We start from the raw sequence: 60948 nt of genomic DNA, 5'->3' as shown, positions 1-60948 counted from the left end.
AAAAAAAAGGCAAAAAAAAAAAGCATGCTTTGCTTGGATTCGACAGAGGTTACAAACTAACCGGTCCCTAGACCTTGCTCTGACTGCCAGATGGAGCTTTGCTGCAGATGGACCTGGTCATAACTAACCATCTTCTTGCAAAGCTTACAGTAATGGCCTAACCCATCTCCTACGTTTGGGCTCTACCAGTGCCCAAAGTTAGTACTCCGCTACTAACACCTCAAAAAAGTACATTTTCCTTTTTCCTTTGGAAAGACACAAACAGTAGGGACACTTAACTATACACCCACTGAGGAATAAACTTGTTTTTTCAATTCATAAATATAAACTTATAGTTAAAAAGTGACAATTTACAAAAATACGATTTATTGCTGACCCTACGGGCTTGTAACATCGCTTGTGTTGTTGTGATCATACGTTTCAGGTTGGCCAAATTGAAACATGACCTAGCAAAACCACAAAGTTTGCCATCATATGCTGTTCTCTGCTTGTTTGTTTGTTTTCATGTATAGAAACACACACAACTACATCACTTGAAACAAAACAACCAAAAAAAAAAGAATGAGTAAGGATTCTTCATCTGTAACCTGAAGAATATTTGGCTACAGGGAGTAAAAACCATATAAATTTATCTGCACTTGTTAACCAAAATAAAACATGACAAATATCTTACTAGCTGCGATGTGAGCTGGTATAACAACAGTAAGAAATTCAGGCAAAAGTGGTGTTATGTAAATTAGCAGCAGTATCCAATCTCCTGGAAAACAAAAAATTGCGGGGCTGAGGTATAGAAAAAAGGAAAAAAATCCACAATGGACCTACTACAGCGAAATGAGTTATGTACATGGAAATCCAACGGCGTCCTGTGGACCGGTACAGTCTGTGTATGATGTGCTCCAAATGCTGGGCTTAAATTCACAGTGACTTTCAGCATTGAAATCCTGAATGGAAAATGGTTTTCTCCATTGCAAAGCAATCTTCGTGGTGACCTGATAAATAACCACCCTACAGCCAGAAAGCCATCGCCTTCCAGTTGTACCGCTGTGCTGGGCAGGAGCACGTACGGCCGCTGGAGCAGCATCACGGACCGGCTGCGTGGAAATCCCGACCGACGAGGTGCCCCCGGAGCCGGCCGTCCCCGGCGGCAACCGTCCCTCCAGCCACCACCTTCCCCGTGGGGCCCGACCTCACCCGTCTCACGCTCTGACGGTGTCGTCCTCCCCTCCGCGTGCGCCCGGGGCGCCGAGCGGCTGCAGCCAAGGTGGTCCCTGCCTCCTGGACCCGGCGTTCAGGGCAGCTGCATCTCAGGCAGGTCCGGCAGGTTGCAGGCTTGGCTCTGCGCGTGTCGGCTCTGCTGCTGCGGGTGGAGGAAATAGCTCAGGGGGTTCTGCTGCGGGGTGGGGGGGGGCTGGAAAATGCGCTGTGTCGGACCCCCAGGCACCGGCTCAGGACCTTGCATCTGTTGGGAGACACAAATCTGACCAGTCAGACCTGCCCTATCGCCCATCCGCTCCCTCTCTTGATGCAGGGCTGATGCTGCGGCTCCTACCCAGGAGTCCTTGAAGGTAACCTCTACCCGCCGAGGGTACAAGTTGTGAACAAGCGACTTGAGACGCTGGTGCTATCAGCACGATCAACAATGCCTGGAGAGTATGGAGGGGAAGCAGGACCCACCCATCCCACCAGCCCCACAGGGAGCCCGGCAGGAATGGAGACCTTCAAAAGCTACTTGGATGTGAGGTAAAATCTCAAGGATGTGCAACTTCCATCTTCCATGAGAAGGATCTTCAGGCAACCAATGAAGAGGTTGTAGAGCAACCTTGTCCATATACCACCCCGTGGCTGGTACCCCAAAGACCTGGACTTGCTGGTTCACCCCGTTAAAGGCACTGTGGCACCAAAGCCTGGTTTTCTGTTGCCCTGGAGCGATCTATCTCCCCCAGCATCATCATTCTGCTGTCCATGTTGCTAGTCCTCAGGACCTCAGCCCGTGAGCACACGTACCCAAAGTGGGGACGGCTCATGTCCACATTTGCTGACAACACTGCATTTCTTACTCTAAAGCCAGTCCTGCTGCATGGCTACTTTCCGCTACTCCTCCTGCTTTGTTTTCTACCATCTTTGCCTGGAGGACCATAAGTTACCTCTGCCAACCAGGCAAGTCTTGGAGAGTGTATTACTAATTAATTATAGTTTCAACAACGCCTCTCGTTGGCAGCGTCATTGGTTTGGCATGCACTGATGAAGCTGTGCTTTGAAAAACCAAAATCACTTTCTCCAGAGATTTGTGTTGTGAAACACCCATTTATTGAAAGCATTGACAGCAGCCGATAAAACCCCTTGCTATGCTGAGACATAACAGCAGGAGGCACATTTTGAAAAGAGCTTATCCCTTATCACGTTTCGCATCTACAGCAAGATTCCCAGCAGAGCTCCTCTGGATGACAAGCTGTGGTTGAAAAACTAGGTATTTCTTCTGGACACTAAGTGATATTTCAGTTCGCTGGAAAATATGGCCTTGAACGGGTGCAGAGCCAGCCTGGAAAGGCCGAGCACGTGGGTATACAACGGACATGGAGGACACGTGAGTGCACTGACCGGGTTTGATGAGCCAGGTAAGCCCCATTTCTTCAAAAAAACCAACCCAACCCCAAAGCCATCCCTCTGCATCCTCACAAACCTGTTCCAGTTCCATTACCTGAAGGTAGAGACGGTGCTGCTGAACCTGTTGCTGTGGCCACTGGTGGAGATGAACCGGCGTGTTTGCCTGGTGGGATGTGAAGCTGGTGTGTGGGATCATCAGAGACGGGGAGAAAATGGGCGATGGGGCTGGAGGTCGGACGGTGCTACAGGTAATCGGTTGCATCTGTATTGGGGGAGGCAAGATCTGCTGCTCTGCAACGAATCTGCCACGAGGAGGAAAATACGGTGTGAGAACCCAAACCCAGACCCACCACTGGAGCCCGCCCTGGGGAGCCCAGGAACCAGACTGGAGCAGGGTTTGTCAAACCAGGCAGAGCCTGGTGAGAGCAGGCCCTGGATTTCCCCCTCCCCATCAAGCATGGACTGGAACTGCAGACAATTAAGGTTTTTAAGGCTGTACATCTCCTCCACAACTTGATTAGGCATTTTAAGCTTTGCAAAAGCCAGAAAAAGGTTAAAAAAATATTTTTCCAAAGCATTTTAGTTATCGTGAAGTTCTTTGTCATTAAAAAAATATTCTCATTACTTTTTCTGCTAACCAGCTGAGCTTTTGTTTAAGACTGAGACTGTTTGCGTGATCACGTACAAGTTTTCCAAAGCAATTTTCAGTGCCATGAATTGTGCTGCTAAAACACTGCATGAAAACAAGGGCCAGCAAAGACTCACTTTCCTTGCTGCCTGCTGGCACTGCTCTGTGTAGACTGGTCACTGCCGTTGGCAGTGGGCATCAGGGCTTGGATAGACTGATCCAACAGCATCCTGTGGTGGAGGGAAAACAGAGGCCGGTCAGGGAAGGGAGAGGTCCAAACTCCTGACTGTAAGTCTAATAAATCCCTGAAAATCCTCCCTGAAAGCATGCAAACCATCACCCTGAAAAAAGCTAATGAAATAGGATGCTTATTATCACCTTGTCTAATGCATTTGCAGAGGTGAGCTGACACTTACTGAAACTTTCATGTAAGAAATATATTCTATAGATGGCGAGACCTCTAGGGTTTATCTTGCAATATTTCAAAATATTTCAAAATATTTCAATATTGCAATATTTCAAAACGGCTGGATCCTGGAGGCAGTGTCTGCAGATACCTCCCTGAAAGGTGGTTGAATAGTTTGGGGCAGTTGTATATGTTTTATACAACGTTTCCAGCGTCGTTTAAAAGAAAAACGGCTTTGCCATGGCACGTGTCCTGGCTGGAGAGAAGACACTCTGGAGATTCAGAGCAAGCAAACACAAGTGTGGGAAAGGCTGTCCCTGCGAGTTTTTCCTGTTCACTCCCTCTGACAGCTCAGGTTACTGAGCTACATGGACAATTTATGGAAATATGGAGAGAAAAGGATTTTAGACCCCTGAGGGTACGGCGCGGTGCGCACAGCACCCTGCTTGCGCGTGCACTGGGCTCACCACTAACCCAGATCTCTGCAGAAGGGAAGAGCCCTATGCCGCTGCTGTGGCAGCCAGAGACCATCACCCCCCGCGCCCAGATGTGCCTGCCCTCTCCGCTGCCCAGGTGTTGCTATTTGCTGTCACCGCCGTCAGGACGGTCCCAGCAGGGCTGTGTTCGTACCTGAGGCTCCTGTCCTGGCTGTAGTCAGACTGCGGTTGCCTTTCGCTGCCGTCAGTCGGCATCTGTGCAGCCACTGTAATGGGATGCGTTTGTGAAAACACCATGGGGTTGTTGTAGAGGGGCACTGAAATGCTCGTCTGCCCCGGCAGACACATTTGCTGGGCTTGGTTTCCTCTCATTAGGTGCTGCTGCTGTACCTGAAATGAAGACACATATACCCACGTAAGTTTTTAAAGCTCCCTAGCAGAAGGCTTCCAGTATGCAGATGGGAAAAGGAGAAGGAACAGTAGGATATTCTCCCTGAACACAGCAGTAGGAACAGTGTATCTGTTCAGGACAACCAACCCGTTTGCATTTATTGCCCCTGCACGGCAGGGGCTGGGGTCCCCAGCAGCAGGAGCAGGCGCTCTCGTGAGAAATCGGAGTACAAGGGTAAGGGCACGCAAGGCTCGAGGGAGAGGAGACCAGCTTAACAGGGGAGGAGGAGTGCAGATCTCAAGTCCCCAAGGAAAGCGTCTCATCTGTCCTTTAAAGCAGTAGTTTTGGTCTTTTTTGCTTTTGGACACTGCAATCCTTTCCCAAGGAGATGTCACCATCTATATAGTGGATTTAGGTCTAGTGATGACACACTTGTTTTTCAAAGCTGCCTTCCAAGACTTCTCAGGCAGAAGAAAAATTGATTTTTTTAAATCATGCCTACTTCCCCATGTTACAAAGCCACAACGCTCACCGGCTACGAACGAGCATCATGTTGCAATCGCAAGCAGAAGTGAATGAGAGCCCAGACCTCCCACTCAGCTCCTCTCCGGTCACCAGGATGGCTCCAGCAGTCCCCAGCGTTTAGTGCTTTTAGGCTACCTGGCTTTTATTTTTACAGTTGAATGACACCATTCGCAACTGGCTCTCGACACAAATTTCATAATGCCAGCTACGGAGTAAAACCAGCACAGAGGAGCTGTGTGGGACCACTGGGAGGGGGGACACGGGAGACAAGTATTTAAAAGCCGGGAAAGGGGACGATGAAGACAACGAAGCAGCCAGCGACCTGGGCGGCTGTGCCACAGGGGTCCCTGAGGAATTGGCGCGGTGACGGCAGGTGGGTGCCGCAGTAGTGCTTTGTCCCCAAAAGGCCTTGCTGTTGTGACTTCTTGGCTGCGGTCTGCCTGGGCGTCCCCAGCGGCGGCGGTGGCCTCCTGGGGCTCGGGTGCTGCACGTTGTTAAAGACAACCGGGATCGGCTGCTGCATCAGCATCTTTAAATAAAAAAGAGACACAGGAGTTGTCCCAGCTCACACAGCGGTCGAACCACCTGGGAGATTCCGGCTCCGGCTCTCAGGCTGTCTCTATCAACATATAGAGCAGCAGCAGCAGCAACATCTCTAAATCCATGAATAATAGAAAATAAAATGTTAGCTTGTGCCATGACCATTCCAGCTCCATTACGCCTGTTGTGTTTTGCAGGAATGGCACTGGGGATCCAGCTGCGCTAACCGGCAACCAAACCACCGAGCTTTTTGTGCAGGGGGCACTTTGAATTAGCTTGGGATTGTTTTTTCCTAAATCATGAAAATTACTGATTCAATACTTAAGCAGATACTGACGCCACTCATCTCTCAGGAGACACAACTCCCACATCTGAGACAAACTACCAATTTATCCAGAGCTCATTTCTAAATGCTTTTCCCACTGACAATTTTGTTACCGGTCTGCATGCTGAAAGGAAAAGCAAATGGTTTGCGGGTTTGGGAACCCCGGGGGCAGCGGGTACCTGCAGGTTGGAGTCCTGCACTAGCTGGAGCTGCTCCTTGATGACGTGGAGCTCTTCCTGCTGTGTCTTGATGTCAGCTTGCAGTATGCGAGTCCTCTCCTCCAGCTGCTCTTTCAGCTGATGCATCATCCCCAGCTGGGTCGGGAAATGGTACACTGGCTGCGGAGAACAGAGAACAAGATCATGGAGTAGGACCAGTCCTGCGACTCACGTTCATAGTGACGCTGGCTTCAGAAAAACGACTGCTTTTCAGCTTTCACCATAGAAAATATGATGCTGACAAAAAGGGGCAATTGTGTATTTAACCAAAGTAGCACTGTACTTCCAGAGCAGCAGCACAACTGGCTCATACTCAGTGCCCGACTCCAGACCTTAGTCCATTAAATTTCTGCACAGATGTAGTGTCTGTGCACGGGACTCCCCTGTCCCTTTAGTGTGACACTCTGCTGATTTTGGACCACCTGCGTTCTGTGGCAGGCACTGCATGCTAACCCCTGCCACACCTCCAGGCTGGGCTTTCGTTGTGCTGCTGATTATATTTGCCAAATGCCAGGCCCAAGCTAGTTGTAATCCCCCCTGGGACCCACCCTTCACACCTAAGTTGGCCATCTTCAACCCCTCTATTATAGTCTGAATGTTTACTACACTGACCTCAAAGCTCTATGAGGATGGGCCTCATAGTTATGGTTTATGACTCCCACATTTTTCTTGTGGGTTTTTTCCTTTTTCTGGCCTAACTCAAACCTTCCATGACATCCCCTTCCTCTACCAGGGCAATAAAACTCTTCAGCACCGTATCAGCCTGCAATCAGAAATGAGCCTTCAGCAGCCCCCAATGCTTTTGACAAGTGTAAACCTTCTTCTAAGCTATTTCCTTGGGTGTCCTACCTGCTCTGTCTCCTCGCTGAAATAAGTAATTGCAATAATTTGATTACAGGTAAATCTCAGTAACAGCAACAGAAAGGGCACTGAAACCTTGCCCCCACACTGGGACCAGCCAGCAAGGAGGTAAGAGCAGTGAACCGGAGCCACCGAGTCTACCCCGCTGACTGACCATACCAGTGCGTTTAAGAAAAATAAACCACGTACCATCACAGCGTGCTGAGAGGGGACTGCCGGCTGAGCCACGGGATGCTGAGGGAGGTGTTCACCATGGGCTTGAGGAGTTGCTATGGCCTGGAAATGAAAACTTTGCGTTACTGTGGGTCCATAGCACCTCTAGTGCAGAGTTGGTGCGATACCAGCTCATAGCGATGATGAACAAGCGCTGGGAATTAGACAATTCCACGCGGACATCTGAGGATGAGTCTGAAGGGAGAATTTAAGCTCCTGCGTGCCCCCTGCTAATTGCAAATCCTCGGTGTCAGCATCCATTTTTGGATAAAGGCCATTTCATGTGTACAAACCCCAAGAAAAGGGCTGCGGTGTGAGAAGACGTTTGGCGTGGAAGAGCAAACTGAATCCGGGAAGGAGGCAGCAGAGGAGCCTCCAGCAGCTCGCCACCGGCTCTACCAGCCAGCAGCGTTCCCCTCAGCCCCGGGAAATCCCGCGCTCAGCCCCAGCACACTCAGAGGTGGGGATCCAGCCTCTCTGAGGGCAAGGTCAAGGTTTGTCAAGCTCATTTTCTGACGGCATCAGAAAGGCTTTTGCTTGCAGGGACCACCGACCTGAGCGCTTCCAGCTGATGCCAGCCGCAGGGCTGCCTTCTCCGCCTGTCCCCCCGGCACTGAGGGCCGGGTGGGCGTGCTGGTGTCCGTGTGTCGCATGGACGACGTGGCTGGAAAAGAGATGGTTTACTGTGATACGGCAGACCCGTGCCTGGGTACACTGGCTAAGCCTGAACTCCACGTATGCAGATGAGCAGTGACCTAAATGCTGCCAACCTGGGTCCCCAAACTACCTCCCCCCGTGGTCCCTCTGGCTCTGCGCCTGACTCGAGGGGTTCCATTCTGATGCTATCGCCCCATTTCAGCCTTCCCTCCATGGGCGTCTCCAGATGAGCTTTCCCACTCTCTCCCTGGCAAGTATTTCCAGAAAAGCCCTGAGTTGGCTCCTACCCATGACCCCGCACACACGGGCACTGCGGTCACCTTTCTCCTGCCCCGAGGGCTGGGGGGGCACTCGTGGGAGCCGGCATGACGCTGCCAGCAAGGCAGGCAGCCTTCTGCACTCCTTCTGCAGGGATTTATCATCAGGGACCAAACCACCCCATAACAGAAGTTTTGTCAGTGATGTTCGGGGCTCAATCAAATTGCTTCAGCTTAGCGAGTCACCTGTCCCGAGCCACAGCAAACAACCGCAGCCCTCAGGTGGTGGCAAACTGGGGGAAAGCTGCTCTCACCTTGGCAGCGGGCTAAGAGGGAGGCGGCAGCACGTGGCCGCGGCTCTGCTGCCATACCATAACTTGTTAGGGCACAGTATGTCAGTCCCGGTGCTGACCCCCCTCCCACCCTGACTCAGTCACTCCCAGCCAAACCCCAGTATTTTGGAGACTGCTCTGCCCTCCAGCCCGCTCCTCGCCCCCACGCTGGGCTGCCCCTGGCCGCGCAGGAACCTACACGCCGAGTCGGAGAGGGCGGTGTGCGAGGAGCGCCGGGAGCTGTGGGATGACAGTGACACTCCCTCCCGGCTGGCGTCCTGGCTGCTGCCACACTGCCCCACGTCCAGGTAGCTGCTGTGGCTCTGCGGGGAGTGAAGCACAAGCAGCGAGACCGTCAGCAGGAGAGGACGGCACTGGAGGGGGCCTCCACCTCCCTGACCGCTTGTTTGCAGAGAAAAATAACAGGCTGAGTGCGTAGATGGCCAGCACTGCAGCACCGCACCACCAAACCCCCATGCAGTGTTCGGCCAGCCCCTCAATGTTCACCCTAAAGCCTTCAGGTATCCCCGTGCAGACAGGACCCTCAGGATCACACCCCAGGCACCCATGGCTTTGGGACAATGCCATGCATTTCTGTCCTGGGACACTCTTCTGACGGCAGTGAGTGGCGGTGGGGGGGGATGCACCGTGCGTCGGGCAAATGCTGTGGGCATTGGTGCCCGTGCCCGGCACTTTGGCGTGCCACCCTCCTGCTCTCCTGCCCACAGAACTGTGTGCAAATGGAAATATGCTTTTATAATTAGCTTCCTTCTGCCCAATTTCTTCAGGGATGTCACAGTTTGTTGGCCATGACACACTGGGGAGTGGTGGCAGAGGTAACGAATGAAGGCGGCAGGAGGAGTTGGCTGGGGAGTGCAGCGAGATGCAGTGACGGAGAGAGATGGCTGGGAAGGGACGTGGAGCGGTGGCACAGGGACATCAGCTGCAGCCCTAGGAGAACCTACAGCAAATGGCCTCTGCAGGGACAGGTACCAGGCGATGCTGAGAGCTGCAATCCCGCTTGCCACTTCGTGGGGAGCAGTCGCTCCCACCAGGCAGGAACCTGGCAGCACATCCGCAGAGGGGAACAGCCTAAGCTAGTGAATATTAATGGCTTTGGAGCTTTCACAGCAAAATGACAGATGCCACGTGGCAGATGGTTTATGGCAAACAGCCCATAACTGTTGGGTAGTAGGAGACTGTTTCAGCTGCAGGACGTGGGTGACCACGCTGGCTGTGCCACCCCCCTCCCCAGGGAGCTCCCCAGCTTCCCACCCCTCCAGAAGATGAAGCAATGGGAGCGATCGCTCTGCCTCTCCTCCAGCTGCCTTACATCAACAGATGCAGCTTAAGGTCTGCAGAAAAATATCTCAGCTATCACCTGGAAAGGGGAAAAAGACACAGAAGTGTGCTGTGGTGACAGAGAAGCAGATGTTTGCAAGACGGTCCTTGTTCAAGTGCAGAACGTCTCTGGGACAGCTTCCCCTATAGATCCCATAAACAGCTTCTATAAAATAATGTCTGAAGAGCAATGAGGCTAATGGAATGATAATTACACAACAATCCACTTGAAATTACTTTGATTACTGGTCTTATTTGTAAACTACTGAGAGGAAGAACTTAAAAGTAATTAAAATGACCTTGTTAATCGGGCAGGTGTGTTGGGATGCCAGACTGACTCAAGCCATGGAAATTATTGCTTTGGTCACAATCCTACACTTGATGCGATCCTGCTCAATGCTGTAAACAGAGCTGAAATCTGGAATAAGAGTAAGTGTTTTCCCTTCACTTCCAATCTTCGTCTGAGTATCACTGACGAGCTGGCACTAACAAAACAGGTACTCGGTGGTACTGCCCTGCGCTTGGATCCTCTGTGCCTTACTGGTGGTGACAGGTACAGCAATCTAGCCTCCAGCTCCAGCTCTACTTTCCTGCTTCTGAACTGAGGTGGTTTAACCTCTTGTTTGAGTAACTGTCTCAGAAAGATAATGAATAGCAGAACAGCAGCAATGCAACTGCTGAATTTGCAGTTACACGCCTGAACCAAGACGGGCACTTTAAAGCCATGCAGTGGAAAACTTCTCAGGGTCTGCCTGAGCCATAACCCAGCTGAAGACTTGGAAGGAGATGGGAGTAAAGGAGAAGGAGAAGAGAGAACAGATATTTTCCTAAGATTGGTAAGTGATTACTCAGCTTGGTTTATTCATTCAACTGTGAAGGGACGTGGTACCTTTAGAGAAGAGGATGCCAGCTCAATTGATGACTCTTCAAGGCCAAGATCTCGCCTTCTTTCAGCTCGAACTTCTGCATAACTAAAAAAACCCAAAAAACATTTAAAATCCAGTTTTTCAGTCTGGGTATTGTTTACTGTATGGTAACTCTCCTACCATACAGGTCACTGTGGAGTTTTCATGTTGAGTCACAAGCTTTGCGCAGCACACACACACACACACACACACTCTCTCATACACAAGGTGCTTAGAGGAACATCATCATACAACCTTGCAACCTGTGAATATCCACACACACGCTGAATATCCACAGATTAGAAACAACAGGGCAGTGCCCCAGTCCCACTGTGCCCAGGACTGTAGAGACTATAAGATTAATTGCACTAATCATTCCAAGCACAAATGTAGACACTCCTTTGCAAATTTTGGCCCTGGATGCCTTCAAGCAAAACTAATTGAGAAGCAAGTGCACTTGGTTATTGAAGACAAAATAGGTGTCTTTGTCCTCAGTACAATTCTCCTAATAAAGGAGTTTCCCATTTTCCGTAATCAGGCAGAAAAACGATCCTACAGCTTCTGTGCACGTAAACTGCCATAGCAAATGTACATTCATTTTCTAACCTGCTGATGATCAAGAATCCATTTTTTGCATGTTGTATGGTAGCTCAGTGAGACCTAAGGCAGTGCCTTGGGGAGGAGGAGGTCAGGTCCCCTCTTTCTGAGGGTGCGCACAGCGCCGTGCAGCGTGCTACGGCAGAGTTAACATCCCCCAGCCCGGCGGAAGCTCTGAATACAAACCGACGGCTGCCCAGGCGCAATGCGAGGTGCAGGAATCCCCAGGAATGTGGCTCTAAAAGTGTATATTTGCTTTCCTTACTATTTTTTCTCTTAAGTAATAAGATATTTGCAGCAAACAATGCCACATGAGTCACCATTGGGATAAATTGAAGAGGAGGTTTTAAAGACTCTCTGAGTGCTTGTGGATTGTGGGCACTGAAAGGTGCCAGAATTTAGGGTGCTGAAATATTAATGGGTCGTAACCTTTGTGGGAGGCAAGAGAAGCTGCTGAACAGAACTCACTTATACCATTGCAGGCAATGAATTTTCTTGAAATCACATTTTAACTTGCTTGTTTCAATAATAGATTCTAAACCTTAACTATATGAGACAGAATTGAATTTCAAAATCTATTTAGGACTATACCACTAGGTTTAAGAGGCACTGGAAGCAGAAAGAAGAAACAAGTTCATGCACAATCAATTCAGAGCTTAAAGTGAAGCCGAATTCCCTGAAGGACAGCAGAAGCCACACAACTCAGAAGCAATCTCTATGTCTAAGATTTGCTTATGATAACACTTGACATGTAGTTTATATCGGCACACACAGCTCTAATCCCTTACACCTGTTTAGTGGTGTAAGGTGTTCTCAGTCTGCATTTCAGAATGTAGAGAAGAATCCCAGTTTACCAGTGTTTGTTCTTCCAGATGTTTGACAAGAGAAAGGGGGACCAGAAAAACATTGACAAATTGATTCCTGACAGTAAAGAAAGATGCAGTGAGCAATATGTTTACTCAAGTTAATAGAGCAAACCAGTATGCCACTATTTTTTCAAGCCCTTCAGTAAATATATTCTCGGTCTTAACACAATCTTTTTTGAGATGACAGTGGTAATCAAGCAGATTCCCTTCCAGAAGGTGCGTATCACAGAGCATCCCACATGCGCACCGCCTTCCAGCACGGCTTTGCAACTGAGCACAAGCAGCTTCCCACTAGAGGGGGATCCTGGGCTGCATTTCAGGTGAGGAATAAGGCTAGCAGGAGAGCAGCTAACTTCGAGTCATAAATATTTAAAGCTCTGATCAAAAGGTTTTGTAGGGGATGTATGATCCCATTCACGCCCATAAAGCTGTCTGATTCTTAACAGCTTTAATTCTTCCTATGGCCATGTCATCGCTAGGGATAAAAGGGGAGTGCAACACACGGATAGACTTGGCCAACGGTGGCTTCCAGGCTTTTGGCCCCATTGCCAAAACAAAACAAAAAAAAGAGTAATGAAAACACATTATGCTTTTCCCCATGTTCCCTGTCATAATAGTTTTATAGAATTACATACCGTCTTAGTGTGTCAATGTGCACAGCAAATATTTGGCTAACACAAAACAGGACTAGAAAAAAATAACGGTTGAGCACATGGGACATGCGTTGTAAAGTGTTTGGTGCTTGCTCCTACCTAACTACCAGATGAGTGCAAACGATGAACTCAGGTTTGGAATTCCACTGGTGGTAGGTGATGTAGTAGTGTGTCTGCAGCCATATCCACTGCTGGCCTTTGGTCAGGAAGCGGTAATAACAGGACTTGCCTTTTCCAAACTGCATTACTGTTAAAAAAGAAAGCAGTTTATAGCAAACAAATTTCATGGTGCAAAGGTGATTACGAAAACCACTTGGTCCCATTCCGCTCTTGCAGTCTGCTACTGCACTAACATGGCTCTTGCGGCTTTATAGACACGATGTGATACACAACCACGTACTCAGCTTTTATTTGGGTTCTTTTCTGCTACTAATTTTCAAGAGTGCACTTTGCTATTTTGAGATTGTTCTTATAACAAATAATTGGCAGAACTATATAACTAGCTATATTCTTATAACTTATTCCTGGGCTCCTCTGAAGTGAGCATAAATAACGTTAATTAAACAAAGTATTGGCCTTTCACAAGTACATGAGAATGCATTTCAAAAACTGGGGGCTTGAAGTCAGGATCCTAATAATGGCATAAAACAATAAGATAGTGGAGTTTTAGCAGTTCAACTGAGAGTTTTCTTCCAAGAGATGACCTAAATACACCAGACCTTGTATGTATTATCAGGGTATGTCCAGAAAAATCTCAAGTGGTGTAATACAACTGGAACATAATGAGGGGAACTACATTAAATAACCACATTAATTGTTCCTGGACTGCTGGGAGTACGAAATGAAACATGCTCACTTAAAATACCCATAATTAATGCAAAGGAAAATACAAACATGGTTTAAGGAAATCCATTTCACTTCACAGTAGGCAAGATGCCTGCCCAGAGCGGTCAACTTGACAAACGGGAACTTACCAAGCCACACTAACCCAAGTATTTTTACTCACCTGCACACCTCTACTTTGTTAAATATCAGGACTAACTTGTTAGCGATCCCATTAACAGTGATGGGCTTTAGATGAAGCACTTAGCAAAGGTCTTCTGGCTAACACGCCATGCTGGGGATCACTCAGCTCCTAGTCCTGGCAGAGATTTCCTGAAGCAACTTCTATAAGTCACTTTGCCAGCACCTTACTTTGTCCCCCTGCACAGTAAGATTAAAAGATCCTTTCCTTCAGGTGTGCTGTGCAAATACTCTTTTAATATGTAAGAGAGGATCCGTGGCTAGTAGAGATGTAGAACATAAACCGCTAAATAGATTCTCTGCTGAATGAGCTGACCCCACTCTCAATATAGTTAGCGTCTACGTCAAACTGCACGCACATATTACCAAAAGGACATCGTCTGGTGAAGTAGCTCACTTCTGTCTGAATGGTCTTTAAAGTGAACAGCACTAAAAAGTACTGTACTTGAGAGCAATTAAAATATTCTTTTAATATTCCCATCTACATGCTTGCTGCACTCGACACAACTTGCATCTAGCCCCTTTCACAGCTTCCTTCGGGTGCTCAGCCGGGCAACCCACTTCCCTGCCAGCTGTTTTGTACCACCGCTTTGCCTTGGCAGGGCAGAAAAGCCGGCGGGCAAGTGGAGTGGGGAAACTTGACATTCAGAGAAGTAATTTTCTCCATTCTCTACTAGGTCCTTTAGCATCTTATACGTGTTAGTGGTAGAGGGTACGTCGTAGAGATGGGGGTGGTTTGCGCTCAGAGACGAAGCAACTTGTCTAGATCCAGCGTGCTGGGGGGCTGCGGAGTTTCTCGGTGTCCCTGCATCGCGCTGCTCTGCATCTCAGAGCAATTACAGCATCCCGCTTTCTCCACTCTCTGGGGTGTCCTAGTTTCCTTTTGACAAAACACTCTCCTTTCAAATGGAGATAGCAGAGAGACAAACAGATAGAGAGTTTGCCCAACAGGAAACCTGTAAGTAATATTTCTTGGCAAAATATCTGATTACCTAGATGCATTTTACAAAGTGCGCAGTTACTTTTCATTCCAGTGCTTGGCAATGCAAACCAGCTGGAGGACAGACCTAATTCTGGCTCAGTATCTCAGTCTGAAGCGCACGTAACAAAATGGAAAAATACAGTCTCAGGGATAAAACATCCCACATGCTCATCTGGTAGGAAAAGCACACTGAATAACAGCAGACCACGTCTGCTGCCACCTTTTGCCCTTCCTCAGATCAGCTCCAGCCTTCAGCAGGACATGGTGCTGCAGCAGCAGGCTGCACTGCCGCAGTGCTTGGGCTACGTGCTCCTCCTGACCTGGCTCCTCCTGGGCTTTTGCAGGTCACAGCATTTCACCTTGCACAAAGAAGAACTTCATGGACAGTCTCCGCTGTTCACACATCAGCCTGGACTGGACTTCTCTGCTTTTCTGCTTTACTTTTAGGTAGACCAAAAATGAGCCATCTTCACCCGCAGGGAATGTGTATTCAGTACTTTTGTATTTAAAAAAGCATCTGAATCTCCAGAAGCATTTTACTAAGAGTTAAGTGAGTTCACAACATCTAATTGCACAGGCAGGCGATCCAAATGCTGCTTTCAGAAGGCATTTTGGCGAGCTGAGCCTCCTGGCTGACTCCGGAGCCCAGAGGAATGGCAAGACCCCATGAACTGTGACAACCAACAAAACTCCCAGGGTTTGGGGCTGCCCTCGCAAAGCGGGGGCAGAGGGAGTAAAGTTCTGTCTTCCCATCTGTTAATCTCATTTCACTCTCAGACAACCTGTGCTCAGGTTATCTGTCAATTTGGGGAACCTGCACAAAGTTCCTGATCTGAGTGAATTCTGAGGGATTCAGTCTCCCAGGTAAGCATCAGCTATGACAGTCTGTCAAGGGACGAGAGAATTCCCTCGTGTCCCAGATAAAGATGCCTTCTGTGATGACAGTAAAAGGTTTTGCACGAGTGACAAATGAGATCAAAGACAGGCACGCTGCAGAAGGAGAGGAACTTACAGTGTTCATGGCACCTAGCAAGAAGCTCCAGGTCATCTGCGTGGTAGTAATCATACCCTGACGTTCCCAGAACCTCAAAGGGTAAGTATCCTATAATAGGCGGAGCCCTAGAAGGGAAGCAAAGGGCAGGGAGTGAGCACAAAACCTGACACTTTGACATCCTGGCAGACATGCTGCGATACTAGCGACCAAAACCATCTCGTACGTTCACTTGGCAGGGAAATCAGGAGTGGATTTTCATATACACAACGATGTATTTCCATATACAAGCAAGAAAAAAACAGTGAGGGAGAGGCAAAAATGGAGAAAATGAAAAGGTGTGTGTTTACTGTTTCATAGCCTATTCATTATGTGGGTGTAGAGAAAGGCATGTACGTATGCAACTGACTCAATTCATTAAGCACACTTGTGAGACACACAGCTTGAGAAACGCTATGGCTGTTCGCGTGCATAATAACTTGGAGCTCGAGTAAAATTATCCAGTAGGTTGGATGTAAATGTCATCTGGGTAGTAACTCTAGAAGAAAGAGCAAGTGGGAAGCTGTAACGTGTGTCAGGACCAGCTTGGGTAAAAGAAAAAGTAATTGTTCCCATGGAAAAGCTTGCGAAATTATAACCAGCAAAAAAATGTTTCTATGCTGGTAGTAAAGATAAGAATAGTCATGGGGCTGATTTTAAGGACTGTTATTTGTATGGCAGGTAGAGAAGGAATCAAGGAAGTATTTGGATGGGCACGTTGCCATGAATTACCTGACTATTCTGCTGTCAATTCTAGATTTTCCGTTTTCTAGGCAAAATAGGAGATTTTTTTTAAAGCAGGTGTCCTAACAACACTGAGCTTAGGCACAGCCTTCACCAGAGCCTGCTAGCTTATGATTACGAAACAACACTGAAATGTGAGGAGAAAACGACTATTTTTGCCTCTACTCCCTGTATCAGCATCCCACCTTCTGTCCCCTCGCGCTCAAGCACACTCCTGCTTGCACCAATTCAAGCATCGCACGTACTTTGTGAGGCCGAACTTGTGCTAATTTGGCTCCACCTATTTGTTTTGGCTGCTGGATGTGCTGATAGCATGAGGCTCACCTGCCAAGTTCAGCACGTTTCTCAGGAATAAGGCGGCGGTGCGTTAGCGAAACGGTTAACGTTTCAAAATCAGGGCAGTCTGAAGGTGTCACTGCCCATCAAACGCGCCTCTCCCGCTGCCTTTCTCTTGGTGTGTCGCGTGATCCTTTCAAGGAAGGCGAATGCCATAAAGTGGCCAAGAATACGAGCAAAAAGTTATTTAAATGTAAGTACATTTGGGTTTAGACGGATCAATCCTGAGTCTCCTGGATATTAATACGGGAAGTTCTCTTGTCCTGGCTGAGCGACCCAGCCCCACATTTGTACTCCTGAGAGTGGGCATAGATGATTCAACTAAAGAGAGCCCAGACAGGTCTATAACCTCTCTCTTCCCCACAACCACGAGCAGTTTGGCACCAAATGGGAAACAGGGGAAAAGGAAGGACAGCCAGGGATCTGCTCAACAGCAGCCCCAGGAGGATCGAGGTCTCCGCAGGAGCTCCCGAGTCCCAGCAGAAGGGGTTGGCTGGAAGAGCCAGTCCTCCACACTCTCTGATGGCAAATCTCCTGAAATACAGTGTGCTTAGTACACAGTGGTCTCCGCCACAACACAGCCTTATTTATTCAAATAACTTTTCATAGAGCACTGTGTTCCTTTTCCTCATGTGACCCAGATTTCTGGTAATGATGATAATATGCGTATTTATTCACGTGTCCTTCCTTGCTGTCTCTTTGGCAGAACGCGCCAGTGTCTCTCCTATCTTTAATGACATGCTTATATTCAAGACAATAATGTCTTTCAGATGCACATCAGATAAACATTTAAGCTGATCAGGAAAGTATTATGCTTTCCTGACTTTCACCAGAATTCTTTAAATGAGAAAGTAACCACAAAATGCTCCTCATCTGTCATTTGACAAGGAGCTGCCTTGCTTGTGAAACGATTTAAAAGTGTCGTGTTAGCTTAAGTTCCAGCCTTGAGGCCTGCAACTCGCTGTGCAAATGGACATGCATAGTCTTCAGAGAGCTGTTTGAGTGCAGACTTTTAATAAATGAAGGGAAAATAAGGAGAGGACCACAGTGCAGAAGAGAAATAGGTCATTAGCAAAGTTGACAGATTTTCCTCCTCTACACATATTTACACATAGATCCAGAATACAGATTCTTCCCAGTTTTCTAATTTTTATCCAGATCTATGGAGTGCTTTCTGCATTATCTATCTTTACACCAATTGATGTTATCGTCATGATAGCAAAGGTCCTGATTCCAACCCATGCTGGGTACCCTCTGCCCCTACTGATGGCAGACCTCAGCATCAGGTGGTGTGAGTTGACACAAATAAGCAAGAAACAGCAAAATACCCAACATTTCACAGCACCCTGCAGACTGTACTGGAGAGAAGTTTGAATTGGTGATTAAATGAGACAATCCACACTATCCCCCGCTCCTTCTTGGGTCTGGGCTCACCGCTCACGTCTGGGGCTGTCACAAATTCTGCCTCAGCATCTGCATCAGCTTAATTTACTCCCAGTAACAATGGTTTCCTCACTGGGGATATCAGTGGGACTGGAGTGGCTGCAAGCACCCGGCGTAGAGAGATTTCTCTCTGAGTCATAACCCAGATTCATCAAAAGACTCTTTGATAGGTTTCAAAGCAGCTCCTGCTCGCCTTATTCACAGGAGCTGGTGGGACGCAGCCCTTTGGAAAATCAGCTCACTTGGTTAGACAGTGAAATAAGGAGCTTTGGGCTCTTTTACGAATCTTAACATTAATCACCTGATTCTGAAAATGTGCACTATTGGACAGGCCAGTTAAAGTCTAACAAAGTCACTCCAGCAAGATCTCGACAACAGGAATAATAAGTTGACTGTCCCAAACCACACAGCGTTAACCGTATGGCTGTTGCAGGGTCAGTTCCTCCATGCTTCGAGGGATGATTGTTTACTATATAAATGCAAGTTATTACTCATTTACATTTGCTCTCTCTCTTTCTTGCTCTAAATGTGCAGGTGATATTTAGGTTTTTTTTCCTCCCAAATACTTTTTTGCCTACAGCCTTATTTACTAGTCTTCTATTTCTAGTAATGACTACCTTTGCAGAGCTTGCAAAGGGAGGGATAATGGAAAGGGTAGGATTTTGCAATGTGTGTATGCATACATGTCAAATACAGAGAAGCAGAAGAGTGAACAAAAACCTCCAGCTTCTTTTGAAGAAAATGAATCCTATATTAATCAGCTTAATAAAGTGGTTCCAGTCTGTTTCATTCACCAAGCTGAATCCTAGCCCACCGTATGGCATTGTCAAAAACAAATCTGCAATTAAATCAGCTAATCCACTGCTTTTTCTTTTAGTTTTATAAATTCCATCATTTCTCAAGGTGAAATCAAAATTTTATTGACACAGAAAAAGATTTAGAAGGATTCCTGGAAGCTGTAGCTGGAAAACAGAGGAGCTAAACCAATACAGGGAACAGGACCCACACTGCTCAGTTTTAATGCCCTGGTATCTTGGTGAAGTTAGACATTTTTCTAAATGTTTTCCCACCATTTTATATGGTTTCTTACCTGCCTAAAATACGGAAAAGAGCAAAGCATTTAAGGATGCCTAATAACTAAGATCAGAGTATTATTACTTACTCAGTTGCATTTAATTAGAGCTATTCTACATGGGATCTCAGGCAATAGCTACACAAAGTTTTCTGTTTTTAAACTAGTTTGTTTATTCTTCAGTGAATAAACCCAAATCTCTTACCTGTGGTCCAAGAATAAAAACTTCCATTCCAAACTATGCCTCGATGTAAATTCTTCACATGGCTCTTCAACATTGCAGAGCTCCTGCAAAACAGTTGGCACATTCAGACATTTAATTCTACGAAATGACAAAAGGAGCCCTCTATCAAGACCAAGGATGCATCTTCTTGGTATAACAAACCCTAGAGAAATACAGAGCTTTTAAAGCACTTGACTTATTTTGTTCTAAGGAATGTATAAGCCTTGTTTTATAGGTGCATAAACTGATGAGAAGTGGCTGAATAATTTACCCTGGGCTGAATTTCAGAGCTAGGATAAATAGTCCAAGGGCCTCATCTTGCAGTCTGTAGGCAAAATTCCCCAGCTTTTTGTAAATATTGGTATCTGAAGATGGATGACAGCACCAGGACCAGCCTCAAACCAAGCTGGCTAATGCCCTCTTCAGCAAGAAGCACCTACGGTCATTATCCCTGTCATCACTGCACTGTGCCACAGGACACTTACAGACCGGCAGAAAGAGTCCGTGGAACACGGTGTTCCCAGTGTTTCAAGACACGGGTGGCCTTCTTACACAAAGGAGCGGTGGGATGTATTTCTTTAAAGGCTGCAACGTTCCAAGTGGTTTAGCTGGTCACCTTGTATGGGGGCTTCCTGGGCTGACTGCTGTGAGACACCCACCACACGACTGCCTCTTCTCCAAAGCAGCTCCCGCTTTCTATCTCGTCATTCCAAAATATATACTTAATGCTGTCTCCCGCTCACAAACGCAGCGGTGCCCTCTCCCATTTACCAACCCTCTGCACAAACAGTCTGTGCTGCTGAACGCACTCTTTGAGAGGCTGCTGCAACACGGCTCCCCTCGCAACAGCCGAGCACACAGCTCGTGGTACCAGCAGCAGCTCTGCCGCTGAGCACCAGCCGATCCCCGCGCCAAAGGGAAGATGCAGTCGCGGAGCTCTCACCTTTAAGAACTGCGGTGTGACGAGACGAACAGTTGCTACGAGGCAAATCTGCTCCTCCGTGGCTGACCTGAAAGCTCGTGCAATAGCTGACTCAAAGCCATTACAGGAGGGTGTAGGCACTAGACACAACCAGACAATTTATTTAAGAAGAAGAGGAAGGAGAGCTTTCTTTTCATGTTAAGACAAGTAAAATGACTGATGAAACCCAAGCAACAAACTCCTCCTACCCACAAGGCGATGCCACACTGATAGACGCTGATGTTATTTAAAGCATGACCCTTTAGCCTCCGAGTTACACAGTTGTAACCACCTACCCCTGGCTTGCAGGGAAGCGTCGTAAGACAGTTCGGAGCAGCTCACACTGTGCAGCTACAGTCCCCTTGTCAGCCTTTCTCCAGCTCAACGTTTGCAAGATTCAAGATTTTACAGGTTTCTCAAACTATTTCATCTATAAAAAGTGTCATTTGATTGCCACAAGTGAAATAGAATAGCATATTTTACTGGTTATTTGAATAAGTAGGCTGCTTTACAACTGGCAGTGGGTCAAATGGCGGTAGGATCAGTCTGGTATCACTTCTTTAAGCACAGCGTGCAGAAGAGTGCACTCTTCTGACCAACAGCCTCCCTACCACTTTCATATGAAAAACGTCTCCAACATAGCCACAGCTCATTGCATCCCTGCCAATTACGGGGCTGAAACGAGGCCTTTAGGAGGCTGCAGATCAACACATAATTTAGAGGAGAGAAATAGAGTGGTAAAGGTAGGCTGGAGCAGTAACTTACCATGAGTAAAATATTTAAAATCCACTACGAACTTCACATATTCATACATCAGGGGTTCATTTGGATCTAAGCTGCCTCTTGCTAAATGGCAGCAAAACTCTATTTGTTTTTCCGCTGAAATGAGAGAGAGGGAGACATACACAATGTTACTAGAAGTCTGCACTTTAGCACACTCCATATATCCCACCTATCTAGGTGCTGGGATGCTCTTGATACCCATAAGGAAATATATAACTACTAGGAGCAATGACCAGCTGGTTCTGCTTAAGGAAATGTATTCTCTCCCTCTCTCCCATGGCTTTACAGCCACCGCACTAACACCGGGCGTGAAGTCCTGGCAGTATCGGTCAGCAGGATTTTCCCCTGACTTTGTGCACGCATGATTTCATGCAAAGCTGTTAAGTGATGTTGCAGTACTCTGCTCTGGCACTGCTCAATAGGACCCAGAGCCAAAGGGCACTGAAATCACCCTAAGCCTTTCCATTAATGGTGGAGGGCACCGTGCCATGCTCTTATTCAGTTTTCTGCCTAAGGTCTGAACTCCATGGATTAGGCCAAGTGGTCTTCAGCTGGAGGGAAACCAACCCCAGGGCAGAGCACCAGCACAAGCCCTGCCCAGCTCCCACTGACGCTTACAGGGCAGCGGAGAGGGGGGTAGCACTGCCCGGCCATGGCGAACCCACCGGCAAAGGGGGCTCCCAACACAGGCTTGGTGAAATGTGGCTGTTAGGAAGACACTGCTGCCCGCTCTGGTGCTGGGGACATTTTTTGGGGGCAAGGGACATTTTGGGGGTGGGACAGCAGCTAGCAGTAGAGATCCAGATGGACTGTTCAGATAGGAAGGCTGTTGCTTAAATTACCTGTAGGGTTTCTCAGGTGTCCTGAGACATGCAAGCTTCCTAAGGAACAAAGACTCTGCCAAAACCCTTTGGGATTTCTCCTACCCTTTTCCTTCCCCCAAGCCCCTCACTCCTTCCACAGGCTCAGTCCAGCATCCCGCCCTGGGAAAAATATCTAATGAAGGCAACTCGCCTGCCCTATGATGCAAAGCAGACAGTAAAACAAAGACTGTCCAAATCAAAGACCAAGTACTGGGAGTATGTAGGAACATGAGATGATGTGCTGCATTAAAAACCAGAAATATCAACGGTGGCAAAACCGAAGTGGCAGGCAGGAGAATTAAATAGCTGGAGAGCCCCGTGCAGGCTCCCCTGGGAGCTGTTTGCCTTTGGCAAATTTCCCTGACCGACAGACGAGCAGAGCTTACCGTTTAGAAAATCAGCTGCAACAGGATCTGTCATGAGCACATGTGGAGAAAGAAGCTTGTACACCTCGCTCTGCTCCCGCTCAGGCAGAAAGTTTAATATATTTTGGTCCACCAAATCTGACTGATACAAAAGAATGCTTTGTCATGTTCAGCAGTACAGCCTGACACAACCACAGGCCTTTCCCTCCCGCGGCAGAGCACAGACACTGCCAGTCTAGCACGGATGCTTAAGACAAGGAAGCCCAGTCCATCTGCAGATGGATCTAGGGCAGAATACAACCCTTAGGTTATTTTACACCGGGGTTGCTATCTATTCACAAAAGGTTGAACGTGTCCCAGAGGTTGTCCTTCAGTTCAGCCAGATGCAAGCTGGAGAAGAATCCCTGGTACCACAGGAATACAACACGATGAGAAAATATCATATCAAAATGAAAATTTTAAACATTTCCCTTTGGAAGCATAAGACAGAAGCGGGACAGCTCCTCCTCACATCCTCCATTTGTCTTCTAGGCTGAACATCTGGCAAAATCAGCTCGACCTGCAAGTGTTTCAGTGCTGATAAACCCACCCATCCTGACTAACGGGGTTCTACCAAAATGTCAGCACGTATTTGTTTCTTTGCACACCAGGACATTCAGCCAGGTTAACACTGTGCTCAAATTTGCCATCACATAGCGTCACTGGTGCCTCATGCTTGGCCCTAGATAAAAACAAACAATGGCTTTGAGGGGCCAGCAGAAACTTCTGTACCCAACAGCTAACTGATGTCTAGAAATTTTCCCAGAAAACTCTGAGGCCAAATATTTGGTACTAAAGAGCATGGGCTCGAAGTAGAAAAAACCCAATGACATTAGAAGAGCATACATTCAGTCCTGAAATCATCTTTAAATTATCTGAGAAGAGCTTCAGCATGCACAGATTTCACAAGCATGAGATTTTCCATATACCTGGTGGGATAAACACCACCCAGACCCTCCTTCAGATGTGCTGCCAAGTGGTGAACTACGAGTACAGTGATTTTGTATAGCTTGTTTTTTAGCTAACTCGCAGACCCTGACAGAGAATCTGTTATTCACAGGAGCTTGAGAGACTCCCTAAGAGTTTGTGTGTTTATCCCCCACCCACAGTCAGTTGCCTCTTTGGTTGGACAAAACCAAGCCCCAGCCCTGCAGTGATGGGGCTGCGTTAAGGCATATTTAACATATTGCGTTGTCAGAACTTACCGGTAAGTGTCCAAGCAGAGACGAGACACTATCAGATACATAAATAATAATCCCATCAGTGGTAAGAGCAATGAGAAAGCCATCTAGTGCCTAATGATAAGGCAGGCAAAAAGAAAAAAATAAAAAGAATTATGCAAGGGAACAACTTAAAATATAATAGGCTAATTTGTTCTTTGGTGATGCTTCTAACAGCCTAAAACGGAAATAAATCAATTATGGAAATGATAGCTCCATCCAGAAAAATAAAAATTACACGTGCTGTCTAATTCAACATTCTTCTTGTATTCTTTTTTTGCTCATTAATATTAAATTGACTTGTATTTTTCACCCAGTGAATGTTTATTTAACATGAAGCAAGACAGTGGTGGTTAAAATTTTTACACCCACACAATCCTGGTGACTTCAGTCACTTCATTATGTGTTCTGAATTACACAATAGTTAACCAATTCGGTACGTAAGGAGATGTTAGATATCATCACGGCAAACCCAGCATTGCGGATAGATGCATGGATGGACAGACGGACAGATGGATGGATAAGCAGAGACAGCAAAATTATACAATGCTGTATTTTTAGCAATTTATGGACAATATGGACAAGATTTAAAGCCTTATTTATTTGGCTTAAAGCACTCATTTGCTAGGCTAGCAACATGACAATTTTAAAGCTTGTTTTGTTTCCCCTTTCTTATTCACAATGGTTTCTGTCCCGGAGTCAAAGTTCTCTGTCCCTTTGAAGTCACTGCATGTGCCTTCCTCTCTGGGTGTTCTCCCTATTCTTCGCAACATCTTGTTGTACCATTGACCCAGTGTCTGTCCCTATTCTCGCCTAACACTTACCAAGGTCTGGGAGGTTTAATCTCTGGTCAGCATCGTGCACAAAGCCAACTCTTCTAAAGACGCTGTTAGGCTGCTCAACAGCTTAGCTACAGGGGGCCAAAGATGCAGCATTCACCATCTTCCCCCACAGTCAGTTATTCCCCACCTCACTGCCATACTCCACCTTTCCTCAAAATAAGCCCTCTGTGGAAAAAACCACTGATTTTAAGTAAACTAGTCAACGGTCTAACATAGTTCAGTAAGCCAATAGTTATTAAAGGGCTCTCTCTCCCCCGCCACTTCTAAGGGGCGGAATTTGTTTTGATTCAGCTGGAACAAAATAGCTTGTTTGGTGTGAGAAATTCCCAGAAAGAATGAACCGACTTTTCCAGGGAGGTGAGTCATGACATCCTGATGAAAAGGAATAACTAAGACACTGCAGCACCTCCCAGCTCAGCCCAGCATACACCCTTATTTTGGTGGGGCAAAGAGCAGCAGTTGCCCACGCAGGGTAGGAGATGTCCTCGCTGGAGGGGCATGCAGCACAAACCCAAAGCAGCATCCTTAAGAAAGGAAAAAATGTAGGTGCATGGGGTGTTTCTAGATCAGCTAAGCATTTTACAGGTGAGCGTATCAGAGCTGTTCTCCCAAATGCACTTAAAGGCAATCCAAGCAAAAGACACATCACAAGTGCAGCACCGCACAGCTAGCAGCAGCAAAGTAAATGCTGCCTGGCTAATGGGATGTGGGAGGGAGAGAGCTGCTCTGTTTTTTTCAGGTCCTTTCAAGTTTTTGCTAAAACTGCTAGCTCTAGCGGCTCTTCTGAGAAAGGAAATTCTCTTTTTCCCCTCTCACCAGGCCCAATCTGGGCCAAATTGGTCTTCATACCTAAATGAAAAGCTGTTTATCTTGAAGGGGAAGCAATCATGTTTTTAATTCTGTGTCTGCAAAGCATTTAGCACAGCATTGGTCTCCGTCAGGTTTGGAATACATGTGCCATCAGAATAGAAATCATTAACATTAACATTGGGACCTACAGGTGAAAAGGAACTATATCTCTGAACTACTCCACTGAACAGATTACTTCTTACTGATCTATGCAGCTTTAATTTCTTCTTACCTCTAACATCAACTGGGTGAACTCCTCGTTGCTAAGAAATGAAGGCTTCCAGTCTTGTCTAATCTCACAGGCTTCTGTCTGTGCTGTGATTTCTTAAAGAGAAAATATCAAAAAAGCAACATGACTCATGCTAGTTGGAATTTTTTTTTCATTTTCAAGTAACACTAGATTTCTTTTAAGAGGCTTTCAGAGGAATCATCCTCAGATCATTCTCCACACAAAGCCTTCTTGTATGCAACAGTCATTTTCCGCGCCATCACGATACAAATGCATTAGAAATCAAGAAAAGGAAGAGGAGACATTTTGGGTGGTTTCAAGAAATCCTTCAAAAATTAAGGTCAATGGGCTAATTTCAGAGTAGCTGAGCATCACCGTGAGCAGAGGGTGTCCGCGACTCTGGAGGTGTTTCAGGAATGCTCATGGGAGTGCCCAGGCTGCACCCAGCCATGTCCTACCCCAGGAGAGCTGGGAACGGGGCACAGAAACTCCCTTCCCCGGCTTTCGTAGTGCGTGCTGTTCCTCAGCTCTTCCTCCCTCGTGCTCTGTTTGAGAGTGCACAAAGCGTGCCAGGGGGTGCGGAGGCCAGCAAGGGAAACGGAGCCATGTCACTACATTAAAAAGCATACGGCACTGCATCTTTTGAAGTATATCTACGTTCAGTTGGTCAGCACTGTATTCAAATCTGGCTCATTTCCTGAGGCCAACTGCTATGCCTTATTCTGCCCCTCACTTAGGTTCATGTCCTCTCCGGAGGTCTTAGATGCTTGGAAAAAACAGTTTTCATCTTCCGAGTGGCAACTGGCTGCTGGGTAGATCCAGAGCCAGAGCCTTCAGCAGGAGCACACCAGTGCCCTCCAGTACCTTTCTGTTTCTGTAAGAAGTCGATGGTCCTCTGCAGTATTGTGGACTTGTCCATCTTGAGAGGGTGGCCGTGGCCCTGCAGCATCGTGCAAAGCTCTTTAATGAGGACATTGAACTGGTCTCTCCTCTTCTTTTCAGATTTGTTGCGTGAAGCCCTGGGTGACAGAAACATAAATGCTGCTAAGTAAAATGAAGGACCTCCAGCTCGACCCAGGGAGAGGTAAATGGCCCTACCTCAGCAAAACACTTTAAATACAAGAATCTAAACTCTGCTGGCACTGCTCGTTTGTTTAAAATTCGGCTTGGGCATAAGTGCCTTGGTGGTGCTTAGAGCCTTGCGGCAGGACTGAGCTCACCGTCAGCAAGGAACGCCTGGAGGTAACAAATACGATTTACATTCATTTGAGCAAGACTGTATCCTTACATACATTTCAGCGGCAGTTCCCATTGTTTCAAAAGCAGTGATAACGAGGTGAAGGTGTTATGGGTGAAATATCTCCAGTAAGAGAAGTCATGGCATCTACATGCCACCACATTTTTATGAACTTTTGCTTTGCAGTTAGTACACACACATATAAAGGTCAAAATGTGAAGGATTCCTTATTCCCTGACTTGTACTTGCAAAAGTAGCTTATAGACAGACAATACTGTGCAGAGACATCTCAACAGCAGAATGAAGTCAAGCACATGCTCTTGTATCAGAATTTGAAAATCTGCTGCCATGATATATTAAACTGGGAATGTTAAGAGTCAGGCTGCGGAAACCACAGAGAGGTTTCCAGCTTGCATTAATACAATTTAAGAATGTTTTATTAGGGTTTTCCCCTCCATTCAAAACAATAAAGGAGAAAGCAAATCCGTTCAGTTTCTTCCAAAATATTCTTTCCAATGCTCATATCTGAGATAACCCTATTTTCACACAACCTCTTCCAGTAGTAATTAATTTTCTTTACAAGTGTATTCATGATGATACATGCTTCCTGTGATCTAGACCGAGTGTGGTATGCAGAAAGCATTTCCATTCATATTCAGGTTGGCATTTGGAGGTTCTCAGATCCAGCGTTTATGTTCACAGCCATCTCTGTTTTGGCACTCATGTACAATGACTAATTAGAACTGAGCCAAATGCTTCTCTGAAGGGAGACTAACTCATACCTGTGCTAAAGCAGGACTGCTCTCTAAGTTTCACAGGGAACTCTACCCCAGGTGGGCAGCACTGCATGATGTCAGTAAAATCACAGGTCAGGAGTCCTGCATCAAGATAATAAATAGCCATGGGATAACACAAGATTCTGAGGGCACGACAACGTAATTTAAGGACCACACAGCTGATTAACCCATTGTAGGGGTGGTCAAACACACTATGAGAAGCTTGAAACCAGCAACTTAATTATGCTGTTTGTGGTCTGCTATACACAACCTGTAAACTGCGTGGGGGGTTTGCCTCTGACATCAGTGGTCCCAAGTACTTTTTCAAGCATCGGATAACACGGCATTTACAACTCTCCCCCAAGAGAGCTCCCACTCTCAGTGCTCTGTGCATCCCTTCATACCTCTTTGCCCTGTCCTTCTCATCTTCATCCATCAGTTCGTTTACACAACACAGGGCTCTGGAAGGAAAAGACAGAAGTACCTACTGAGACATATTCCCCGATCTTGTTGAGGATGTCAGAATATGGAGTTGACTGGTTTGTACTTTATGACCTCCTGGATGCTTCAATCTTCCCTTTCCCAAACTCCACTCTTGTTACGTAGCTTCTTGCTTGTTCTGTCAGCTACTGAGGCTTGAGAAGCGAAACCATTGCTATACGCCCAAACACACAGCTACAATAAGCGTGACTTTAGAGGGAAAGAGCTAAGAGCCAGCAGCCCCTCAGCCTGCCTTCGTACTCCCCTCTGCCACAGGATGGGCAACCCTGCCGAAGCACTGAACTCTGCACAGGAGTCAGCATCTCCTTTGCAAATCTGCACGGGAATCAGCATCTCCCCTGCAAATGTAAGAGCCAATTTGACTGATGTCTGTACCAGGCAGCACTGCGCCTGGTCTTGTTTTGGGAAATCTAACAGGCTGCCGGTTGATTTCAAGCATTGCAATGCTTGAAAAGCATCTGAGATTTCTTTCCCAGTGGAAGGGCATAGGAGGAAGAAGGAAACTGTGCTAATCCCCCAAAGGATTAGTATTAGGCAACAGCAGGGTACTATCAGGACATCTAAGAGATGATATGACAGACAGGTTTATCGGAAGCACCCTGCAGCCAACGACTGCTGCTTGCAATGGTGAACTTCCACCACATCATCTCAGCTGCATCCTACCACTGGGATTCATACCCAAGACTTCAAGTTAAAACTTCCTCACTTGGCACTAACCAGTGAAAAGAACGGAATGCGACCTGGGTTCTGTATGTCCCTGCACCAGAACAGTCATTGTGGGCTGCTGTCTTTATCTTAACTGTTCCTGCAGCACAGATAAGGAGAACAGTTGGCAACAACTCCCAGTAAGGACGTGGTACTCTCAAACCCCGTGAAGTGATGGAAAATTCAACGCGAGGGTAACTTCTTCACTGGTGACTTGCTTTCTGTGACTCAGACCAGAAAGTCTGAGGGACGGGGAGCCAGGCAGATGCAGGCAAGCCAGCTGCCATCACTCCACGCCGCATCGCCCAGGTCAGCTCTGCTGGGTTGCACCCCCCTCAGACACCTCCAAAGAGGAGATCGCACCCATCCCTGGCACCAGCACCAATCTGCCTCCATCTCTAGCAAGCACTTTCACTGGCAAAACCCTCCCACCCCGCCCAGCACCCAAGGGGCATTTTTCAATGGGTACATCCGATGTTCTTGCCTGCTTTGAGACTGCTCCAAGCTCAAACAACTTGGTGGCTAGAAAAGTAACACAAAATAAACCCACCCACAACTGACAGAAGGTCAAAGATGCTGCTCACAGTAAAAGCTACAAAAATTTACCCTCCCTTTCCTGCTCCAGGGCAAGGATCTCCCTCCCTGCAGATGACCTGGGCAGAAGAAACTGTATGATTTCTTTTGTCCCAAAATAGGAATGCACTCCATGGGGAAGGAGTGGTTCTCACTGCCTGAGTCACTGAAAGCTACGAGCCAAATTAGAAATTACCTGTTCTATTCCTCAGATTCATCAGTCCAGACTGACGGTGTGTGATTAGCACTTCTTATCACCATATAAATAGAGATGGAGAAAAATTAATCCTGAAAGGAAAAGCAAATCCAGTTAAAACACAGTTGCAGGCAAGACTTAGCCTAGAGAGCAGCAATCACTTCAAGCTGAAAAAGTCTACACTGTAAATTAGAAACATGCTCAAGTATAACTGGTGAAAGCTCAGCAAAGCCTCCAGGAACAGGAGCTGGACCATGTTCTGGGGCTCCTGGCTCTGTGTGCACCATCTGCTGCCACAGAAGCAGCCTGGGAAGGCCAACTTGACCTCTCGTGTCCAAACATCTGCGTGGCTCCGCAGGGTGGAGGAATGGCCCTACTCGCTTGGGGCCACTGAGGATCGATCGGCGTCCTTCCAAAGTATGACAGTTCACCTGGCATGTGTGCTATGAAAACCAGCGAGCATCATCCATACTACATCTACCCAATCTTGCAACCAAAACCTCCTTCCAGATGAACACGATCACCTAAAGTCAGCACAAGCCACAACCACCCACCTGTGGTTGGATTTAAGGCCTCCCACTACGATTTGCTACTGACGGGACACACACGTCTTCTTTTTGTTTGCGATTTAAATGGTTACTGATGAACACCCTGACCTCTTGACTATACCCACACCACAGTGCCCACCTCTCTGAAACCGTCGCTGTTGAAATTTGCTTGGCTTCAGATGAGCCTCATTCTCAGGAAGGATACGGATGCATCCAGACTGTCCATGACTGACAGTAGTATCTTCAACAACAGCCAAATGCTGGGCTTCCAAATTTAACAAGCTTTTAATGCCCTTGAAGTGACCTCCCTGCTTTGAGCCCAGGGTCATGGCTCTTTCTCCTGTTACCATTAGTTCCAGCATTAGCTCAAGACGCTGCAAAAAACTCACCGCCGCTACCAGGGATTACATGTTTGTAACCATGGTGAACAAGCAAACAGATCCCCACATTTTTGATCATCTAAAGGACTAGCAAAAGCTTGTTTGCTTCTCCACGTTGAGCACGCGTGCTGGAAAGGGCAGCTGGGACGGGGTAGGGGCTGACAATGTGGGGCCGCTGCTAAACACCATGAGCAACACAGATCCTGACCAGTGATACGGTGAGGGTGCTTTGAGTGGAGGTTTATGTGAGTAACGTGAGACAACAGGCCAAATTCCTGCTCATTGCAGCTAAATGCAATTATGGCAGTCCATTTGCTCAAAAAAATTGGCTCAGATAAAGTGTGATAGAGTGGTTGTAAATGTAATATGGAAGATACCTGCAAGAGGCTTGAACCTCCTGACACAACAGAAGTACAGGAGTAAGATATGAAATACCTAATGTGTTTCAGCAGTAAGTGATTCACTAAAAAATGCAATTGGGATGAAGTGATGATTTTCAGTTTGGAACATGAACTTCCAGGGAAAATATCACGCAACTGCTGATATCCCCAGTGAAGCTGCAACTGAAAACAACACCTACGTTAACAAGTTCAAACACAGTGGAACTGCTGTGCTTCTGTTCTCACAGTCGTCGTACGCTGGTGAAGTTACAAGCTTTTATTCTAGTTCAAAAGGAGCGGGTGATCTTATTAGTTACCCCGTTGAGCTATCATAGAACTGAAGTGCTTATCTTAGTCGCTGCTGCCCATCGGTCAGTGCTGTTTTATCAAAATCATACAGTTGTTTCTCCTCTAGAAGAACGACCCATACAGAAGTTTTACTAACTCGTAATAATTTTGGAGATACGTAGGCATAAAGAAAATTCTTTTTAAAGCAATGGGTTAAATTATAAAAAATGCCTGTGAATACGCAAACAGATCTATCACAATTTTTCAGGAAACATTTTTTTCTATACGGGCTTAAGTACGCAAAAATTCAGCCAAACAAAAGGATTCTTCCCGAGCTTTGAGTGCAAAGCGTTATGCAGAAACCTTCACACTGCCTTGCCCATAGGTTATCTAACAACTGAAAACTCCCAGGAAGCCTGACAGGTTTTGTGCCTTGTACGCGTGGTTGCCCTCCCAGCCAGCTTGAATAGCAGTAAGTTGAGGGAAGCTGTTTGGTCACTGAGAGACACAACAGTCCAGTTAATGCTCACCGAGTCTAAATTGGGAAACAAAGCCCAGATTCTCCAGTCTCTAGCCGCAGCCATCGCATCCCGCTGCCGTACGGCTGACGTGAGCTGCAAGGGGCAGAGGAATGAGGCTTCCCAGGTCAGTCCCAGTGGGACATCCCCAATGAACGCGAGAGATGTCCTCAGTCAACACCAGACTTTGAGGCTCTAACAGAATAAATGGCCATAAAAGAATTCACAGGCCCAAACACACAGAGAAGCTTCTTGCGTGATGCAGCAGGATGGTGAGCTACAAGAAGTCTTAGTAGAAGACACCTAAGGACAAAATATTCTTAACCAGATTAAGCACTTCAGGACTACATTTAGCTAAGTGCTTTTTGTCTTGTTATGAGCCAGAGCTAAATATAGTAACCACAATACTTAAGAATAGTTTCATAAGGGTTGTATACACTCCTCAGGAAGATAAGGCACTTAGCACTACTGACAGCAGTATGTCTGCAGGTTAAGAGTATTTTAAATAGCTCCAGACAGAATCTCTTTGACCTTAACTGTATTAACCACAGGGATCAAAATTTATTTATTGCCTCCTGAAAATCCTCTCCTGCAACACTCGGAGAGAAGGATTCCTGAACTCTATGGGCAGGTAAAGAGAGAGGACATTGTCAGTGCTGCTAGCATCATTTTTCACCCCCACCTACAATAGGTGAGGATCAGCTTTCTCACAAAGAAATGCACATCCATCATTGCTTAATGCCCTCTGTAAAGTGAAAAGATTTTTTTCTTCCCTTGTACAGGGAGTCTCAAAAAACACTCATAGCATTTTAAGGGCAAGTTGTATTTTAGACTTTTCAAATATCACAGTATTTGAAGTTGTTTCCAGGGTTACAGAAAGGGTAATGTAGTATGACAGCCTTAACAAGACAAATAGACTTCTCAGACACACAGCTAATAGTTAAAGCACTATTCCATGCTATCTGCAATATCATGGCACATTTTTTACTGAAGAGAGAATGGGAGAGGGAATTTTTAAAAATTTTTTGTTTTTCAGAACTGTCTGACTTCAGGAGCTAGCTAAAACTGCAAACTTTTGACTAAAGAAAATGTTTGTTTATTGGCTTGCTGCAAATCACCAAAATATTAACATTACCTTAGGCTAACTCTTAATGGAACATCACATTAGTAAGAATTATCCCCTGAAACCAACGGTTCCTATGAATGCTTCATTATAGCTTTAATTTTAATTATTTGTTTATGTTACTGATGGCAAGGCAGAGATCAGTCTATGAGTGTAATGCTGCACATTTCTTTGTGATCAGCAACAAATAAAGCTTTCATCGGCCATCTAAAAAAGGCTCCTGAACCCAGCTAATTTGATTGCTTTTCCCAAATATATCAACTCGTCTAATTAAAAATATTGTCTATGCATAAAAACTTTGTTGTGCTTGTATTTAAATTTTTGTAAAATTTTGCATTTGAGTAATGTACGGCAGTTTGGGAGTCTTCAAATCTACACTGTAGGAAATATTTTAATTATGGAAATGTGCTGTGCTAATAATTTCCACAGATTTTACATGCAATGAATTCAGCAGAGAGCCCTCAATTACAAGATGCAGCACTTTGTGGCACAATGCAGTCATAAATAAGAGAGTTAATGTATTCTGCAGTAATACGATTTGTATGTCAATATGCCAATGTTTCATTCTTCTTGAGGCAACAGGAGGGCATGACTGTGGTTGACAGCTAAACAGCTGATTTAATTTTTAAAAGGCAGAATTTAACCTTTTCAGTAAAGTGCTACTGATTCAATTATAAGATGCTAATGTAAATGACATTTGAAAAACCAAACAGTGCCACTGAATCTTTATGGCAGTTGAGCACAGAAGTGATCACCACCTCCGTTCGTTCCCGCACCGGCACGCCGAAGCCCTGTCACCTGTCCTGTGCCGCCCGCCGCTGAGCTACCCGGACATTCCCCCGTCACACGGAGGAGAGCCACGGCAGCGGCTCTCACAGCCCTCTGCTGCAAAGGTCTTTCTCTTCTACTGAGCAGACTCAACCACAAACTTCCCCACCTTTGGGACACATGTTTCTGGGCAGGCTTTGTCCCAGCGCTACAGCAAGTGGGCAACAGCAGCAGTAGCTGCTCCGTACGGCTACGGCATTACCCTCTGCGGAGTGCCCCATACGGCACTGCCTCGCCACTGCCGTGTCACAGCTCAGCGTGAAAGCACGACACAGAAATGCAAAGACTAAAACAGATGTGGCAAAGAAGTTGCATCCCTGCATTATTTGACCTGTTTGCTTAATTTTGTTCTGCTTGCATTTTACCCTCTCCTTTCCTTGCCATGCCTTGCCTTCTGTTGTTCTTCTCTCTTTCCTGCTCTTCTTTCACTTATCCCCCTTACTTAACATCCGTTGGTTTGCAATTCAGAGAACTGGATCTTTCTTGAATGTGGTTTCTCTCCGTCTTGTTGTTTCTTATGCCATCTGCCTTCATCTTCCACTGTTTTTTCTTCTCCGTGTTCTTCACTTTCCTCTTCTCAAAAGAGAAAAAAATGTTATAATGATTTCAGTATCGGCAATCAATCAGCCATTTAACTGTGGGAACTCTTGGCTTGCCCAGGTCTGAGGCACGCACGACTGCCAAATTCTGTATAGGGACACACTGCTGGTGTTGATCATGCTGGTGGGGATCAGACGGGTGTCTTCAGCACGGCTGGCTCCCACACCACCTTGGTCCATGTCCAGCAGCACTGGGTCCTGTCCTGCCTGATAGCTCCTAATTCCAGTTGCAGACCCTTTGCCTCTTTGGAGGAACTGGGATCCCCCTCAGTTCAGTGGTAGAGCTGTGCAGCTCCGTCCTTTACAGAAACACCACCCTCCATCTCCACTGCGGACGGCTGAGGGAAACGGTCCAGTACAGCACACTCACCCGTGGCAGCTAACACACACCTTCACTCTTTGGGGGTGTCAAGGCAGGGTGACATGCCACGGCTGTACCTGTCTTTTCACACAGCATCTTTGTTTACTGGAACATGGGTAATGGTGGTGAACCGGCGAGGGAACCAAATATTCTGTCCTTTTTTGTTAATCTGTCAAAAGTGGACTTTTTGTGCCGCTGTTGTAACTATTGCATCTCAATGCACTCAACTTATCTACAGCATACCCTCCCCTGGTTTATTGAGCTCTAAATTTAGCTTGTTACCTGTGACAGATTTATGACTACATTCATTATAGCAGTAACAGCTTCAGACAGAAGCTAAGAGGTACCCAAAGAAAATGGATTATACCAAACAATTACACCATAAAAAAGGCTGTATCAGAACACTGTGATTCAGCACAGAAATGAAATGAAAGATACAGGGAGGAACAATGGTGGTGTGTTGGTTTTTTTGGTTTTTTTTAACCAGGATATGCCGTTTTCTGACAAAAGAAAGGGGGGAAAGGATTAAAAACTAATAGCCACTTGAACAGAAAAGATGATTACTGGAACATTTTCTTCTCTAGGATTTTTGTCAGATCCTGGAGAAAATAACAGGCCAAGTTTGTTCTGTTCCAGCAAATTACTGAACCTTGCAGGTACAAGATACAACATTGTAGAATATTATTTAAAATGTCTCTGGGGTTTCTGTAACAAGAAGGGCATGCGTTTAATTAATTCTATCAATTTGTCTAATAGCCCCTTAAAATTCTCAAAATATGGCAAAAGGCAAAACTGCTGATTCACATCCCTAAGTAGTACAAAACTATACTTCGACTGGCACAAGCTGGGTAGGATAAAAATGCATATATGCATAAATGCAAATAATACTACTTCTGCAGTCTTAGATGAATACCTGTGTTTATTTGTAGCTGTTCAGCTACTACAGGAAAGATAAATGTGTGCTGTAGTATGAAACGATGATATTTAACCTATAAACAATTCTTTAACACACCTGACTCACTCAGACATAGAGCCAAATAAACCTCAAATAATAACATAGTTTTCCCTCGTGTAGGATGGGAGCAAAGGCAGTTGTCCATAGTTAATCTTTCAGCGGAAATTGAGACGTGTGTTTTCATGGGACTATTTCCAGGGAAGGCACACAGAGCTAAAGAGAAGGCAGCAATATTGAAATCTAATAGTCAGAAGTCTTTTGAACAGAATGTTCTCCAAAATTTCCAGCAAATATGAACGCTCTTAAAGCTCTGCTTCTGCTTATGGCTGATCCTGATGGTGCAAATGCATGTGTGTGGGTGGGTGGATGCATAGGCACACTTACATAAACACACATTTTACTTCAGAGCAATTTGCAAAAAAAATACCAAGAGCAATTTCTACCAAGGAAAGCAGTGCTGACATTCAGGATGACTCCTGCACCGCTCACCTCCTGATGTTGGAAGTTAAGTAACCATTCCTGCTGGGTGCATGCGAAGGGAAGGTGAGCAGAGCTCCCTCTCTCGTGCCTCAGGCCACTTTCTATCATATTCACTTCTCTGGCAAATCACGAAGGATGGGGGTGTGTGTGTGGGAAGGTTAACCCAATAAATTTCAGCAATGAAAAGAGTGGCTCAACAATCTGAAAAAAACCCTAAGGCTATTGATTCTGCAGCTTAAACAATATGGACAAGATCTGACCATAAACCCACTGCTGAAATTCTGGCTAATTTCAGGGTTTCATCCAGAATAGTTTCAACGCTCTCAGAGCAAACCAGCTAGAAACATTTTTAAAAGAAACCAACACTCTCCGCTAACTCGACAGCGTTGGCTTCCACATCTACTGCAGAACTGCCTATAGAGCGGGTGCTGGCCACCCTGACACCTTGTCCTCCGTCTTCAGGGATCACCGGCTGGAGCTTCTCCCTGGGAGGTGCTGTGCATTAGTCCCACCAAGAGGATATAGCTTGCATCAACTGTATTTATGGCATTAAGCGAGGTCATTGGGTCCTTTTTGGTTTCGGATTTTATTTTGGCAGCTATGTAGATACTAGGACAAACACACCAAAGCTGTCTTTTTGGATTTGTTACCCTGAAATCCCTCTTGTGATTCCTCTTCTCTTCTATTTGCTACCGGTGAAACTCATCCCAAGCAGACAGCTACATAAAGTCTATGTGTCATTAAACTACTTACTTTTATGCCTTATGCTCTCCCTGTGCACAGAATAAATGTAATCATTAGACAACAAAGAAAATCAGCTATCTAATTAAACTAAACACCTTCTCCTCTACTTTTCTCAGCAAGAGAACACCCCCAGCAACTACCAGTTCATTGAAAGAGGTAATAGTAGCATTCATGTAGCTGTTCTCTTTTTCTCCGCAAACAATACATTTTTCGCTTTGTTTCTTCTTTGCCTTTCTCAGTCTTGTATATAAAATGCATTTCAGATGCTTGAGGACGGTACAGATGAGGAGATGAGCACTTGTGCTTTGTGTTTGCTTGTGCCGGAGGTTGAAATCAGAATGCAAAAATAAACGTAAGGCCTGAGGTCTGCTTGCCTTGCACAGTAAAAGCAGGAGCCTTCAAATGGGTCAGGAGTGGGTCCTAGGTGGCTCCAGGACCACCACTCCAAAGTGCTCTGCTCCGGTGAGAAGAAAAACGCCGTGTGTGACTTGGCTTCAAAGTCCATCTGCTCACAGGTTGCAGGACCAGCAGATGGTGGGAGCTATTTGTGGACCGGAGGATTTTCTTTCAGATTCGAACATCTTCTGTCTACGTACAGTACGCCCCTGGCCATTGCTCTATAAACATGCCTCAGCTCACTTCAAAGCCCAAGAGCAACCACAGGTGATCTTGGAGTCGGGATGCGCCTGCGAAAGTGATGTACACTCCTATCACCCGTGAAAGCAAGAAGAGTCTACAAACTCCCTAGCCCATTTAATGAAAGGGGCCTGATGCTACCAGGACTCTTCCACTACATGACCAGATGTTAGCATAGTTGATCCACACCTGCACAGTAGGTCTGCCCCTTTCCAGCATGCACAGACTGACTGTATGTGACACAAACCAGAGCCTCCTGGAAGCATGTGGCTTGCTACACCTGCGCTGCCCTGTCCGCACTCAATGTTACGTCCCTGGATCCCCCTCCAAGAAAGAGCAACTCAGTTGCTCCTCCGCTGCTGTTGGGCAACATGTGGGAAGGCAGCTGGATGCTGGACAGCCAGCCTGCAGACAGCTGCCTATCCTTGGCTCTGTCATTCCTGCATTTCCTTAGATCTGCTTGGTCCTCTACATGGTCTGGGGAGCCCTTCAGCTGGTAAAGTGGGAGGTCTGGGAAGTCTGGTTCTTGTTCAGTGTCCTTTGATTTCTGCTGAACAACGCCTACTTGCTGATGCTTTGCAAGCAGCTTGCTGCCATCCTGCCTCTCCTCTAATGGTTTTACATCAGGAAGCCTCAGCGCACTCCATAAACACAGTTGTACCCTAGTTATACAAGTGAGGAAACAAGGGCACACATTTTACTTCTGTCTCTTTTTACAAGTGTCCCAGTTTTGGAAAGCTGAATTTGAAACCGTCAATGCAGTTACAGCCTAATTTTCAGTAATGCTGAAACCCAGCATAAGGACCTACAAATAATGCACATTTTGGAAAAGCTCGACCTAAATCATTGACCCAAGGTCACGCAACAGAGTTAAGAAGTGAATCCAGATGTCCTGATGATTAGTGCTGTCTATTGGCATTCAGTCAAGTCTTCCCTCCTAAAATAAGCTTCCTGAAGCATCAGACCATACTCTTAGAACTCCCTTAAATACGCAGCACTGGTAAGAACTGATTTTCAAATGAAGGAGGGAGAGAAAACCCCAGTTCATTATTTTTTCCTCAGGTGATCACTGACTGGCCAATGAAAGGGCAGCTCAGAGTCATTTGATCTCAAACTTCTTCCTATAAATAAAAAAAGGAAGATTCTTCTCCCTTTTCAAACAACATGAAGAAAAATGTTCTGCCTCAGTAATCCTAGACCTGAGTAATTTAATCTGCTCTCTGTTGCAATCTGTTTCCCATGTGTATCACCAGCCTGGAATTTCTGGAACTCAATACATAAGGAAGCTATTCAAAAAAAGGAAATACTACGACAAAAGGATTAGAGGTAGGTCTGAACCAGATTGAAGGCCTCCCTGTACCAGAGGAGAATTCAGCTCCTGATCGAGAGTTCAACTTCTTGACTTCAGCCCAAATCTCCAACCCAAAGACCGCCAAAATGATGGAATTTCCCAGAACCAGCCCACCTCTCACTTCTGGTTCAGAGCCAGAAGAAATGAGAAAACAGGTTGGGGAGACCTGCAGTGGTATTGCAGCAGAAGTGGAACAGCACTAGCTGTCTGAACAGTTAAACTGCCCTATAGAATAGACTATTTCAGTTGGAAAGGACCTACAACGATCGTCTAGTCCAGCTGTCTGACCACTTCAGGGCTGACCAAAAGCTAAAGCATGTTATTAAGGGCATTGTCCAAATGCCTCTTAAACACTGACAGGCTCGGGGCATCGACCACCTCTCTAGGAAGCCTCTTCCAGGGTTTCCCAACCTCTCGGTAAAGAAATGCTTCCTAATGCCCAGTCTATGTAAAAGACCTGTGAGAAAATTATAAAGAGCTTTAGTAGTTAAAATTCAAAGTCTCCCCTGCAAGCTTACTTAGAGTTTTAGCTACTTATCCATTAAATGAATATCAAAGGATTCACTGCAGCTGAGCTAACTGACCTCATTTTACATCTTTGGCTTCACGCGTCCAAGTTCAAGCATAAGAAACTTCTTTACCCTCTTGGTGTGTTTAATTCTGGAGCATTCCAGGTATAATGTGCACATAAGTCAAAAGGAATTTAAACAAAGCCCTTACATTTCAAAATTTGTCTTATCCTCATTTGGCTCTGAGAATTTCAGCTGCTTTCCTTAAATGATCTGCTCACATCTGCTCTCCAGCTGAGCTGTGTTCATGCCCCACTGACCTTACTGCTGCCATCTCTGTAATCTTGCAGCTGAGAATAACCAGCAGCGCACCCAGTCCCTCTGAGCGTCAAGAGCCTTTCAAGAAAGAGGAGGCAGAAAAGAATCAGCTTTGATACAACAGGGAAAAGAAGGATTTCAGAGAAAAACCATTGTTTGACTAAGGTAGAGTAATGGGAGCCGCACGCCTGAAGTGCCCTGGCCCAGCTCCCTCGGGCAACGGGAACCGGAGGCGTCAGCATCTTGCAGGATTATACTCTACAACAGCAGCTGGCAGATATTTTTCTAATGGAGAGCACAGCAGCATCATTCACACTCATTTGATTCTATTTGCTGCTGTTCCTATTCAAACTCGGCTAATCCGATCAAGTTATTTCTTGGCCTGTGCCTTAAAGCTGAAAAAGTAAACACCTTTCATAAGGTCTGAGCCCACTTGTTTCAAGTGTATGATTAAGGGCTGGGCTTGAGCATTATTGTGAGAAAACTCATCTCATTACTCAGAATTTCCCAAATCACTCACAGTTGTCTCGAAGTGGCACTTTTCCATCCAGTGTTTTACTTCCTGCATTACAAAAGTATTACGGTTGCAAAGGGTCCGAAACACCAAATGTACATTTGTGTCTCAGCTGCCCTAAAGAACAGCTCTTTGAGCTGAGAATAGCTCATAATGGCACCACTTACACACTGTGATGCAAAATATTTTCTGTGGCTACCAGACCTTCTCCACAGATGTCTCTTCTTGTTTACTATGAAGAAGACAGATGACAAATATAGTCAGCAAATGCATTTTGGACAAAGTCATGCTCATTTCTCGTATTTGCATTAAGTAACACTAGAAGACTTATGCACCAGAAAAGATGTTGATCCAAGTGTAATTCCATCGCTGTTACAGCAAGGACGGATTTGAACTATTGAAGCTTACAAATATTTTTCAAGAAGAATTGCTGCCACTTATGTTACTGGTATTGTTAATAATATAACCAGTTTTCTTTCTCTCTTTAACCCTCACCCCACACACACTTCTCTTTCTCTTCTCTGAGGCACTTTTAACTTCACATCCAATATTCTCTTTAGCACTACCTTGCCCACAACACTTCTCAGCTAGCTCCTCAAAAGATGGTTATTTGTTTTGAAAGCTTCAGGAATAAAAGAATATTTAAACAATTAACTGCAATCATATTCATCATTCTGCACGGTACCACTGATATGCACTAGAAATATAATGAGAAAGTAAAACTTTCCTTCAAAAAGAAGAAAAGAGACGATAAACATCCACAGATCTCTCTCTCTCTCTCTCTTATTACTTTGTTATCTTTTTTAGACTGCAAAAATGTCAGTCACTGGAACACTTTCATACTAGGTCATTATCGTTACACATATTATGCACAAAGACCCAAGGCCTCATTCTGTCGTAGATAAGATAGTCACACACATCCTTTTTTTCCCCTTGCAGTTTATTTGCACGGCTGGCTGGATAATCAGTCGTAATAACAAAATATGACTCAGCACGACTGAATGTCCACTTCGCTTTGGGGATTCTCTTAGAGGTTTCTTTTTTTAACTATTTAAGACTGGAAAAGACGTGTCCCTCCCAGCTAATGTTCATACAAAAAAGATCTGAGTAAACACAGAGACTCAGGGGAAAGGGAACGGATCAAACAGCGACATTTCTGCTACCGCGCCTTCAAAGAGGCTCTGGTCTCTTCAGCCGCTCTGCCCAGTGCTGCAGAGCACCCGGTCCCTCGTCGCCCGGTCCCTCGTCGCCCGCTGCAGCACGGGCAGGCGGGGATTTCTCACCGATAGCAGAGGAGGGATGCAGGACAGAGGATGGGCATCCCTGAAATTAAGGACATACGGGTTTTTCTGGACATCTAAATGCTGTCTATGGATCACAATTGTGCAAGCATGCAGAACATTTTAAAATCTGCTTTATTTCACATCTGCAATGGTCCAGTACGAAGAATCCTCCTAGTATGAGTCAAAATCAAGACTCCAATACAACCAGTAAATTAAATACATGGCTCCATCTCCCTTGAAGGACAACTCTCCTCTAGTAAGTAGTTAATGGCAGCAGTGATGGATACTGCCATTCTGCTGAGCAATCCTGGCTGTATGGATGTGGCTGACAAGGACGGTGGATCCGTACCTATCGATATCTGTGGTCCCTGGTTTTCAAGTAAGAGACTGGGCCAGCTGAAAAGGCTGCGCTGTGAGATCGCATCTCACCCGGGACAGAGAGAAAAGAGCATTGAAGAGCTTGGCCTTTCATTTAGCCAGATCCATTGGCACATGCCTCTTTTTTTAACCATCTGTGTAATTCTTGGGTGAAACATCCTGAAAACAGGATTTATTTGTGCTTTCCAGAATTAGGATAAACATGAGTTTATTACCTAGGGCTTTCCTGATGAAAGCACCTTAAACAGTATATCCATATACTAACAATGTCCATACTGTATTTAACACAACAAAATTAAGCTGGCCAAGAAAATAGACACTAAAACCAGCTGATGGAAAGAATCATACGGTAATGTACACGCATAAAAACCACATGGGTAAAAAGGGAGCTTGTTTCTGTGATAATCTGACTACGTAATACCACCAAGGCCAGCAAGATCCCTGACAAACATCTACGCAGTAGCATGAAGCCAGCAGCAGAAGTTAAAAATGCCCATGACCTTTAGCTGGCAGTCCCAGTTTCCTCAGAATTTCACACCGTGTTCAAGAGGCAAATATCATCTGTACTCCCAACCTCCTTCTTTCATGCACTGCTTTTGTGCACGTCTCCTAAAATTCACACGCAAACTGTACAATAGTTTAGGCAAAACTCAAGCGGGGAAAACATTTAATTAGGCAGAGAGAGAAGCTGGCTTTCTCCTTCCTTCCTCACATCAGCCCTTCTGCAAAAGATCAGTAGTAAAATTCCTACCTACTTCACTGAAATTAGTATGACACCCATCCTGATTTAACATTTAAGTTTCTTCCAATTTAATTCAGTTTTCTTTTCAACAAGTGCGAAGTGCAAAACAATCCAGAAATCAAAGCCGTCACCTTAATTATTGCTTATGTATAGCCAACGCTTCAAAGAGACAGCAGAGTTATCACGTAGCATTGCGTGGCAGGGGCACGGAGCACCTAGTCCTGGCTCAGCTCCCAGCCAAAGACTATGCCAAAGCTTGGCGGCGGGTGGGCAGGTACAAAACCGAGGCAGAGGATGGACGTTTTGGTGCTCCGGCTGTCATCTTCCCACTGAAGCCAAACTTAATTCCTGTGCCATGATCATGACCCAGTGGCAAAATCTGCAGCTTTGTGCTCATCCTGTGGACAAATGCTGCACTTTGTAAACCAGGATGAAGCTGGCTGCGTTTATTAGGGTTAAGCATGTTGGGCTCTCTTCAAAGTGAGGCCCTGGTTATGATCAGTGCTGTCACAAAACGTAACCTGAAGTACCTAAGCTGCTTTCTTCAACACTAAAGTTTAAATGAATAAGAAATCAAGTACAGTACCACAAAATGCTTCTCTTCAGCCTCAGAAGCTTGTTTACCATTGCCGCAGTAGCTGAATTGCTGAATGAAATATTTACAACTATTCATGCAATCAAACTCATTTTCCTTAGGAAATAACTGATTAGGTATCTCACATCTGTTCCTGACAATGATTTAAGCCTGTGCTGATCCATATCTAGACCTGACATGAATGTTAATGTTTTAGAAACAGTCATCCTTAATAGGAGGGTGACGACAGGCTATCCGGGTCTGGTGGCGATTCACTGCAAGTGGGAAGTTCTGCATCTACAGGTAAAGGATGACACAATCAGCCCACAATTTTCTCTAACCTTATGACCTAGGGCTTAGGAAGCCTGGCAGGAGATAGAAGTTAGAGCAGAGCTTGACGCGGAATTATCTTGAGAATTATCTTCCTATCCCTGTCAAAAGTTTTTAATGTCTCATAGATGTTTGCTTCCTCTATGCAGAGCAGCGATCCTGCTCCGCCAGACTCCAGCATTGCATGTCACTCTTCCAGCAACGTTTCCCCATCAGGGCTCTTTGATTGAAGCTGCTGCAAGTGTTGTAAGGCTGGGAGGAAAATCAGCTGCTAGTAAAGCTGATTGAGATGATTCCCTAATAAAGCATGATGTTCATGTCAGGAAAGACACAAAAATAAATCCGTATTTTTGCTCAAAAAATAGCTGGTTTATGGGTGAATGGTCAATGCCAATGCACGGTTAGAAACAGAGAGACAAATCTAATGTTTAGTTAATGTGATTTAACTCATCCTGCAACCCTCTTTTCCACAGGAAACTTAACACAAGAACTTACAAAAAGGAGGAAAAAGAAGTATTTATCGCAATGGCTCCAAACTCCATACTCTTCGTTACTGCACAGAGCAAGGGAGAAATCTTTGTCCGCCTCAGGTAAACTGCAAAGCTCTTCAGCGTTGTGTCAAAGATGCCAACGACAAAGGAGATGATCTGCATTACTGCTACTTCTGGTAAGGTGGATCCATTGAGATAACAGTGCTTCCTAAGTTCTGACAAGAGCGACTAGGTCAGAAGAAAACTTTCGGCAACACCTATCATCACTACAAATTTTACTTCAAGGTCAAGGAACCAAACAAAAACAACTGAAGAAAATGAACATTTGCCTGCAAAGGATGTTGTAGAGCTGTAAATCAAATAGAAATGAAGTCTGTGTAAGTGTCTGAAGAGTAATCTCTGGAACAGTCAGGAATGCCTCATAAAAGTAGACTTCAAACACAATCCAAAGAAGATTACACTGACAATTCATCTCTCTTCGGACTTCTATACATCATAAATAGGCATTATGCCTTCTATGTAAAGCAGCTCATTATCTGATTTATTCACTGATATCTCTTCTTATTCAAACAATTCAAACCAGACTATATTAGAAAATCCCAGAATAGTTTCCTTAGCACTGCAGCTTTTGAAATAAGATGATGATTTATATTTATAGAATTTTACTTACCGTGCAATCAAATTCATGTTAATATAATACACTATCTCTAAGGACAATTTTTAAGAAAGATGCTATTCCAGCTGGATCACTTATTAATATTCATATGCTTTCCTTCAAAAAAAAATCAAAACACCGAAGTTGTTCTTCTTTGCGTTAGTCTTTTTTCCATCCCTCAAGTGAAAAACAGAGATTCTGCTCTAGTCACAACAGCCTACTACCAACAAACTAATCAGTCTAACACTCTAGATCTTGATAGCTCTTCTCCTAGCTGCTTTTTTTAACAATGAATATACCCAAGATAAGGAATTCAGCTCCAGATTCGAAACATGTGCCCTGGATAAGACGAAGTTCTGATTCAGCCTCATTTCTTGTTTCCAAATGGTTGAGTGGCAATTTTAGTCCATTGCATTTATTCTTCTCCCATTTTAGGTAATGGATCTTTGCCCTTTCCAGACAGTGTACCAGGACTATTGCAGAATCATATACACTCTCCTACTCTAACAACCTTCTTCTGGGACCCCTTCCTGCCAAACTCTGAATTATTTCCAGAAAGTAGAAAAACGGAGTTGTAGACAGTTTTCCCATGTAATAAATTTTCAGCAAGGGTTCCCGAGTTGTGCAAACTTCCCCAAATAACGGACTTCTGCTCCGGGCCCGGTGAGACCTAGATACCAGGAGGTCTTGCAGTTGAAAAGCCAAGTCCCAAGAGATGTGAAGATGCCCCAGATAAGGAAGTGATTTAGCTTCACAGAAGTCCGTGCTCCAGCAGAATAAGCCACGAGAATTGTCTGTCCCAGGACTGGCACCCAAGGGCCAATGTGTACTCCCTCTGCAATCACACAGCTCCACATCACCGCTGCCATGTGGGAGGCTAACCCCAGAGTTTATGATGGAAAGAAAATAAAGTAACTCGCTTTTTCTATTGTTGACACATTGTCTCCACTAATGACCAGGCTCAGCCCTCTGCAATAAGCAAGATTAAATAGAAAATGTAGGTGTTAAGATTAGCACAAAGAGTTTGTTTTATTAATACTTCCTACTGTGCCCCTTCCATTACAAGCCTGCCTCAAAATGAAGCCAGTCCAATTATTCTACTTGAGAGAAAAAGCAAACTGTTGATATTAATCTTTAATATATATATCAGTAGCAGAGTCAACCAAAGTCCAGCCTTTCTGCCGCACATGACTCACTTAACACACACCCTTAATACATCACTTAATAAAATTTGATTGGAAACAGTTTGATCAGAGTGAATATTTTTAATTTACTGTAAACCGTGCCAGTGTACATTGCACTCAGAGACAGGACAAACAGGTTTACGGCCAAACTTCCTCAGCAAGGGGTGTAACCCTCCCCAGCTATTACAGCCTCTCTAATTGCTGCGTTTGCTGTGACAAGCCAACAGTGGACCAAACACACAGTATCCTCCTCTATACATAAAAACACATCTGCAGTTTGTGCTGCAGAGCCCTCAACACCCTAAACCCAAGGGCTGCGTCCCAGGGACATTTATTCCTTCTCTTCAGCTGGTACTCTGGGAGAGGTCCTCATGGCACAGAAGTTGATGGAAGTTCGACCTTTGCCTTCATCAGGACCAGGGGTTCATCTCATCCCCTTCAGATAAAGCCTCTGCATTTGCTTGAAAATCTTCCTATAATGCTGCCATGTCTATGCAAAATAATTAATGGCAATGGGAGCTATTATCAGCTCATCTATTGTTCATTTATTTCTCAAAAAAAATGGTTTACTTAGTATGTTGCTTATGGTCAAAACTTTATTGTCCTGAAGCAAAGTGCCACACTGTGCTGTGAGTTAAAACAAGATTAAAGTAGGCTGAGCCCAGAAGAGAACAAACAAACCTTATTAATTTCTTTTAAGCATGTGTGTATGCGTGTGTTTGTGGGCTGAACAGATGAAGCAAGAGAGGAGATTAGCATTTTTATGGATATGATTCCTGCCATTGCTACATACCCGAAAATCTTGCCTAAGCTTGGGCAGTTTGTAAACAAGAATAAACACACCTATAAATATCTTTGCATTTATCTATTAGTCAATCAATTAATCAATCTGCCTATAGCTGGCATTCAACAAAGCAGCTCCCATTGATTTATAGATCACCTATAGGTGAGGGGGAACACAAATCATGGGGAGACAGAGGTCCAGTCTAAGTGTCTGCTGAGCCGTGACACTGCCATCGGGAACAGCGGGGCTTGCCTAAATCCCCGCCCAGAGCCAGGGCGCAGAGAGCAGCCCAGGTGGCAACTGCAGGTAGAACAGAGCTACTGGCCAAGTCTAGGGTACTCCGTGCTCGGTGTAAAACCCCACACATTTCTGTTTCATGCAGCAAATCCCTGAGAAGCAACCCGGGAGGACTGAGGTCCCAGAAGCTGACGGAGGGTGAGGTGCAGGGTGACATAGTCCCCCACGCCATGCGAGTGGTGGTGCGGGGAAGACCAAGCCTTCTGCCCTCCTTGCCCGCTCGGAACCCCCGGGTGTTAGGGACCCAGCGGGAGGGTGGTGTAACTGTCCCTGGTCCATCTGCTCTGAAAAGGGTAGGTAGCACGAGCGTTCAAGGCAGTTGTTAGCCAATGTCACCTCTTCAATCATACCCAGAACATGTGCACCACCAGCAAACCACCCTGTCTGTGCTCATCTTCCACCACCATCAACATGGGGCCATTTCCAACTGCTCCTGTGTGCACTTGGGTGTCTTCGTGTGCGTGTGTGTGTATCAGTCCTCCAAAGTTAGAGCTCCAAGGTCTCGCGCTGCCTCCCTCCCTCCTAAGGAAAGATGTATTTTACAGTGTTCTCTGGGACAATGTTCAGCGAGCCTCTCGGTTACCACAGTGCTATGCACTAAAGAAATGTTGACAAATTAATCAATTATACAATTGTGTTTGCCTAAGAATACAAGTCACAGCCAGATGATTCAACACATTTCAACAGCTCTGTGGAGTTTGGTTAACACACTTCCTCTTCTACCATCTCAGTATTATTTTCATCTGCATTGTCATTTTTCCATATTTCAATATCTCTTTACAGGCAGCTTATCAGGTATGTGATCTCTGCTTCAGGCTAAGTCAAGCTGTTTTCCTTCTTGCTTGCCTGCTTGCTTTCTGTCCTTTTTTTTCCTTCCTTCTCTTGTTCTTGTAATAAGATACACATTATACATTCAACTTTCCTACAACAAAACTGTGTTTTTAAAATTACTAATCCACCACTAACAGTCAGCAATCTCTTATTTCTTCTAGAGGTTATCCGGCACAATTTACAGAATTTTGCTCTGATCAGAGCAGAGCTGATTTGAAGACCAGCTTTGCAACTTCTTTTAGGAATATCAGGTAGAAAGGGAACAGTGGGGACACCAACCCCAGCACTCTGGTCTTGGAAAACAATGCTATGAGTGGCTATTTCTAAACAGCTCTCCAACCTGCCGAGATGTACCAGGAGCCCCAGAACACGTCCTCACATCCTACAACAAACTTACGATACACATCAGAAGTACAAAAGATTAAACTGTGTTGTGACACAGAAAAGGGCAGGTGAAGATCGCTGCCAGTACTGTATGCCCTTGTATCCACACAAAGTTCATTAAACAACGCTAGCAACAGGTCCCAGAAAATATACCATGAAGTACAATACGGTTACTGGCAACAAAACTTGAAGGACAAATGCCTCTCTGGCCCAAAATCTGATGAACAGGTTAAACCAGGGAGCATACCAGAAAAAAAAGGCAGGCAATTGTGCCAGTCTAATGCTACAAGGAGCCTCTGCACTGCACACTTTCAATGCCTAATGCTTGAGTCGAAGGCAAATATGGGGGGAAAAAAGATTCAAATCTGCAGCAACAGGGAAAATTCATTCTTGCCTTGGCTCCCAAGAAAACAGCAGAAGCCTTGATGCATGGGGTTAATACTGCAAATAAAACCAGGTCGATTCTCCTTTCAACCTTACATTAAAAATACAATGATACTGGAGACCAAAAGACTAACTCGGCAAACTCAATTTCCTATCTCCAGGAACTCTCTAACTTAATTGTATAATCTCTTTCATAAGATTATCAAGATCTATCTCAAAACTACCCTAATTGAAAGACTATTACACAACTTCAGTCCTTAGGTAGCTAGAAGCTTTCTTCTCATTTCCCATCCAGATTTATTCACGACCAACTTAGTCAATTTGATCTTGTGCGGATGCTATCTTTTGACTCAGTTTTTCTGCCTTCTTGCTATTTAGTCCCAACTGTGTGTAAAAAGACTTACTGTAACCTGCCCCTTCATTTGTTCAACTGGCCAGTTCAACTGGCCAGAGCTAAACACATTAAACTCTTTAATCTCACTTCATACAATAGATGGTCCATTTGTGTAACCATACGTTTAGCCCTCCTACTGTTCTAATTTAACATTTTCTTGATTGGGGTGTCCAGAGCTATGCACAATCCCAATGGGCTACTCCATGAGCAATGAAAAGCTCTTGTACCGACCTCTGTATGATGCTTTGTACAATGATAAAATCACGCTTCCCTGGATCTCTCGTATTATTTTCCTTTGATATCCAAAGATGTCATTGGTCTCCTTCACAGCTGTATCTCACTGCTTGCTCACAGGTATCTCCTGACCAGCCAGCACATCCACGTCTCTCCTTGTCACTGCCAGCTGACGAGCTCCTGTTTCACACTGGAAATTCTTGTTACTGTCTCTACGCTCAAAACTTGGCATGACTTTGCACTCAGCACTATTAAATGCCATTTTATTTCTATCACTCCGATCAACAAAGTCATCTAAATTCCTTTCACATGATAATCTGATCCTCCTCCGTATTGACAATACCTCCCAACTTTGTGTCATCCCGCACAGCTCCTGGGCACACACCCAGACCCTACCCACAGGTCAGAGCAGCTCCATTCAACAGGCACAAACCCGGTCCCAAGGGAACCACAGCACTGATCTCTCTCCATCCTGATGACTTTCTTTGAATACCTCTCTCCATTCAGACTACTTTATTTGCATGTGACCTTTGCACCTTTTCCTTAGCCAGCTCCTTTTCCACCTTTCAATTCCTGTATTGAACCACCATCTTCATTTCAAGCAATAATGTCCTATGGGACATGGTATCAAATGCTTGGCTTTCGATAAATTACATTCCTGCCTTACCCCACCTAAAGAATGTTATACAAAAAAAGATGTTAGATTAGTCTAGCACAATCCATCTTTGATAAAATCTTGTTGTAATTTAGCCTGCTTCCTCATTATTTCCATGTCTAATTCTTCTTTCCTACAAAATATGTCATGAGACACTGTGTACTTTTGCATTCAAACCAGCAGGCCTATAGTTCCTTGCATCGCTTTTTTGTTTTTTGACTGTATAGGGACTCTGTGTACAGGACACAAATGCTTCCCCTCTTCTGCGGCTGAAGAGCCATGGGAGAGCCTTGCTGCAAGCCGTGCAACTCTTGTGCCGCTGCTTTCATTATTCCAGGACTGGGATTATTGGCACTTTTTCATTTGTCTCACTAAGATATTTAAGTTTTGCTTGTTTTCTTTTTTTTTTTTTTTTAACTTTGCTATGAATAGCTTTCAGTCTCCTGCAGATTTGTTAGTAATTACACTCTGTTCCAGAATCTACAGAAGGTTCTGCTTTCATGAGAAAGTTGTGTCATTATTTAGAGACATCAGTTCTCCTTTCAGTTTAGGCACGGCTTATTTCAGTTCTGTGCAAATTGACTAAGTGCAGGTTTTGGTTGAACCCAAATAAGTTCATTTGAACCAAAATAAGAACGTACTTACGTGAGGTCACATCAGGTTAATCAAATCACTTTAAAAATGGACTTAAACTAAATTGGTGTAATCTCCCCATGTAGACATGGCCAAAGCCAATAATGGAATATGAAGTAGGTCAAAGTCTCTCATTAATTGTACACACCTCTGCGGTTTGACTCAATCCGGTGCTTCTGAGGCTGAGCAGATGTGCGGCCAGCAAGCCCAGCTGTGTACAGAGCACTTGCGAGGCCTCGCCACCACCTCAGCCTCCCGTAAAACTGGGGCTCAAGTGGGACTGGAGTAATAATACAGAGGCTTTTGCAGGGCTTCTGCACAGGGGCACTGTTCATTCGGCATACAGGCCACAGGGCAAGAAGTCACTCTGCGCTACACAGTCCTGCGTGTACCAGAAGTACCAGAGAAATAAGGAAAAAGGAGAAACGACCTCAGCCTGGGCAGCAGAAGGGGACAGACAGGGCAGAGCCGCAGCCAGGCGAGCCCCATGGGCTGTGGCCATGCCGACGGGCACAGAGTCGCTATTGCAGCGGGACAACGCGGGGCACATTGAGCAGAGCGCGCCCTTAGGTGAACAAAGATTCGCGTGAAAGAAGGGTGTCATCCAGGTCGTAACAAATAAACACAGTTTTTGTACCTGCCTGACTTAATAGAGATTTGGAACTAGAGCGATACAGAGGTGTATCATTTTAATAATACCAGCAACGACTGGTCCATACTATTTTGATTTCTATTTTATGAGTTTTACTATTTTGGTTAAAGCTGTATTATTCCACTAGAATCCATAACTGTTCCAGTACCAGCCTGGATTCAGTTGTTCTGGTATAGGCACATAGCTTATTCCCTCAGTCTTGAAAGAATGAACTATGTTGGCATCAAAACCTTTGTATCGCTACACGTGAACCTGGGGAGGTTGTGTAATTTAAGGCAAAACAATGCAACTTCTGTGCATAGACAAGCCCTAGCTCCAAACCGTAAAGACATCCTACCCATGTCTTGATACTACTAATGAGCAGAAGCTGGATTTGACATCAGTATCTCTGAAATGTAATGCTGCTTCCAACACCATGAGACTTTAATTATAAACTACTCATTTGCTAATTTTAATCTTTAACCCTGAGCTATTTTTGAGTACTTGATGTGTGCCTTAAACCAGCGAAATAATTTAATACAGACATAGTCTGAGTGGCTAAAAACCGGGAACCATCATATACCTTACTGCCAAATGTCACTGAAGTTTGTAGTTTATCAAAAAAATTTCAAACCAATTTTACTTTGTCCTCTAGATCAAGTAACTCTAATCCACAGCTCTGAATGAACAGAATAAATGAGCAGCAAGCAACCACTCCTAAAGCCATTTGCATTTTTCCTATTACATCTTCCAGAAAAATTCTAAAGATTCAGTAGTAAACACGTTTAGCCCAAGAGATACAAATGCCTCCCTTCCACACAAACTTCCACTTTTGGCTTAATTCCTGAGCCTCCTCTCCTCGTTAGTGCTTGCTGCATTTGTCAGAACTTCGTCAGCGACAGAGCCCCGAGTGCTGTCGTTACGGTGCGTCAGTGCACAGGGTGCTCTGTTCCTCCGCGATGCATCACTGACACACCGCTTTACTCCGATCAGCACATTACAGGCAAATTGTCTTTTTTTTAAATACAGTTTCTAGAAAACCGAAAATCCAAATTTATTTTTCTGACTGGATACCTATGGTGAGGCATTGCAGCCTAGGAAGTTTATAAAAATTACACACATTCCCAACCAAAACAGCACATGTTACAAGGGGGTCACACTGCCTACTCCTGAAATTATCTGCTGCTCCAAACAACATTTGTAGGACCTATGAGGACTCTAAAGCCTACGTACCAAAACCACGAAGCACTAGCTGCCTCTTTAATGCAAGTTCCCATTTCCAGAGCTAGGGATTAGCGAGCGGAGGTCCAGCAAAATAAGAACAGGGGAGCACCGTCATCCTCCCTAGAAATGAAGCGACTCCTGACGTTTTCCCATCGATACACCGCAATGTCTCGTCCCATTAGCTAAATCAGCACTGCCGCCTTCACTGCACATGACAAAATAAACTTAGGCTAATAAATAACCCTGCCCTCCCAGGTTATACTGCACCCTCGCAGGCGGGTAAAGCACGGGACATTTTAACAGCTTTGATTTCAGGTACATTATCTCCGGGGCTACTCCCCTGCTGATGCCGACAACTTCATTCAGGGCTCAGTGCTAGTTGGCACTTAGGTGCCGGTTCTGCCCCCAGAAAGGGATTGCTGTGCTGGACTTCTCCAAAATCCACTTGGGAGGGACCGGCTCTGCGGATGGCTCAGGAGCCTCCTGCCTTTGGGGACTGTGGCATTTTACAAAGGACAGGCGCTCTCTGAAGTGCATATGACACCTCATTTATGAATCACGCAGGGCTCAGCTTTGAACTCTGCTTCCAGCGCATGCCACCCAGAGAAATCAGTTTGCACTTTCTGCCATTAAGGACCAAGGCTCGGAGTCACCATTCACAAATCCACAGCTGAAACACATGAGGGACTTTAAAAGCCTTCATAATTCCCCGCTTCTAATGTAAACGGTCTGTAAAATCAACTGACACAATAACCCTGGTGGGGGGAGCAACTCTCCAGCCTGGATGTTATTTAGATATTCTATTTAGGCGCAAGACCCCGTTCGGAGGTTTTTCCCCACCGTGTTTTCAGGAAAACGCCTTCCCAGAACGGCAGAAATCCAAGACAGAAGGAGAGAACTGGGATCAGGCCCGTTCCAGCCTCCAGAAAACCGGCTGCCCCCCACCCAAACACCCCGCAGCTCTCGGCTGTGCTCAGTCCCGTGGCTGTCCCGGGCCGGTCCCTCACCCGGGGGCACCCGCGGGGCCGGGGGGAGGCGGTGCCCGCCCGTCAGGACGCCGCCGCGCTCCCGCATCCCCCGGCTGCGGCCCCCGGGGACCCCTCCCCGCCTCACCTCTGCAACGGAAAACCCGCCGAGGAGCTGCGCTGCGGTCCGTGCCCGTCCTGCCGACACAGGGGGGGGTTGGGGGGGGGGGGGAGCGGAGGAGTGAAGTTGCGGCTGTAGCTTGTCCTCCCCAAAACTTCCCTGCGAGCGTCCCGGCGGCGTTCGACGAGGGCAGGGCGAAGCGGCGGGTGCCGCGCACCCGGCCCTGCAGCGGGGGCTCTTCCCGGGGCAACACCGCAGCCCGGCCCGCCGCTCCCCGCGGGCTGCGAGGGAGGGACCCCCCTCCCGCACCCCCGCACCCCCGCCGCAGGCGGGCACCTACCGTCTGGGAGGACGCGTGCCCCGGCGCCGCTCTCAGTGCCATGCCCAGCCCCGGCGCGGTGCCCCCCCGGCGCCAGGGGTTACCGCCCGCCCCGGGGTCCCGCTGCCCGGAGGAGACATGGCATGAGCGCGGGCAGGGCGAGGGGCAGGGCTGGCGCGGCGAGGGGGGTGGGCGCAGCGCGGGTGCGGGCTGCGGCGGGACTTGTGAAACTCGCCTATTGCGGCCGCCGGTTGTGTAACGCGGCGGCGGGCTGAGCCCGTCCTCCCGGCACTGCACAGGCGCGCTCCTCCTCCCCTCCCCGCCGCCACCGGCAGCCGCGGGCCGGCGGCAACCCGCCGCGCGCGCCGAGCGCGGGCCCGCCCGCATCGCCCCCCCTCCCGCGCGGCGCGCGCCCCGGCGGCAGGCGGCCGGTGCGGGGGTGGGGGGCGCGCAGAGCGCGCGCAGAGCGCGGCTCGACCACGGGCGGATAGAGCGCGCGCAGAACGGGCGCAGAAGGCGGGCGCGGCGCCCGGAGACCGGGCAGGGCCGGGCCGGTGGCGCGGGGAGCGGCGGTGCCGTCCGCCGGGAGGAGCGGGCGGAAAGTAGGTCACCGCCGGCGCTCCGCGCGGCACCGGCAGCGAGCCGCGGGGCTGTGCTCGGCCGCGGGGCCCGGCCGGGACCGGCCGTCCCTCCCCTCCCTGGCTTCTGCCGGGCGCCCTGCGGGGGGGAGCGGGGCCCGGCCCGGGCTGCCCAGCGGGCGCGGGGCGGGGGCGGTGCACGGCCCGGCGCGCCCGCTGCCCCCCGGCCCGGGCTGCCCCGCCAGGCCCCACAGCCCTGCTGCTTTCCCCGCGGGGCGTCCGGCACCAGCGCCGTGCCCGGCACGGGCCGCGCTCGGACGGGACCAGTCATCCCATTCCCCGTGAGTCACGGGTTTAACATTTGCTGCTTCCTTCCTCGCACGACTTTCCCCCCCTTCCCTTCCCTTTCTCTACCGGCATTACTCTCCCTCCTCCCCGGGGGCAGCGGGTTGCTCCGTCCCCCCTTCCCGCAGCAACAGCCGTGCCCGGCTCCGGGCGAGGCGCCGGTGGCCGGAGGCAGCGGGTCCCGCCGGCTCTGCCGCGGCCGCTCCGGAGCGCCGGGGGTGGGGCCGCGTTCCACCCGCTCCATGAGGTAATGCCGATTGCCGGGGATTTGATTCATGCTCCTCTCCTTTCTGAAAGCAGGAGAGACCACAAGCTGCGGCGTCGAGACTGGTCTCTATCCTCCTCCTTTCTCAAGGTACAGCGGGAGGGGATCCGCGCTCGCGGGGCCGCCGCGGCGGGAAGCGCGTGGTTCCCACCGCACTTGGGGTGACCTGGGGGGACGCGGGGCTGGGGGCATCGCTTGGGCCCCTGGCCCAGGCCCCAGGGTGCCGCAAGCAGCTGCATCATGTCATCCCCTTCCAAAACTGAGTGCACTCTCTTACTAACAAGTTAGATTTGGGGGGGAGGGGGGGGGCAGTTGGGTGTTTTTCCCCCCTTTAACTCCTCCTGGAAAGCTGCTCCTCAACCTGTGCAATGCTGGGAGATCTGCTCCTTCTGGGAGCACGGTCCTGCCCAGTAGCCCTTTCCCACAGCTGGCATACCTGACCCCTGGCTTTTTTTGCTCAGCCCAAATTCCTGTTCCTCTCCCAGAGGAGGGGGCAGGCGGGCAGCCTGCCTGCACGGCCCCGTCCCTGGCACGTGCCAGCGCCCCAAAGCACAGCATGGGGCACAAAAGCAGAACCAAAAAGGGGACAGCGGACAAAAGGCTTTGCTATGAGGTTTTTAATATAAACGTGATGCCACTGGGGAAAGAGAAGTGACATTGTTACAGCAATGACCCTGAGGAACAGGGGCTATTATTGATGAAGACAAAAGAAAGGGCACCTCTGCATGCTGTTAATATTTCTTATTTTCTTTCTTATTGGAGGCAGAGCAGATAGCATGGTTGTGCCGACTGCCACAAGTGGCAAATATCATTTTCCCACTGAAAGCGGGCATTTGAGGCACACAGCCTCATCACGCGAAACACAGCAACCCTTCCCTCGTTCATGTGGGAAAAATCCTTCTTGCCCTCTTTCGGGCAAGGTACAAACAGGTATCGAATGCCGCATTTCTCTCCTTTTCTACTTGAGTTAAAGTGTGTCTCTGCAGCCTGCAGTGCAGCCCTGCCACCCAAGTCATGGTCACGGAGAGGATGCCATTGCCCGCGTACGTGGGCACGCAGGTACACATTTGGGGAATTAGATGAGGAGTAAAGAAGAGTACCACGCTCTGCAGCTGAGGCACTTAAGATTAAGCACCCGCAGACGGATGCTGTGGGCAGCGCAGGCAGGATGTGGCCCCAGCGGGGCTGGGCTGGCGCAGGTTTCCCTGTGCCACAGCCATTGCCGCGGGTTGTGCCGGCAGCTGGCCGCGGGTGTGGGCACTGCCCGGCCAGGCCTGCAGCTGGGACACCTCCACGGCCGCCCCCATCCCGCAACCCTGGCAGGCACAGCAAATGGCATCAACACTCTCTTCTAATAAAGCAAAACACTCAGAAGTACCACTTTACACGTTAATTGCAATAACATGATTTTCTGACCCGAAATCATGTTTTATTTGAAGTGTTTCAACCAACTCCCCTGCAGCCCCTGGCCGGTAGAGACAGCAGGCTTGGCGAACGCAGGGGCCACTCTTCCCATAGCAATGCTGAAAGAGTTTTCACGTCGATGACTTTAATTATCTCATTTAGAAGAACACACTCTCCACTAAGATCCTACCAAAAGTTAAAAAAGAATGGGGAAACAGACATTTCTGACGCGACAAAGTTCACGCATTGCTCAGCAAGCTGCGGCAGTGGGCAGCTTTGGCTGTACTCTGCGATGGTTGGCATAGCCTCAGTTTTGTTTATAGTATTAGTTTTTAACAACGCTGTGTTGCAAAGACGTGCCAGCAGCAATAAAACCAAGAGCAACACGGTTTTGGCCAGAAAATAAGAACAGCAAAGAATATATATATATATTAAAAAAAGAAAACAGCCTGTCCCCGCTGCACGTGATCACCCAGCGCACTGGGGAATCCTGCAGCCTGGCAGGCACTATGAAGGAGTAACAAAGAAATAGAGGGATAGCTCGGGCTGTATTTTGCAAGATCACACTCCCATGCACAATCTTTCATCCAGAGCAAAGGGTTGTCCAAACTAGCCTCTAAATTACATACTACAAAAATCCATAGCCAGGAAATGTTTGCATTGCGCAGTGCTAAGTCGAGAACCAACTCCAGTACAGCATTAGGCACCTCAGCCTCATCTCACTCCGGAGCGTGCCCAGAAATTCAGTGTGATATTCTCGCTTTTCACACAGCAGCAACTGTGAGGCTTGGGATAACGCCAACCAAAAGAAGAAAGAAGAATAGAGACAACAAAATGGGAAAAATACCCTTGCCTTGATCTGAAGAAGCTGGTTCTGTGTAGGTTTACCTGTGACTCCAGGACGCGGCAGCAAGCGGAGAGTTGAAGCGGTGGAGCCCACCCAGCGCCCGCCATGGGAGCGTGCGGGCGAGGCCGGCGGGGAGCCCTGTTCCCAGCACTGCCCAAGGCAGGGACACGGAGCTAATTGTGTCAGTGCTATTGCACAACACTGTTGCCTTGACACTGTGTCATGTAAAGATTTTAAACTGCCTCTTTATTAGTCATCCTCTATTCATTTTAATTGTGCCTGATAAACAGGGCCATTTCACCTTTGTGTTCTAGTGTACGCACTTATCTTGCATATTTATATCACCCAAGAGACTTTCAGTCTTTTACTGTAGCATTGGTAGATGCAGAGGAACGAGTAGGCATTGCCATCACAGCCTGCTGGTGTTCTCACGTGTTTGCTTGCTACGTTTTCAGACCTCTGCTCTCTCAGTGCGGAGATCTCCACAAGTCCGTGATCCTGGCGCTGGAAATGTTCAGGCAGAGGCTTAGGTTAATGCATGGAAACCAGTAAGAAGGGATAGGCTGATTGAAACACACACTTAATTTTTTTCAGGATCAAGTGCTGTAGGTGTGTGCTTAACACCCCAGGACTCGCTTTGATCTTCTCTGAGGACAGAATTTTCTGTGGATTAAATTCTTGCCTCTGAATTATGGTATTGGTTATTTAACAAAATCAAAGTTGGGAGATTAATAAATAATTATTGGATTTAATGTAAATAATATAGTTGAAGTTTCTGGAATATTTTAGTCACATTTACTTGCAACACAAAAATACACTGCCCAAGAGTTTGCCTCTGTTCCTGCAATTCCTTATCTATCCTGATGTTTGTGAATTCTAAAGTTTCACTGAAAACTCCTGGAAATAGCAGTGCGTTTTCCTTTCTGTGGTATTACGACCTTGTCCTCATCCCGAACACCCCCTACACTTGCAGTGGGGAGAAGGAAGTGCATTTTAGCCAGGCCCAACTGCCACCTGTAAGAGAACTGCAGTCAGGCTTCACAGCAGCTTCTCCAGCACCCTGGGGCACTGCTGGCATTGCTGCTGCACTGCGGGGACTGTTTGCTTAGGGCTGACATCTCCGCTTCAAGCAACACCCTACAGTTACTAGAGCCCTTCTCCCTCTGGAGATGCATCTGTTCTCTGGGCTTACAGAGTTTCACCTTCATTTTCCCCCTTAAAAAGACTCAAAATTCAGGTTTGCACCACAGTCCCGTGAGAGGATGGGTAAAATCCCATTCTCATTTAAGTTCAGAAAAAGGAACGGAAACTCCATTAAAGGCAGAGCAAAAACCACATTTACTCCAGTGTGAACAGGATTTCCCCCTTAGCATAAAATCCTGCATCCCTTTGGGCTGGAAGGAGCTACTTGCTGTCCTACCCAGCATCTTTGAGTGCCACTTTGAATCTTTATGCAACTGCTTAAAAGGATTAGGAATATAAATGAGTTAATCACCATTTAGGACAAAATTCCACCTAAGCTTTTGAGAACCAACTGGAATATTTTCATTTCCATCATCCAGCACCTTATTTTGTAGAAAATGGTTTAAGGTGGTTCTTGTAGAGGCAAGATTGGTATCCAAATTTTGTGTGTAACTAAAGCCCTGTATTTCCTTGTGCTGGAGTAATAGCATGGCCAGATAAATCTACTTATTTGAAAAGCTGAGAGGTGCCCAAGTCAGAGATCTAGCCAGAAAAAAAGAGTAAAAGAATACTTTTAATGTGGCTGATCATGCTTTCAACAATAATTATTATTTTTATGAAGGAAAAAGTGTTCTCTCTTAACTGCAGTAAAATATTCTCTTATAAGCATTCTTGTGATCTGTTATTCTGCCTAACTCAAAGAAGCGGGGGAAAAAAACTTGCACAAACAAGAACATGGCTACCTTCTTCCACCTGTATCCTTCCATAAGAGCATGCACTGACTCTAAAGCTCTTTGACCACATTTTAGCTTGATCCCATAGGATAATGTACCTATGAATTAATTTTCTTTGATGCTGGGTTCATACCTTCTGGAGACTGTGCTGAAGACAAACTCAGGCTGCTGCATTTAAATATGGGTTAAGTGGGCACAGGCAATAATCACCTCTGATTAGTATAATCAGCTAGTGAGGGGCCCCATGAACAGAAGCATAAAATAGAAACTTAATAATAATTATGTTAAAGGGCCAAATCCCCCGGAATTCAGCAGTCAGAGGACAAATGGGCAAAGGGAGCACCAGGCAATGGCAAGAGCTGTACTATCACCCGTGGATGAAGCACAGAGGAAGAACGGGCAAGTCAGTGCAGAATTACTGTCCATCATCTGCAAGTGCATCCTTCCTAATAAAGCGCAGTTGTTACTAATTAGCACATTAAATCCACATTGATAATCATGGGTATTTCCTATTAATACTTCTGCTGATGCTAAGCTTTATTCATACAAGGTGCTAACACTTCAAAGCTTCTCTCTGGTACTTGCCCGTTCTTAGTTACTTGATTCCATACATAGCAGTTGGGAATTCTGCAGGCCAACTATTCCTTGCACTGGAGTTTCCACTTCTCCTCTCTGGTCTTTACCCAGAGCAAATACAACGTTAACAGCGTCATCTGATGGAGTTTTCAACGTCATGGGTTAGAGCAGCAATGTCTGACACCAAGACAAGAAGCAATGTGCTCGTGGCCAAACGTGGCAGAGAGAAAGCTGTCCTTGTCACCTGATCTTCCTACTGTAACCCGGGGTCTGACCAGACCCCCGAGCTGCACATGTGGGTGACAAAGGACACGTGTTGGGAGGGCCTAGCAGGCTGTGCTGGGACAGGAGCTGGCTCCATCCATACCTTCCCATCTGACTGCCAGCTACTGACATCCACCTCCTCTGCTCTGCCTGGACTGGTCTGCAGCCAGAGGGCTCCCAACTACATCCTAATCTCCTTTGGAAACTGGGTAACTGGGACGGAGAGTGGCATTAGGATGGCTGTGACCTGCAGGCACAAAGTACTGCAGTTCTCGCAGCCCCGCTCTCTCCCTACGCAGCCTTGCTGATGGGGAGACCTCCCTATGCAAAACCACGTGCAATGGGGTGCTGAGAGAAGCTATCGCCTGATTTTACTTTGTCAGGAAGATAAAATCTTCCTCTCCAAGGCAAAGTGACCAGTGCGGTTCTTTCCCAGCTCTGCAGCTTACACAAGACGACATTAAAATCAAGGTTATTGAAGACCATGGAAGGACCCAGTAGAAAGCAGACAGGGTGTTTGCATTCAGAAGACCGCAGGGTTGACAGTCCTTCTACCACACCCTGATTGGCAAAGACTGAAAAAACAATACGTATATATCTGTGTATGTATCTGATACCATGCAAACTCACTCACCGCAAACAGTTGCATGTACTTAATGACCAAGGAAAGACCAGGCACAGTTTGACAGTCAGACAGATTATAAATGTCAAGCGGTGGCTTCTTAAGCACAAGCTGTGCCGGTGGTTCTTCAGAAGAATTGAGCAGCCTGATTGCCTCGAGGGACCACTGACAACACAGCCCAGATGCTAAAAAGGACGGGAGCCCGGAGCACAGGGCCCAGGGCACAGGTCTCCAAACACCTCCCTTAATGGTCTTTTAGGATACACAGGAAAGAAAACGTGTGTCCTTGATCCCAAGTGCACCAAAGTGCAGGGTTCTTGGGTAACTTCCACTGTTTTCCTTCTGCCTTTTTTAAAAA

The 60948-nt window shown here is 46.6% G+C and overlaps 1 protein-coding gene across 1 annotated transcript; it reads right to left on the bottom strand.

The window, feature by feature from the left end:
* Positions 1-1288: 1288 nt before the first annotated feature.
* Positions 1289-28218, bottom strand: PASD1 (PAS domain containing repressor 1). Its single transcript, XM_059824412.1, has 20 exons — positions 28178-28218; positions 26625-26779; positions 25764-25855; positions 23826-23915; positions 22603-22723; positions 21336-21449; positions 20553-20671; positions 19592-19674; positions 15774-15880; positions 12856-13003; positions 10625-10706; positions 8594-8717; positions 7703-7812; positions 7125-7211; positions 6036-6194; positions 5314-5520; positions 4269-4465; positions 3370-3462; positions 2699-2906; positions 1289-1459 (listed from the first exon to the last, which is right to left on the bottom strand). The coding sequence occupies exons 1-20, from the start codon at positions 28207-28209 to the stop codon at positions 1289-1291; spliced, it is 2499 nt and encodes an 832-aa protein (XP_059680395.1). The 5' UTR covers positions 28210-28218.
* Positions 28219-60948: the final 32730 nt, after the last annotated feature.

The sequence above is a fragment of the Gavia stellata genome, chromosome 14 (genome assembly GCF_030936135.1).
Source record: "Gavia stellata isolate bGavSte3 chromosome 14, bGavSte3.hap2, whole genome shotgun sequence".
Taxonomy (NCBI): domain Eukaryota; kingdom Metazoa; phylum Chordata; class Aves; order Gaviiformes; family Gaviidae; genus Gavia; species Gavia stellata.
This window is presented reverse-complemented; position numbering and strand designations above follow the sequence as displayed.

Excerpts from the sequence above, each read along its gene's own strand:
- PASD1 (XM_059824412.1), bottom strand. The coding sequence starts at position 28,209 with ATGGATGAAGATGAGAAGGACAGGGCAAAGAG. Across the intron at positions 19,675-20,552 it reads TCACACCGCAGTTCTTAAAG|GAGCTCTGCAATGTTGAAGA; the intron begins GTGAGAGCTCCG and ends ACTGTTTTGCAG. Across the intron at positions 4,466-5,313 it reads CCTGTGGCACAGCCGCCCAG|GTACAGCAGCAGCACCTAAT; the intron begins GTCGCTGGCTGC and ends TCTTCATTTCAG.